General features: G+C 44.0%; 1 protein-coding gene across 4 annotated transcripts; it reads left to right on the forward strand.

Annotated features, from left to right (window-relative positions):
- Positions 1-3147: 3147 nt before the first annotated feature.
- Positions 3148-57944, forward strand: TP53INP2 (tumor protein p53 inducible nuclear protein 2). Of its 4 annotated transcripts, none has more exons than XM_053393970.1 (4): positions 3148-3219; positions 45084-45445; positions 55740-56085; positions 57436-57944. In XM_053393970.1, the coding sequence occupies exons 2-4, from the start codon at positions 45322-45324 to the stop codon at positions 57683-57685; spliced, it is 720 nt and encodes a 239-aa protein (XP_053249945.1). In that variant the 5' UTR covers positions 3148-3219; positions 45084-45321; the 3' UTR covers positions 57686-57944. The 4 variants fall into 4 exon arrangements, with proteins under 4 accessions (XP_053249945.1, XP_053249943.1, XP_053249944.1 ...); XM_053393968.1 differs by lacking the exon at positions 3148-3219 and adding an exon at positions 24224-24623; XM_053393969.1 differs by lacking the exon at positions 3148-3219 and adding an exon at positions 24845-24973.
- Positions 57945-71505: the final 13561 nt, after the last annotated feature.

The raw sequence follows: 71505 nt of genomic DNA on the forward strand, positions 1-71505 counted from the left end.
TCTGTAAAGTAGAATAAACATGTCATGTGAATGCTGTTTTGCATTATATTCTGGTATATTTCTGTAAATGGCTTTTACAGTTGCACTCTCAGTTTATTTCATTTTCTAGACATTTCCTTAACTGTTAATTTCTGCATTATATATTTGAACTTTCACATGACGGAAAAGCCAGTTCTGGAAATATAATGCAAATTTAGTGCTCATTTGCATGTTACTTGCTTCTGGGGTATGTGTGCGTGTGCAAATAGCATGGAAGTAAGAGCTAAACTTGTGTTATATTTTACTATATTTCTGCATGTAGCTTTTACGTTGTGTGGAATATAGTAGAATGTGGAATATATTGTGGAAAGTAACACCCAGGGGAATGTCAGGAAAATGCAATAAACTGACATGTGAATGCAACTCAAGTCAGCATCATATGTTCCCCTTAGAAGAAAGGCTGAGGAATGCTTGGTCAGTGCCCTCAGAGGCCAGCTTGACCCACAGCTTGCCCTAATTTAGTCAGCATTTCACTCCATGTTAACTGGTAAACTATTTATAGGCCACATTTTAGAAAACGTATCTGTGACCTTTGCAAGTACAGCCAGCTGGGATGAATAACCGCCTAGGGTGAGTGTTCAGACAGGTAGAAACAGAAATAGGCCTTTTATTGCAAAAGGCCAGATTATGAATTTTAAAGCACAGGCCTACATCAATGCACACACTTCCCACTGGAATCTATTCAGTGCGGGGAGAGGGTCCTTCAGATGGATGTTTGGACATGTGAAAGCTCTCCTTTGGAGTCTTCCAGCTCCCCTTCCCCTCTCTGAGATCTGAATTCCCACCATATCATCTTTTTGCCTTTCACTCTATAACTCCTCAAAGCATAGAGCAGTTCAAGACATTTTGCTGCCTGAGGCAAAGGGCAAGATGGCACCCTATCTCCAGGCAGGATAAGACTGCTGACTGAATCTATTATAGCACACTACAGAGGGGAGGACAGGCTGTGCAGTGTTCACAGCTCTTGTCTTTCATCAGAGGAAAATGGCCAGTGGACTTAGGAGAAACTTACAGAGGGCTGCTGCTGCCTGAGGGCAGTCACCTCAGTTTGCCTAATGATAGGACTGGCCCTGAAGCATTTTGTCACACTGAGAGCACCCGGACCCCTAAGAGGCAGACATGGGGTTTTTCTCCCACCTGAGGTTCCCGTTGTTTCTGTGGCAGGGCTCTTGTGCTTTTAACAACTGAACAACAAGCAGAAATTCAGTTGATGAAACTCTCTCCACTACAAAAGTGCTGATTCCTCATCCCTAGGTATCATTTTTGGTCAGATGTTATCAGACTGAAGATCACTGACCACAGGGAAAGAAGCAGGAGTCCAGCAGAACTGAGAAACAGCTGAAGAATAATACAGCTAGATGTTATCCTGGAATGCATACGTTGAATAATTTTTATAATTGCCATATGCATAATTGGCAGAGAATGGGAAGCCCTTCTTATTTCCTTATATTTCTTTTTTAATCTTACTTTTATATGAACTTTAACTGAGAGGGTTCACTCTTCTGTGTGTTGAAGTTATACAGTAATTGTAATAGAGGGCCTTGTATCCTCTTTCTCTTCTTTTCCCCGTTCCGTATCTTTCCCCCTTTCCTTTTAAAACTGATTACAGGTGTAACAAGAGTCCAGCTCACATCAGCTGCAGCCAGTGGTCAGGGATGATGAAAACTGTAAGCCAAAAACATCTAGAAGGCCACAGAGAAGAGAAAGAATATGATATCTACCTTTTAGGTTTGATAATTAGCAGGACAAAACTGAGGGTTTTGCTTTTAAATTATACAGGTTTTGGTATTTTTATGAGAGTCTGGGAATGTCTCTGGTATGACTGGTAACCCTCCCAAGCTCATTTTCATCAGATTGTGTTAATCATCGCTACCCCTTCCTGCCACAGACATATCAGTTCAAATGGAGGCAGCTTTTAGGCTGCAATCCTCTACCACCTTACCTTGAAGTAAGCCCCATTGCACTGTTAGTGCCTCCTGTTAGTGCCTGGTACCCTACGAAAATGCATGCACGTGAATCTTTGAAATTTGGTGGGTGCCGACATGCTCATGTGAATGCTGACAATCCCAGGTGCATTTTGTGACTATCCAAAGACAGAGATGTTGCCCCATTTGTCAGATGTACATGAGTGGATGCTGACAATCGTTTTTAGTAGATATTCACTGGTGTGTCAATGGAGTTTTTGAGACCTTCACAAAACTTACCTGGGATTCTCAACATTCCCATGTCAATGTTGATATTCTTCGTATTTCAGATATTCACAGATGGTATGTGTGAGACGCATAACACGCAAGGCAAGATCTACACCAAGGCTAGGAATCTTGGGGGATTAGGAGAGGACTTTAGTGTCCCCTAGCTCTCTTCAGCATACACACCAAGACATTTATAGCTATCCTGGTGTCCAATATTACGGCTGTGATTTACAGTCTCTCTCCTCCCTTCTCCCCCCACACCATAGGATTACACAAGCATGTGTGTCTAGCCAGCAGTTGACCCAAGGACATCAACAAACTAAAATAGATGACTCCTTCTTCCTGTTTGGTGCTGCTTGACAGCACCAAGAAAAGAGCTCCAAGTTGAGAATGGCTTTATATAAATTAAAGGACATGCCATTTAAAGTCAGAAGTTTCAGCAGCTACATTGGATCCACAAGATGACAGAGAGAAGAGGCGAGTGAGAAAACACCTTTTTATTTGAGCAACAAATGGCCAAAAAAAGATAAAAGCAAGTTGCAAAAGCAGTGTGACTGATCTTAAATGCAGTAAGTCCCACTGAAGTCAGTGCATGACTTTTTCCTAAATACTATATACACGTTTAACATCAGGTTACTGCTGGGGAATAGGTCAAACTAGAAGCTTGATGTTTGCCCAGCTAAGCTGAGGGTTTTGTGAAACAAAGAGTTGTGAGATTTTATTGTGAGATTTTATTGTAGCTGGTTTACAAAACAGTCTGGCATATGGGCAAAGGCAATTAAATTACACACAGTTCAAAGGCACGCAACGCAGCCAAATATTTCAGCTTGATACAGTGGAATTTTTTTCCAACTAGGAAAATTTCCAGCCAGGAAATATACAGAAGCTCAAATGATTCATTTTAGGGGATTGTGCCATGCCCGGTGCCCTGAGGCTTCTGAAGGTAGAGCGCAGATAATAGAGCAGCAGAAGATTAGAAGAATTGGAGGTAACTAAACAGATGTCAATTCAGGTCAAATTCAACGCTGGCACCTAGCGGCTAACAGATTCGGCAATGACCCAGCTGAGAACAAGCCCTAACAAATGATTAGATTTACAGTAAACACACTTGCATGTTTACATTGCTTTGACATTCTTTTGAATGTAAAGTGATTCAGACATTTTCTAAACAAATAGATAAATAAGTATTTGTGCCTTTTGAGGATGTATAAATGTATAATTTATCTCACGTATCGCAATAAATAAATCTGCCACTCAATACAATCTTTAGAAAGGTCATCTTTAATATTTTATTTTTCATTAATTTGGGAATATGAAACAGAGAATCTTTTCTATTACAGTAATGAGTAACAGATCATTCAGTGCCAACATGGCTTCCAAAACAAGTTCAATCTCCTCAGGTAGAGTTACCCATCATTAACTGAGTACTGCCAGCGTTAGTTTCCTGGGGCTCTTCCTACAGAAGGGTAGCAATAGTAGAAATGAAGAATATCTCTTAGCTATGGGTCAGCAAGAAGGAAATTCGACCTTTAAATTTTCCATTTCATCCAGCACAGGGAGGAAAGTGTGTGTCATACAGAAACATTGCTCCGATCTGTCTGGATGTAATAGCATACCTTCCAAGATGACCTGGCTCAAGTCTAGGACACCATCTTCCAAGTCCACATTCCCTTGTGAGTCACATGACCCATACAAGGTTGCAGCCCCCAAAACACTTTTTTGGGAGGGGGAACAGCACCCCAAAATGCACATTTTGGGGCACTGTGCAAGATCACAGTATGCATGCACATTCAACTGCCTAACGGCGTCCATGTCACCCAGGAGATCTCAGCTGCAGAGATAAGAAAAGAAGAGTCATTTCATTGTCTGAAGAGGTCACTTTCTGGCTCACATGGAGAAGCTGTTTTCACTGCAGCCCACTGACAGAAGTGCACAGCTGTATTGAGGCAGTACCGGGTGTTGAAATTTTGTGCCCCCTAACAATTTTGCACCCGGCTCAACCACCCCTGTGGGCTCTCCCCATGCCACTGATGTATGGTAATACCTGTTCCGACCTGAGACACCATCACATCAATCACACCCATCATCACATTCCCCTCCCTATTTAAAACCGGGGCACTTCATGCAAAACAAGATCCATTTGCTATACTGTTGAGGACCACCAAAGAATAGACAGCAAAAAACAAACAAACCCTTACTACAGCAGAAGGCTTTAAAATCGATTCATCTGACTGATGGACCGATTTATAGTTTGATTACAGATTAAAACTAAAGCTCTGATTAATCAGACTCAGCCATCTGGGCTCTTTTGAGTGTCACAACGAGGACACTACACAGATAACGAGGGAGAAAAGTCTATCCCACAAGCACGGGAAACAGACAGGAGATGCTTAACAAAAGTATCCCCTCCCATCTGTTTCCACAACCAGAACACCCTTGTATTCTGTCAGCTCCCTGCATCAAATTACATTCTTGTCCGCTCAAGTTCTCTGCGGAACTTTCTGCTCCATATTGTGGGGAACAGAGGAATGAGCCTGCTAGGGTTAGTGGCTATTGCAATTCCACATCTGCCAGTACTGAAAGGAAAGGAATACATTGAAATATTTATTAAAACATTTATCCATTGCATGTTTCTAAATTGACTCTAAGTAGATATAGGTAGCAAATCCAAAGCATTAATAGTTATGTATTTATTTCATTTATATCTTAACCTGCCTTCAAGATGTTCACAGAACCATACACGGTCCCTCTCCTGAACCACACCGCCACTTTAATCTCACTGCAAGCCCATTGAGGTATGTTAGGATGAACAAGAGTACCTGGTCAAAGGTCACCCAGTGAGCTTCATGGCTGCATTCAAACCCTGGTTTTCCCAGTCCTAGTCTAGTAGAACTAGTCTCTGAACATGCTGGTTGTCTCACAGATAATGTGGCACAAACGTCTCTTAATGGGCTAAAAGCCATCGATCATCTTCTACCAGCTTGGAGAAGGAGACTGTTTGTCTTCAAAGGCTGATCACACCCATCGGCTCCACCCCACCTTCTTAATGTCTTAATGGAGTATGTTACCTAACACTGAGACTGGGATTTGTTTTAATAAACAGTCAGATCACTAGTAGAGCAAAACATTCAAGGCAGTGTACTGATGCAACAAATTCCGCTCTGCAATTGCAAAATGGAAAGCCTTGGAGAGATAGTTGAAGAAGAGCTGGGGGAAATGCAAGACAGAGAGCAACCAGCAGTGGACAACATGATGGGGCTCTGGGGCTCACCTGACCTCAAATCAACTGAGTCACTGCAGCACACCTGGATAGAAAAGGTGAGGGTGCGGCAACAGCAGAGAGACTGGCACAGTGCAAATGCACCAGCAGGAATAATAGAATTGCACAATCCTCCATTGCAGGAATCTCAACTAAAGCAGCAATGACAGGTGTCCATCCAACCTCTGTTTAAAAACCTGCAAGGAAGGAAAGTCCACCACCTTCTGAGGGAGTCCATTCCACGTGCCCCTCCATCTCTCCAACCTGGTACGCTGCAATGGCACAGGCAGCAGTGCAGCCCCACCACGCTGTCTGCTGCTGGGAGCAAGGCACTGAGTATATGCACAGCCGTGTCAAATGTCTCCTCACTTCTATTTTGTACTCCAGCATTGTGACCACAGGATATGACCCAAACACATTGTACTAAGCTCACAGTCCAAATAGACTAGGGAAGGATGACCAAGTAAGTACAGGATGCCAAGTGTGCTGTGCAGATGCTGTAGCAGCAGCGATGGCCATGCTTTGCAGTGGTCCTTCGTGGAGGGGGCCTCCCCATTTAGTTTGATTATACACCAAGTATCCAATGCATTCTGACTGGAGGTGAAACATGATTATGAGAAGAAGAAGTTTAATTAAAGATGAAGTACATATCTTCAGAATGGATATACATTACAGATGCATCTTTATTTGTGGTATTAACTGACATGACAAAGTTTTATTAGAATAATTTATTATTATTATTAAAGATAAATAACTTCAAACCTTCTCTAACAAAATTCACAGCTTTTCAGATTGAGTGTCCTTGTACCTTCCTCCTTCCCTTTGAGATGAGCAAAGTCATCAATGATTCTTGGAATACCCACCGGATGGTCTTGTTTATCAAAAGAACAGATAGTCCTCAAAGTCTGTCTTGAATTTTAGTATTCCTAAGTAGGAGATTAGAAGGACCTTTGCATGACCACTCTGCTCTTGAAGATAAACAACTATGGGAGTCAGAAAGAGAGCAGAATAAACAGTCAGCAGAACAGGAAAACCTCCTACTCTGGGCTTCCTTGATAGTGGCAGACTTGGGACATTTTTGTGAGAGAGACTTTTAAAACAAAGCTAAAATGGCTGTACGTTGTAATTTAATAAGATTTCTGGGCCGGTGGTTCCCCTACAACCTGTGAGTCTTCATTTACCACACATCTTACATGGCCATCACTGTGCAGCCACCATTAGAAGCAATATGAAAAGGGGAAACCCTTGTAGACAACTACAGTGCTTGGAGACAGTCAGGTTGTGTATTGATGGCAGTGACCAGAGGAGGAATGACCGCTGGGAGGAGTGCAGAGAGAAGAAATGCCATGGTGCAAGTGCTGCAGCACAACCAGGTGCCTTCACCTGCCCCAACTGCAACAAAACATGTCTTTCCTGCATTGATCTCTACAGCCACAGCAGGCGCTGTAACCTTTGAGCAGTTTGACTTCACCCCTAAAGGCACACTCCTCCATGGTCTCCCAAGACAGATGGATGCCAGGCAACTTGTTCAGAACCTTGAGGACTGGGGTCTTATTTTATATGTAACAAGTGAAACATAGCTTAGCATTAGAGCACATGCTTTGCATGCAGAATGTCCCTGGTTCAGTCCTGGCTTCTTCTGGCAGGGCTGGGAAAGACGTCTGCTTGAAACCCTGAAGAGCAGCTGCCAATCAGTGTACGCTAGGGCTGCCAAATGTCTGGGTTTTCCCAGAGATATCTGGGATTCGGCCATTGAAAATGGCATCCGGGGGGAATTTTCACAAATTGGCAAAATGTCTAGGAAAACCAGGACGCATGGCAACCCATTTTGGAATTGAAGTTCAAATGCAACTTTTTGAAGCTCAACAGCTTTTGTGTCCAGATTTTCAGTTTTTGAAATATGACAACCCTAGACAGTACAAAGCTAGATGGGCCAATGTTCTCCCTTGGAATGAGTCAGTTTCTTAATGAGAAACTCTTCCCTTTGCTGTTTTTTTAAAAAATTCTTAACGATCACAAATTCCACATTCATCAACATGAATGACCCCAAAGTTGCTATCTCCCATTTTTGTCATCGCTCTCTTCTCCGGAAGGTAATTAGGTAAGTCACTAACATGGTACTAGGGCACTGAAAGTCATTTTATCCTAGCCAGCCCTCTCATTCACTGTAACCCAGACAGGACTCTCCCCCACACCCAGAAAATAGTTCTGCATGTCAGCATTTGCTGTTTTTGCAAATATGCTATTAATAGAGTGGTCCGGTCTCTTGCTATGGATGAGAACAAAATGATTGACAGGTACCTCATACCATCACAGGCTGTGACCCAAAGCCCTTTAGATGCATAGCGATCGCTGTTGCTTACTATGGCAGATGAAAGTCCATGCATATGGAATTTGTTGCTTATAGCCTGTTTGTGTGCATAGGGCTGCATTTATAATTTGTTGGAAGCCGCCCAGAGTGGCTGGAGCAACCCAGTCAGATGGGCGGGGTATAAATAATAACTTATTATTAATTATTGTTGTTATTGCTGTTGGGCTGCACTCTTCTGCTCCACCCATAATAGGCAAAAGGAGTCAGGCAAAAGCACCATTAGAATGCGGGGCAATATGTGCAATTGTGAGTGGTGAGGGACAACAGGCTATACATTGACGTCAAAATGAACACACAGGTCTCAGATGCAAAAATGCTTCTGAATACTAGTTGGTGGAAACCACAGAAGGGTGGTTTTTGCTCAGGTTCTGCATGTTTCCCACAGGCATCTGGGATGCCACTGGACTGGATTAGATGGGCCATGGACCTGATCCTGCAAGCGCTTCTTGTGCTCTTATGTCTCTGCTTAAAAGATGAATTCTGAACAAATCCACCAGTGTATACTCTTAAGAGAGAAAGTTAGCAACACGCCACTGTCCTAGCTGTTCCAGTCAGCAGAGCCGGCTTACCCATGGGATTTGTACTAGATGCAAATAAAAGAGTCCCAAGTCCCCAGTGCTCGGATGTGACAACATTAGCAACAAGCATAATCTTTGTGCCGGGTTTGGTTTTCAAGAGCAGCAGCAGCAGGACCCAGGGTGATTAGCAGCAGTGCAGAGACTAATAATAATAGTGAGCTTATGTGTCTTTTGGAATGTTCAAAGCATTTATTTAAGTGGAACACTCAAGGATTGAGCTCTGTTCCAACCGGGTCTCATATGGCCCCATCATGAAGGACACTTCCAGACTGTCACTATTTTTGTGTGGGATTCAATCACATACCAGCAAATCCAGGCCTTGCCATTATTGTGGATTGGGAGGTCTTGCACAACAAACCCGCTTCCCCAAAAGATCAGACCTTTTTTGAGAAAAGGAATGTAATAAGAAATTGCATTGGAGAATGTCAGATAAGACTTGCTGTGATGAAACTGCACCTAACCTCTTAAGCAAATCAATCAATCAATGCTTTTATTTGTATGCTACCTTTACAAAGTTAAAACCATGCTGAAGGAGGCTTAAAGGTAAAGGGACACCTGACCATTAGGTCCAGTCGTAGACGACTCTGGGGTTGCAGCACTCATCTCGCTTTACTGGCCGAGGGAGCTGGCGTACAGCTTCCGGGTCATGTGGCCACCATGACTAAGCCACTTTCTGGCGAACCACAGCAGCGCACGGAAACGCTGTTTACCTTCCCGCCGGTGCGGTACCTATTTATCTACTTGCACTGCATGCTTTCGAACTGCTAGGTTGTAAGGAGGCTTACAACATATTTTAAAAACTGCACAATTCCAAGCATAGCAGAAGGAGTCATGAACAATAAAGAAAACATCAAAAAGTACACAACCAAACCAAACAATTTCCACCTAAAACGTAAGATCCAAAATAAAAATAGAAAAAATTAACATCTACAACAGCAACAACCCCTTTCCCCTAAACAATACCCCAGCCCAAGATTCTGCTCAGCGGCATCAGCATTTGTATCTGGAGTCAGTCACGTCTGCAGCCTCCCAGGCCAGTTGGAAAAGGCTTGCAAGGCAGGGAGCAAGTCTTTCAGGACTCACAGCCAATATGGTAAAGTTGAATGCTTAAGAAACAGGTGGTCTGGAAGGTATTCAAATAGACATTAAACACCTACTTGTTCTTCCAAAGCACTTTTTCTTGAAAGTATATGATCCTGTTGCTCCTTGATCTGCTTGTTGCTGTTGTTGTTTTACTGCTATTTTATTGTGGCTTATCCCTACAGCTGCCTCCTTTTGGCCAAAGGGCCACATTCATCTTGGACTGACTCTTTGGGGTGGTGCACGTGCCCCCCCAACACTCTTGCATATACAGAGCCCACATCCCTCCTCAGTTGCTCCATGCAAATCAGCTGAGCATGGCAGCTATCATTCCCTCTCTGCTCATCAAATGTTCACTCTGATGACCTGGGAGGGGGCAATCCACCCCCTCCTCAGAGTTGCAGGACTCTGCCCTCCTCCCCTCTTCCCCAGCCAGTGTTGTATCTACTGCAAAAGTGAGTTCCGGGGCAGTGGGAGGAGGGGAGAGGTGGTAGAAAAAATTGCCAGCAACGTTACTGAGATTGCAGCATGACTCTACAAAGCAGTTCATGTAAATAGGCAAAGCAAGTCATTTTAATGTTCCTCTTAGGATCTGTGGTGGTAGAGGAAATGAGAGCATGCAGCTTAGAGGGAGGGGGAAATATTCCCTTTCATTTAATGAACCCACAACTCTGGGCCAAACAGGTGGATAAATTTAGGCATGCTAGGGCATGCATGTTATTTCTCTTAAGCCTTCTTAGATAATGATAGTAACAGATGTTTATCACAAAGTCACAGTGAGGCAAATATAGCTGCATCTTTTCTACATACAGACACATAAAACTTATTACAGCAATGTGGATCAGGTGCCAGTACACAAAGTTGAAAATCAGAGAGCTGCATTTTTGCACCACCCTTGACTAATCCATCAATATCATTTCTCTCTGGCTATCTATTTCCTCCAGTCTACAATAATAGAATCATAGAACTGTAGAGTTAGAAGGGCTGTCTAGTTCAATGTCCAGCAATGCAGGAATCTCGACTAAAGCATCCATGACAGAAAGGCCATCCACCCTCTGCTTAAAAACCTCCAATGAAGGAGTGTGATTATTTCACTACCTGAAGTCCAAATTACCTTTGAGACCTGCCTTTCATAATCTTATATTGAAATCCTGCAGGGAGATGCTGTCAGACTGAAATCACTGGATTAATACATTCTGCAATATATTTATCCATGACGGTGTTCCTCTGGGACTTCTTCCTGCCTTCGAAGTAAATGTACTAAACTAGTAATTATATGCTGTATAAACAAAGAGATGGGGAAGAAGGGAGGGTTGTGAAATCAGTGGTCTACTCAGTATCATTTACCAGCTGTGCTGTTTACAAGTTCTGCTCAGATGTTCGGCTGAACATGTGAGGGCTCAAACTCTGTAGGGGCCATGAGGTCATGTTCACCATTCATCTCCCATGACTCCATTCACACTGGCCATGGCCAGTGGATCATTGCAGAATGGAAAGATGCAAAAGAAATGTTTTAAATCTTTGTTTTGCTTCATTTAAAACACTTGCATACTGCTTTATATTAAAACATATAAATAGTATTAACATATTTATAAATATGTTTATTTATAAACATTTTTATTTATTAACATGTTTATTTATAAATATATTTACATTTATATTTAACATATATTTATAAATGCATTCACCTGTTTTAAAATTTGGTAAGCCCAGTCCTCTTGTGTAGGGGGTCACTCCTGCTTATTCCGCTGAGTGAGGGCCCTGAAGTCTTGTTTTGACAGCAGCACTGAGATCATGCCCCTTCTATTACTTATCTATTATTTTATATTTCTATACCACCCTTCATCTGTGGATGCCAGGGCAGATTACAATAAATTTCATTCTTGGCACATTAGTCCAAATTCCCTTGCCTGAACAAGCCTGCAAAGATGCAATAAGTAAAACATTCCAAATTAAACCACCCGGATTTCAAAAACTACCTATTCAAATCAGTTGCTGTCTTTCCAAAGGAGCCTAGCTAGTCACTATTTCAAGTCTCCCTGTATTCTTCTTCCACAGTGTTAGCTGCCAGTGTTAGTCTGCTGCAGATAAATCAATGTAGAGTCTTGTGGTACCCTAAAGACTTCCAGCTGACCTGCTAACTGAACATTCATCCTTATTTGTTTGCAGACATTTTGTGGTGAGGTTAAGTGACAGCAGTTGTTTATTGAACATTCAGGTTTCTTTGCAGGGAGTTTAGTATTACGTTGGGTCAAACAACTGTTATTCCACACTTTCCAATGCATTTTCCTGTTACTTTCCTTATTATGTAAAGGTGGATGTGGAAAGCATATTCCCTGCACAAGAGTGCCAAATCCACTTCAACTACACAACCTGAATTTTCTGGTATGCAGCTGAATCTCACCACAAAATAGTGACAGTCTGGAAGTCCCCAAATTTTCTAGGACATAGGCTTTGCTGTTCTCTAGCATCCTTTCCCCTCTTCAGATAAAATACAAAATAATAGAAATAAGACACCCCCATGATGGAGAGACTAGTAAAGGTAAAGGTACCCCTGCCCGTACGGGCCAGTCTTGACAGACTCTGGGGTTGTGCGCCCATCTCACTCAAGAGGCCGGGGGCCAGCGCTGTCCGCAGACACTTCCGGGTCACGTGGCCAGCGTGACAAGCTGCATCTGGCGAGCCAGCGCAGCACACGGAACGCCGTTTACCTTCCCGCTGGTAAGCGGTCCCTATTTATCTACTTGCACCCGGGGGTGCTTTCGAACTGCTAGGTTGGCAGGCGCTGGGACCGAGCAGCGGGAGCGCACCCCGCCGCGGGGATTCGAACCGCCGACCTTTCGATCGGCAAGCCCTAGGCGCTGAGGCTTTTACCCACAGCGCCACCCGCGTCCCTCTATGGAGAGACTAGACCTATCTAAATGGCCACTCGTCTCAGGAAAGATAAACAAAACACTTCACAGGAGCCCATGACATGAATTTTAAACAACAGGAAGGGAAAAAGACAGACGATGGGAATGATTTATAATGAAGGGAACTCCTAGAGAATGTTGGACTAATTGCAATAATAGAAATGTCTTTTCCAGTCGGGTCAAGCCTGTTAAAAGACAAACCACAGAGAAAAATGGTGTGTTTAGAAAGCTTTGCAATCCATCAGACAAAGGTGATGGGATCTCCTGCCTCTCATTCCTGGAGATACAGTTATTATGGGAGTTGAAATAGTTTGTGTGTGTTTGTATATGTATATATGCAAGCACACACATTTCCAGCCACAGATCATTATGTAATAGTTTTTTCCATCTTTGCGTTGTGCTGACAAGAGATCCAAGAACAAAATACTCTGAGAATGTATCACACTAACATCAATCTAGGGTTTTTCCAGAATGTTCTAGGATGACTGAAACAAAGGATTAAGTTCCAAAGGATGTTAGAGTCAGCATAGGTAGCATAGTATAGGAGAAGGGGTCCATGGCAATGATTAGAAATACTATGTAGGATGCAACAGCTTCAGAGCCTGGGCCAAAGGTTGCTTACTCCAATACAGGGCCGGCCCAAGACATTTTGTTACCTGATGCAAATGCCAAAATGATCCCCCCCCCTTCCCTGCCAGGGAAGAAGGGATGGGTGAAGATCTATATCAGAAACAAGGAGGGAATAAAGCTTGACATCAAGAACTACAGCCCCTGTGGATCCTGCCACCTGAGGTGGTTGCCTCACCTTTCCTCATGAGTGGGCTGGCCCTGCCCCAATAATCTCTCATTTATGAATCTGTTAATTTCTGGTTCTGTTAATCTACTACATACATGTATTTAGACTTTTATCGTAAGTCATAACATCGTAACAAATTTCTCAGGATTTGGACAAAGCTAAAAGATCACACTCTAGAACAACTCTACCCAGTGTTGTTCAAGGAAGATGTGAATCGTCAGTCACAAAGCTCACTGTGTGATCTTGGGCCAGTCACTATCTCTTTGTCTGGTTTATTTCCCAGGTTTGTTGTGAGGATAAAATGGGGATTCCCCATGTATTCACCTTGTGCAGCTTGGAGGAAGAGTGCAATGTTTGATTCGATTTATTGTATTTCTAGGCTGCTTTTCATCATGTTATTGCTATAGCATTCCCAGATTTCCTGATATGGCTCTGTTTCCATAACAAATGGGTTTCCTCATGTTTGTGACCTGATGATCTCCCCCTTCAGCTGAAAGTGAGGCGAGACACTGTGTTTTAGGTTGTCCATAAAACTGGTGTTCACATTGTATGCAGAAAAGTTAGACTAACACTACAATCCTATGCGTGTTAACTAGGAGTTCCCATTGGCAAGCCCCACTAACCTCAGTAGGAATTTCTTCCAAGTAAACATGCACAGGATTGGGCCATAAGGTCCTTGACTCCTGTTGAAAAAAGACTAAGAGAAAGTTCACAGTCAAGTTCAGTGAAGTGGCAGTTCAAAGATCTATGGCCCACCTGTTGTTTAGTGTTCTCTTTTGGATAGAAGATGTTTGTGATCATTACACAGAAGCTGCAATATTTATATAGAATGAATGAATGAACACACCCGAGAATGCCAAAGGTAAGAGGAGCAGGCACATCTCTATGTCTTTGTTCTTCCTTGTTGTTTGTGACCCAAGAAGCAACACGGGCAAAATAAAGTTGTTTGTCAAGCTCCTCTAAGTAACTGCCCACTGAGTCAGAAGATTCTTGAAAGGTTCTACCAAACATCTTTATGAACTGTACAGCATTCATGGTATGAATTTACCTACAGCAACGTGGCAGATCAGATTGCACTCCAACATTTTTTGTTATTTTTTTCACAAGACATTCTAGATTTCAGCCCACAGGCAACTTTTTTCTTGCTTAGATTGATAAATTCATTCTCAAATTTTACTTAAAAGCGGCCATTATACCATCATGGAGTATGACAAGAAGCTTTGTATTGTGGAGAAGTACCCAACCAACAAAGGTCTGTATAGTTAAAGCTATGGCTTTCCCAGTAGTGATGTATGGAAGTGAGAGCTAGACCATAAAGAAGGCTGATTGCCGAAGAATTGATGCTTTTGAATTATGGTGCTGGAGGAGACTCTTGAGAGTCCCGTGGACTGCAAGAAGATCAAACCTATCCATTCTGAAGGAAATCAGCCCTGAGTGCTCACTGGAAGGACAGATCCTGAAGCTGAGGCTCCAATACTTTGGCCACCACATGAGAAGAGAAGACTCCCTGGAAAAGACCCTGATGTTGGGAAAGATGGAGGGCACAAGGAGAAGGGGACGACAGAGGACGAGATGGTTGGACAGTGTTCTTGAAGCTACCAGCATGAGTTTGACCAAACTGCAGGAGGCAGTGGAAGACAGGAGTGCCTGGCGTGCTCTGGTCCATGGGGTCACGAAGAGTCGGACACGACTAAACAACAACAACCACCCAACCATCATGTTTTAACTTCTATTTGATAGATCTTGAAGCATGGTTCTACAGATGCCCAACTGGATTGCGACTTTAAGCAGCAAAAGGAACAGGAAGTTTCAAAAGATGAGGCAAAGTGTCAGATGTCTTCAGCTGCAAAGTAGCCAATGTGCACACAAGAGGCAGGAACTACTTCCAGCGAGACTCTTTAACTTGACCCTGCAAGCATTATTCAGCTAATTACAAGCATAGCATTGGGCAGAGTAAAGGTTCCTGTTCAGCTGAGCACAATTATCTCTGCTAAAATACACTGAAGGTATCAACTCTTTTACAGGCATCTGAGAAGGTGTGGCTATGGAAACTCCAGATAAGGGACAGGCAGATGAAACCAACCTTGTCATGTTCACAGAACCTCAAGACGTATCAATTCCAGGCTACACCTAACAAAGTCTAACAAGAAGCTTCCGAACCCTCTCAGCTTTAATGCAATGAGGTGGCTATGGAGATGGAAGTTGTGGAGGCATATGTGAGGAGAACCTCAAAGTCAATAGCAGCAATGGAGGACATGGAAGAGGAGGAATTTACCACCATGTCTAAAGACATTTGTCAGGCTGTAAGAAGATTGGAGAATATACAACAGGGTTCTTGGATTCCTTGAAGACACTTAAGGTACTTTAATTACTTCAGTATCAATATTTTCATGAGCATATATGTAACACCCACCCACGTACACACACATGCACACACATATCTAGTACTAGCCACAATGGCCATTCTCTACCTCCACTGCCAGACACAGTGTGCCCATGAGTTCTAGTTGCTAGGAATCACAGGTGGACAGGGAGCTTGCAGGCTTCCCATGGGCATCAGACGGGCCACTGTGCAAACAGGATACTGGGCTAGATGGACCATTGGCCCAATCCAATAGGCTTTTCTTCTTTTCTTATCTGTATTGCAGTGAAACAAAGACCATTATTTGACTAGGTGAGGGCTCTGTCTTACTAAAAGTTATTATCCCTACCATTAACTAACATACAAAAATCTAAGACCAATAAATAAATAAATATTGACATTTTTGGGGTTGAAAAAAATCAAATAAAACTTAAGTGAGATAGGCTCAAAGACTATCATGTCATGGTTGAGATGAGGGCCCCTTATTGATTAACTTTCAATAAGATAAATTTTAATAACCTTAAAAGAACAACCCTCCCTGTCAACTATTGTGCTACAAATGAACAAGATCAGGGTCTAATCTCCTAAATTAAATTCTTTATTAGAGCAATTCCTGCAACTTCACAATCCTGCTTCTAGGATCCCCAGGCAGCAAAATGGTAACAGCAAACGCAACAACACATGAGTAAACTGGAAGTCTCCTTAAACTGACCTTCCTGGATAGTGACAAATTTGAACAGAGGGTGGAGCCCCTGGAGGAAACTAAATGTAATAAAGCTAACATCTTAACACTCATTTGGAGTTTGCTTTTACGGTGACAAAGTCACCACACCCAGGCTGCCTGGAGGCTCACCATCAAGTGATTCAAGAGCCCACTGTATGCAAGGAGGAAGGCTATTTTAAAGGGCAAAATCATTGACTCACGACATGATGCAACCTTTGAGCAACAAGAAGAGTGTTGTCCAGTTTATGATCATTTTCACCTGATGTTTTGTGCAATTTTAAAAGTATGTGTGCACATGAATGTACACACACATTTGGTTCAACGAATATTAAAGTGTCTCTTCAATGCAATAACATCTCAAACTATCTGAATGGGGCCTGGTCTGTACTTTAAAACAAAACAAAGCATCTGTCTGGCTCAAACCACAATTCATATCATCTTTTTAAAAAACAAAAACAAAATATAGCATTAGCCTCTTATGAGCTACTACCTCCCTTATCTACTCTTAACAACATGTGGACCATGGAATACCTTAACTGTGAGCTTTTATTTAGAAAGCAAAGTTCTTGAGGCACCTTGCCATAAACTCAAAAAACAAACTTAGGCAAACAGTTGCTAGGGAGCAGGGGCGACTTGTCCCATTTCATCACCTTAGGCGACATGGGAATTGCTGCCTCCTTCAACTGCCCACCCTGCAACTTCTGCTGATGGAATGCCCTGGCTCTCACCAAACTTGGCAAGAGCAACGTGTACCGCAAAGCACTGCCATTTGGCTTCTCTGCCCAGGGGGGTGGGGAAACCGAGCACCAACATGGTGCCCAGGAACACCCTGGCTCTTGCAGAACTTGGCAGGAACTAGGGCTTTTTGCAAAGCTTTTTGTTATTTGGCTTCTCCGCACACCAGAATGCCTCCCTCGTACCATTGGTGGGGCAGGCAGAGTGTTGCCTCATGTGCTTCTGCCGCCTGAGGCACTCACTTTACCCTGCCTCATGGGCAAACCAGTTTTAATAGGGAGTAGCAAGGGTGTATGCGAGCTTTCTCACAGATGTCCCAGCTGCTACTCTTGCTTCTGAATCTCTGGACAATGGTGGAGTTTAGAAGAACTAACCTGGACCCAGAAATGGCTTCCAAAGCAGACAGATCTTAGCTGCTCCTGGAGTGGGGCTTCCCCACCTGGGCTCCATTTTTATAACTTGATTACAACATCGTCATCATAATAGCTCTTGGGAACAAACGGTGCACAGTGCATATGTATTTGCTGAAATTTCCATGCTGCTGAGCAAACAGAGCCATGCCAAAGTACACACAGCCAAAGATAGTGTGAGACATTTACTGATAGGCCAGCACTCTTCACCTGTCAGGTTCTACAGACATTAGAATTTCTGTCCCTTCAGGGTGCTTTGTAATGTGAAATATTTGTGCATTCCTGAAATGGCCACTTGCTACTGGGCATTTTTGCCAATTCGAAGGTCCCTGCATTAAAATACAGTGGTACCTTGGGTTAAGTACTTAATTTGTTCCGGAAGTCCGTTCTTAACCTGAAACTGTTCTTAACCTGAAGCACCACTTTAGCTAATGGGGCCTCCTGCTGCTGCCACGCTGCCGGAGCACAATTTCTGTTCTCATCATGAAGCAAAGTTCTTAACCCGAGGTACTATTTCTGGGTTAGCGGAGTGTGTAACCTGAAGAGTATGTGTAATGGGAATTGGGGGTTGCTCGTGCGTAAGTTGCCGCCACTCTCGGTGAGGTTGCCTGGATAAACCTTCCCCTGGCTGGACAGCCCTGATTCCGCGTCTGTCTCAGTCACTGGCAGAATCCGTCAGTGGGCGTTTCCTGAACTTCTTCCAACATAAAAGTTCCTTGACGGATAGTCTCCGCCTAGCCTCCCTGCGCGGAAGTCTTCTGCGCAGGGTGGGTGTGGGCAGTGGAGGACCCGTACTCTCCTCGCTAGTCTCTGGTGAAGAGTCCTGGAGCCAACTCTCCGAAGCCTGCCTCTGCCCGCCTTTCTCCCTGGTGTAACGCTGATTTCCTTCCCCGGTAGCTGAGTCCCCTCCTTTCCTGCTGGGACCTCCTCCGGCATCGCTTGGGAGCCCTTCCTCCACTCCTGGCTGCGATGGCAGTTCCCTGACAGTATGTAACCTGAGATACCACTGTACAAGATGTTACAATATTACGGATACTGAACCAAGACTAAGTTAGTTACGATTCATTGAAATGGAAGGGTTTTTTGCTGATTTCATTGGGAATTGAGAACTAACTTCCTCCGGATTCAACTTATTTTGTAAAATGGTATATCAGGGTGTGCATACAAGGCTTCAGAGGACCTAGTTTCAAACTGAATGTGTGTGTTCAGTACATATCAGTATATACTCACTGATGAACTGATGGACCTTACTGCAATCATAACCCTACTTATCCGGTAGTAAGCCCCACTGAATTTGAAAGGGATTGCTTATAAGCAGACATGCTTAGGGTTGTGCTACTATTTCTGAAGATCGAGCATTAATAGATTTAGCATAAGGTACTTTCTCACAACAAGCATTGCAAAGTATAAAAGGATGCGAAGAAACCCAAAGCATGCACCACACAGAAAGTGTGAAGTGTACCTAACTGGCACAATGTAATAGTAACATTTTGCTGGTCCTACCTATATAGAGTACCACCTGATAGATCTGGCTCAATGTAGAACAAAAGAGATCCCTATTAATTAGATGTTTGCTGTTTTGGGGTGTTTGTATGTGTGGTGGAAAGGAGTTGGCTGATGGTGAAACTTTGGAGCCTACATCTGCTCATAGTTTCAAGCTGGGAGGAGGAAGCAGACATTCAAATGAGACTCTGTCCGGTGCTGTGCATGTTTCATGTTGCAGTAAAGGCTGTTGCGAAGAACAAACATACAGGTGTGTGTGTTTTTTAATATCCCTCGTGAACCATCTCATCCTTGCTTTGCAGAATTTTATGCCCCTGGAATCCTGGTGAGGCAAGACTTGCAGTTACATTGTGTGGTGCCTGAAAAATAATAATCAAGGAACATTTTGACTTCAGCATCTTCTCTGCTATTAAAAGTGGAGGACAACGAATGCCCTTGCACATCTAGAGGGCGTTGTAATAAGCAATGCTTAATTTGTTCTTGACCCATGATTCTACAATTACAATGTGTTGTGCCAGACAAAGTAGAGTTATTTAATGTAAGGCAACCACATAAATGAAGGCAAGTTAATTCAGTTTGTCCACATGATGTCCGGGAACTCACAGGATTCTAATGACGGAGCACAGGGAACTGCCAAATTAGCTCTATTTACAAACTGGTTAAGTCATTCTTTAAATGAGTCTGCTAATACACATGTTTATGCAGATAAACCACCTCTCTCTGATGTATGTTCTGTCTTAATGTAAGAGGGAGGACATGCTCAGCTTCAACCACTGGCAACATGTGCACCAAGTAGGAGCTGGAGCTGGAGCAGTAGTGGAGAACTCTGGCTCATAGCCTTATTAGGCCCGTGAGGCTGTTTTGGTCCAGCACACGCCCCTCCCACCCCATGGACCCATGCACCTGTCAATCACCCAACACTGCAATGACATCTATTGACCCGTTTTCACCCAGCTGATCATTGATGCTTGCAGAGAGCCCTGTGTGGTGCTTTGAAGCCACAACAACCAGCTAACTTCTGGTGCTTCAAAGCACTGTGCATGGCTTAATTTCAAACCACATGGGCAAAAATAGTTAACCTGATGTCATTGATATCCTGTGACTGACAGGGGGGGGGGTCCTGCCTTCCTGCCTCATGGGGGAAGATAAAGTTCCAGCATACCAGCCAGATCCAATCCCCTATCCTGATGTAGAGTTGTCTACTGTTCTCAAGTCAACTGCTAAAGTTGGCTTGAAATTCCTAGCTCACAAAGGATGTGCCAAAGTTATAGATGCCAGAGTATTCACTGACTGTTGTTTATATGGGCCACTGAGCTCACATCAATAACACAGGAAGGAACGCAGGAAAACCAAGAGGTGGATGACCTGCCCTCAGCCCCACAGCTAACGTGGAGAGCTCCAAGATGCAGCCTCCTCCCCCCCCCCCCGTCTTGTTTTTCTGGTAAGGCAGATACTGTTTCTTTCATTGCCTTTTTAACCAGGCAAGTGGGGGTTCGTTTTATCATTTCCACCACTTCCTGGCTCTTCAGCTGTTTTTAGCTGAAACTACAGTATCTTTGCTGCTACAATGATAGTCACTTCCCTTAGAGAGGAGAACAACACCCAGCATTTGGATAATAATGTGCAAAGGGGTAGGCAGACTAGTCTCTTACTTACAGCATCACTATATCAAATTCTTGCAGCAGCTTAAAGCTGCAAAAGATGTATTGTGTCATAAACTTTTGCGGATTAGGGGCCGCTTTATCAATTTAGGGTGGCATTCAACTAAGTTTTATTCAGACTAGACCAACTGAAATTAATGGACCTAACTTAGTAGTGTCCATTAATTGCAACATGTCTCCTCCGAGTACAGGGACGCGGGTGGCGCTGTGGGTTAAACCACAGAGCCTAGGACTTGCCAATTGGAAGGTCAGCGGTTCGAATCCCCGCGACGGGGTGAGCTCCTGTTGCTCAGTCCCAGCTCCTGCCAACCTAGCAGTTCCAAAGCACGTCCAAGTGCAAGTAGATAAATAGGTACTGCTCCAGCGGGAAGGTAAACGGCATTTCCGTGCGCTGCTCTGGTTCGCCAGAAGCGGTTTAGTCATGCTGGCCACATGACCCAGAAACTGTACGCCGGCTCCCTCGGCCAGTAAAGTGAGATGAGCACAGCAACCCCAGAGTTGGCCACGACTGCACCTAATGGTCAGGGGTCCCTTTACCTTTACCTTTACTCCGAGTACAACTTAATTGAATACCACTCTTTTGCTGCAATAAGGGCCCATCCAGGCTATATATTTAAAGCACTACGAGACCACTGCAAACCATCATGGCGTCCCCCAAAGGATAATTCTGAGTGAGAGTTGTTAGGAGACCCCTATTCCCCTTAATGTGCTACAATTCCCAGAATTCCATGTGAAGAGGGATTGACTGTTAAATGTCTCTGTGAGAACAGAGGTCTCCTATCAACTCTCAGCACCCATAACAAATCACAACGCCCAGAATTCTTTTTTTGGGGGGGGGGTCATGGCTGTTTAAAATAGTATCATAGTGCTTTGAATGTATCCTAAATCTATCTTATCTTATGTTGTTTTAATTTTTGGATAACGTGCACACAATGAAACAGTGGATTCAGATCAGTTAAGGGTCCAATACAGGATTTCTCCTAAATTTCTATTGATATGGAAACTTGTTAGTGCTATTTTTTTTGGTGTGTGGTGTCATTTCAGTGAGTGGCTTCTGACACTATACCATACTTCCATTTGCTCCTCACCTGGGCACAACCTAGCCATTTTGTTTCCAGCAGCCCAGTCAATGTGCCAATTGCTACATTCTGAAGGCACACAGGAATCTCAACAACCCAGTTGGGAGCAGCTGTTGTCTCAAGATCTCAACCTTGCAGACTGTAATTGTAGTACGTACACCCTGACTTTTTAAAAAGTATTTTTTTTAATACAGAGGCCTTGCGCAAGATCTCTTGCATTATTATTATTATTAAAGTCAAGTGGAAATGGATGCTTGCAAACACGCCCCTAAAGAAATAAATAAAGCACAACACTCCACTCTGTTCATTGTGAAACAACATTAATAAGGGCTGGCATTGTTTGCTCTTGCTGTCTTGCACACTTGAAAACAAATTAAAGATACACACTCACAGAGGCAGAAATACCTGTGTGCATGCCGAGTAATATGTTGTGGGGAGAGGGAGCGAGGTAATTGAGGGGAGGAGCCAGAACACACAAAGCTGAAATATTCAATCAACTCCCCACTTATGTGGACAGGAAATAGCAGTATAACTGTGGGAAGCATAAGACAAACCATGCATGCACAGATACAATCAGAATTAAACATCTCATTTGTGAAATATCGCCTCTGCCTGGAAGCATCTAAAGTTAACCTAACAAATTCAGCAAGAATTCCCTCTAATACCATCTTAATATTGAAATAATGTATTAACAGTATGCTTTCACTCAGAAACACATCTTTGACTCTTCCAGGGGTTTTCTCCCATTGCATGAATATGCAGGCAGATGGTGAGCTGTGCTATCTCAAAATCTTGCATATTGCATTGTGCACATGGGCTAGTCCTACTAAAAGTTTTATTTTTGTGACCTTGTGCATCTGGACTTGGCCCTCATTTGAATCACTAGCACTTTGACCAATGAAGAGTCTAGTGTCACCTTTGAAACTACAGGTGAAACTCGGAAAATTAGAATATTGTGGAAAAGTTCATTTATTTCAGTAAAAAAAGGTGAAACTAATATATGAGATAGACTCATGACATGCAAAGCGAGATATGTCAAGCCTTTATTTGTTATAATTGTGATGATCATGGCGTACAGCTGATGAAAACCCCAAATTAATAATCTCAGAATATTGGAATATTAAATGAAATCAGCAAAACAAGGACTGCAAATAGAGCAATATTGGACCTCTGAGAAGTAGAAGCATGCATATGTACTCAGTACTTGGTTTGGGCCCCTTTTGCATCAATTACTGCCTCAATGTGGTGTGGCATGGAAGCTATCAGCCTGTGGCACTGCTGAGGTGTTAGGGAAGACCAGGAAGCTTCAAGAGCAGCCTTCAGCTCTTCTGCATGGCTCGGTCTCATGTCTCTCATCTTTCTCTTGGCAATGCCCCATAGATTCTCTATGGGGTTCAGGTCAGGTGAGTTTGCTGGCCAATCAAGCACAGTAATCCCATGGGCACTGAACCAGGTTTTGGTACTTTTGGCAGTGTGGGCAGGTGCCAAGGGCCTGCTGGAAAATGAAGTTAGCATCCCCATAAAGCTCGTCTGTGGAAGAAAGCATGAAGTGCTCCAAAATCTCCTGGTAGACAGCTGTGTTGACCCTGGACTTAATGAAGCACAGTGGACCAACACCAGCTGATGACATGGCTCCCCAAATCTCTTTTCTGATGAGAGCAGCTTTTGCATCTCATTTGGAAACCAAGGACCCACAGTCTGGAAGAAGAATGGGGAGGCACACAATGCCAGATGATTTAAGTCCAGTGTGAGGTTTCCACAGCCTGTGTTGCTTTGGCCTTCCAGCCTCAAAATCCTGGAATACACGAGAGTCCACCATCTTCTGAGGCAGTGTACGTCCCACTGTCAGTCAGGTGGCACAAATCTCCCCTGTTGACCAGGGCTGAGGAACCTCCATATTACCCTCCAGAAACTGCTTGAACTCCCACCAGCCCCCACCAACATGGCCAATGGTCAGGAATGATCGGAAGTCAGTGGACTCCAACTCCTGAGGGCCGCATCCCTACAGTCTAATCTTCTATCACATACATACAAGCCACACCTAACAGATGACTATTTCTTAACTTCAATAAGAGCGACAGTCCCGCAGTTCAACCGTGACAGTCCTGTAGAAAAACTTTTTTTTTATTTCGATGGGGAAACTTTAGCGCAGAGGGAGATCTTGGAATGGTCCCGATCCCCAACCGCTCGAGTTACAAGTTTCCAGGGAGCAGCCGGACACACTTTCTTCAGTCTACCCCAAGTCTTTTCGGGAGGGATGCATCCTCTTTTTTTCGGCTCCCTGCCCTCCCCCGGCAAATCCCGGGCCCCGCTGACCACACGATACCCGGCAGTGCACAGGATCCTACCTCTGCCACAGCCTCCCCGCGAGCCCTCCCCGCTTCCCCTCCACGGGTCCCAGCGCTCACGTGGAGCGCTAAGAGCTCCCCCCACCGCTGCGCCAAAGCCCCGCCTTCCAGCCGTTGTCCGCCTCCCATTGGCTGCAGAGAGAGGCTGCCGCTCCGGCGGCGGGCGGGCCCCTTTGTGACGCCACGATCAGCTGTTTGAACGTTCTAATTTCTGAGCCGAGATCAACCGGGGATTCAGCAATAACAGGGGAAAAAAATAATACCAAGACTACAGCCAGGGGAGGGAGGGCGTCCGGACGCGAGGGCAGCTGCTTGCAGTTTGCAAATGGTGCATATCTTCTGAGAAGACCTGAGACACCATTCACATCACCACCACCTCCTGCTCTTCCTCCTCCTGCATCCTTTTTGGGGGGAGGGTCTTTTTTTTTAATCGTTTCTATTATTGATTTCAATTAAAACTACCTCACAGACTCTGCCTAAAGCTGGTGCTTAATAATAATAATAATAATCTTGTGGGTTTTCTTTTTGTGTGTGTGGTGTTGTTTACAAAACATTTGATGACATTAAAGGCAAGGTAAGTGCTGTTCTACTCCCCCCCCGCTCCCCCAATTCCCTTTGCCCAGGGCGGATGGTTTATTTCCAAACTTGTATTTTTGTGGCGAAAGGGAGCGTGCGAGTTATTTTTGTTTTGCTGCTGTCGACGTTTTTAGAGTCCATCCCTTTGCATGTAGTGTGTGTATGAGAGAGAGGGACGTTCATCTCTGATATCGATTTCCCTTCTGGTGTGCCAATTGAATTCCCTTTTGTATTTGACAGTCCCTATGCGGCCGGGTGCTTCGCTTTATGTTTCTCAATATGTTGTTATGGACGCGTTGCGATTTCATCCTCTGGTTGGCAGGGAACTCACGAATACATTATATTGAGGTAGGAGACCATCTAAACCTCAGGAGGGACAGATCTTTGTGTTGAGTTTAGAAGCAGGCTATCTTGACCTCTAGAGCCACCAGGGAGAGAGACGGGGGGTCTGGAGGGGGGCGGGCGGCGACGAAGAAAGGCTCCTGTTTACTTCGTCCTTTGCTTTGGCTTGCGAATGAAAAATTGACATATGTGGTGCGTGTATCTATATATCTGTGTATTCTCATCGTAGATTTTTGAGAGTAAAATATCACACTTTAAAACCGGATCCCCGAATGTAAGTAATTGCAGAATCATTAATAATCATGGTTGCTCTCTTATGATTTTGAAGAGCCTTCGGTAATAAACAAAAGGCTGCGCAAGAGACAGCCAGGAATAATAGGCTGGGGTTCGGGATCTGACTGGTTTGTAACTGACTCTCTTTCTTAGCTTCAAAATGCAGAAAGAGCCTTTTGTCTTGACTGCCTTCGACTATTAACAACAACCAAATGTTGCAGATATTAATAATACACTGGGAAGGTGACGCGGGTGGGGAGGGAGAGGCGAAGGAGCGGAAAGAAGGCAAAACATCCCCTTGTTTGTGTGGAGCTTGTCTCATTGAGGTCATAACAGGCGAATGGAAAATGTTCATCATAATCAACTGCAGATCAGTGGGGTGGGTTGGCTGCCTGCTTTTTCGCTCAGCTGTTTCCTTGAGAGCAAGCTCTTGTTACCCACTGCAATCCTGCCAGCTACCGCTGCATATGGGCTCCTAATGCAAAATGCGGACTTGATTTGTTGTCTTTGGCGTCACTCCCGCCGGGTGTTTGTTCAAAAATAAAAACGGGAAGAGTTCTCACTTGTGTGTAACTCTTTGCAAGCGAACTACGAACGTGCCTTATTGGATCGCCTCTTGGTTTATAGTTTATAAACCGAGCATGCACTTGTGGATCGGGGTGCGGTGGAGGGCAGGGAAGGCGAGAACCCGCAGCGTCCGGCCTTCTATGGAAATGTATCTCCACGCCAAGCGCAAAGGGCGAACAGATGCGCTGTTGTGGCGTAACAACAACGAGCTTTCGTGACCTATGCGAGTCCCCCCACTTCGTCAGGCTTGCAGGAGGCAGGATCGGGGCCCAGGTCTCTCCTGTTGACGTAGGTAAAAGGGAACAAAAGGCAGAGCTGTTGAAACGACAAACAAGGCGTCGCGTTTCCTCGACCTGGAGGACCAGCCGCCGCTCTGCGCTCCGTCAGTTTCACGGCCCTGCTTGATTCTTAACATTCCCTTGTCTTTGCCTCTTTTGTTACTTGTTTCTCCACCAGCGGATTAAGATTAAAGGTTGATCTCAGCCCCCGCCCCCATTGGTTGCCTGGGATTGGAAGCCTGGGGTGACGTCGCCATCATTTGCATATGACATTGAGACGTCACCAAGGCCGGCCCTTTCTAATCCTTCCCTCCCGCTCCCCACCCGCGCGTATTGAAGTTGTCCTCTTTTGACCTGCTGTGTGGAAGGCTGCCATATACTGGAGAGCGCTGAAGATCGGTGCATTGCATTTCTTTGATAATTCGGTGGGCAGAGGACTGCATGGAGCAATGTCATGTTATTTTGTATTTGCACTGCCGAGCAAGAAGCTCGTAGGGTCGGTGTCACAGCAAATATTTTTTTTTTTTTATAAAATTTTTATTAGTTTTTCCACATATGATATAAAACAATACAAAAGACAAACACAAACAAACAAACATATAAACATGTATAATTTCATAGATTTTTTCATGTACCCAATTTCAGCGACTTCCCCATGCCCCCCTTTTCTGCATCTCTGTTTTAAACTTTTTTTCCAGCAACCCCTGATCCAAATTATTATTAATTCCTTTCTTTAACCTCTTTCTTTCCTCTTATCCAATCATTTATCGCTGCAAATCTGTTATGCTTTACCCATGGCATTTTAACACTCAGTAATTTTGCAAATATTTTTAAGATAAAGTTTAAATTTCTTCCAATCTTCTTCCGCCGTCTCTTTCCCTTGGTCACGGATTCTGCTCGTCATCTCTGCTAGTCCCATGTAGTCGATCACCTTCGTCTGCCACTCTTCCAGTGTGGGTAGTTCTTGTGTCTTCCAATACTTTGCTAGTAAAACTCTCGCTGCTGTTGTAGCATACATAAAAAACATCCTATCTTTCTTTGACACCAATTGGCCTACCATGCCCAGGAGAAAAGCCTCTGGTTTTTTGTGAAAGGTACACTTAAGCACCTTCTTAATTTCATTATAGATCATTTCCCAGAAGGCCTTAATCCTTGGGCACGTCCACCAAAGGTGATAGAAAGTACCTTCAGTTTCATTACATTTCCAACATTTATTATTGGGCAAATGATAAATTTTTGCAAGCTTGACTGGGGTCATGTACCACCTATAAATCATTTTCATAATATTCTCTCTTAAGGCATTACATGCCGTAAATTTTATACCGGTGGTCCATAACTGTTCCCAGTCAGCAAACATAATGTCATGACCCATGTCCTGTGCCCATTTAATCATAGCTGATTTAACCATCTCATCCTGTGTATTCCATTTCAGCAGTAAGTTGTACATTCTAGACAAATTCTTCGTATTGGGTTCTAACAATTCTGTTTCTAGCTTTGACTTCTCCACCTGGAAGCCTATTTTCCTGTCCTGTTTGAAAACTTCATTTATCTGGTAATAATGTAGCCAATCTCTTACTTTAAACTTCAGTTTCTCATAACTCTGTAATTTCACATTTCCACCTTCATGTTCTACAATTTCCCAATATTTTGGCCATTTAGATTCCATATTAAGTTTTTTAATTTCCTTAGCCTCCATTGGTGACAGCCACCTAGGGGTTTTATTTTCCAACAGATCTTTATAACGAATCCAAACATTATATAATGCTTTCCTAACAATATGATTTTTGAAGCTTTTGTGGATTTTTACCTTGTCATACCAGATATATCCATGCCAACCAAATCTATTATTATACCCTTCTAAGTCCAAAATGTCTGTATTCTCAAGAAGTAGCCAATCTTTCAACCAGCAAAAAGCTGCTGCTTCATAGTAAAGTTTTAAGTCCGGCAGGGCAAACCCCCCTCTTTCTTTTGCATCAGTTAATATCTTAAATTTAATTCTGGGCTTTTTGCCCTGCCAGACAAATTTCGATATATCTTTCTGCCACTTCTTGAAACAATCCATTCTGTCCACAATCTGCAATGTTTGAAACAAAAACAGCATTCTTGGCAAAACATTCATCTTAATAACAGCAATTCGGCCTAACAAGGAAAGTCTCAAATTTGACCATATTTCCAAATCTTTCTTAATTTCTGTCCAACATTTCTCATAATTGTCTTTAAATAAATTCACATTCTTAGTTGTTAAATTAACCCCTAGATATTTCACCTTATTTGCTACCATTAATCCAGTTTCACTCTGAAACTTCTCTCTTTCCTCCACTGTTAGATTCTTTCCCAATACCTTTGTTTTTTGTTTATTTAACTTAAAACCTGCCACTCGACCAAAGGCTTGTATTGTCTCCAAAACTTTTTTTGTACTAGTGTCTGGCTCTTGCAAAGTTAAGACTAGATCATCTGCGAACGCTTTCAACTTGTATTGTTTAGCTCCGACCTGAATCCCTTTAACCAGCTGGTCACCTCTGATCATATTTAGTAAAACCTCCAGAACAGTTATAAAAAGTAGTGGGGAAATTGGGCACCCCTGTCGTGTCCCTTTTTCACGGTGTCACAGCAAATAAAGCACCTAAGGGAAGGATGACTAGGGCTCGGTGTGCCTCTCCTTTGGTCCACTTTACTCATCATCTTTTTTTATAGCTTTGAGTGGTAGTTTGGATTTTGGGCTCATTCAGCATGTTATATTTTAACACACATAATTTAATTGTGGGCGTAGCTGAGAAGAGGAGGGGCAGTAGCTCAGTGGTGGAACATTGGCCTGGCTTGCAGAAGGGCTGTGGCTAAATCCTCAGCCTCTGAAAGAGATCCCTTGCCTGAAACCCTGGAGAGCTGCTGCCAGTCCGTGTAGACAATGCTGAACTAGGTGGACTAGTTGTCTGACTTAATATAAGGCAGCTTCCTGTGTCCATATCTTCCCAGAAAAGCAAAATTCTTTACGCACTATTAAAGCAGAATAGCCAAATGTGCAAAAGAATGATGGGCTGCTTGTGGAGAATTCAGGGTGTGAGTCCAACAGAAAATGTGTTGATGTATTTATTATTACATTTATGTCCCACCTTTCCTCCACAGAGCTCAAGGTGTTTTTTCACATCTCCACTTTATCCTCGCGGCAACCATGTGAGGTAGGGTTAAGCTGAGAGACAGTGACTGGCCCATGGCCATCAAGTGAGCTTCATGGCTAAATCAGGATTTGAACCCTGGTTTTCTAGGTCCTAGTTCAATGCTCTAATCACCACACCACCTAGCCAGCATTTGAAACCATTGTTCATTCCTCCATATTAGTACATGAAAGGCCTTGCTTTGCTATGGAGATTTTTTAAACAGTTAGAGCCCCCTCCAGTGTAATTAATGCAGCACACATGCAGTCATGCCCAATAATTTGGTTAGCTTGCTGCTTTTAACATCTGTTCTTTTGGGGGCCTTATACTAGTCCAGCTTTGGATAACTTGCAAGAGGAGCGATGCTGACACTGACAGTATATATGGTAAGGAAGTTTATCACATTCCCTTTTGATGTTCAGCTGGTCTGGTGTCTATTTTTCACAAGTGATAATTAAACCTGATTTGTGGGTGACAAAAAGGCCAGAGGCACCAGTGTTGGAGCTGAAGTGCCTGGTCCTTTATTGATTTGTGTGTTAAAGTTGATGGCTGTTGCAATGAAACTGTAGTGTAGTCACTGCTCCGAGTTTTACCCCCTGTAGTTCCACGGCTCTAGGGAAAAGATTTAGATGTTCATTTGTATCCATAGGACTACAAGTGACAGACTCCTGCATATCAGCTACACTGCAGATTAAATGCATAAGCAAACTGCAAAATTGCAGACACCATATTCATCTATGACCATTCATTTTACAGCTGTGTGAAAGGAAGCTATGATGCAGCTGTGTACACACTCCCATTTACTCTGCATCCAGTGTGCTGCTGCTGCAGGTTTGGGAAATGGTATACAGTTAGGGTTAGCTGTATCTGTCCTGTCATTTCTTATTAAACCTGGTTTGTGGGTCCTCAATACCAGGAAAGGGCTATGAGCACTTAGAAAAGGATGCTGTGATTACTAAGACCCAGCATGGGTTCCTCAAAAACAAGTCATACCAGACAAATCTCATTGTTTTCTTTGTTTTTTGATAGAGTTACAGACTTGATGGATTAGGGGAATGCTGTGGACGTAGTGTATCTTGATTTCAGTAAGGCTTTTGACAAAGTCCCTCATGATACTCTTCTGGAGAAGCTGGTAAAATGTAGACTGGATGAGGTGACTGTCAGGTGGATTTGTAGCTGGTTGGCTGACTAAACCCACAGAGTACTCACTAACGGTTCCTTGTCATCCTGGAGAAAAGTGGGGTGCAGCATACTGCTGCAGAGTTCTGTCCTGGGTCCAGGGTTGTTAAACATTGTTATTGATGACGTGGATGAAAGTACTGAGGGGATGCTAATCAAATTTGCAGGTGACATGAAACTGGGAGGTGTACCCATGCCACTGAAGACAGAATTGGGATTCAATATGACCTTAACGTACTGGAGAACTGGCTATAAACCAGCAAAATGAATTTCAATAGGGGCAAATGTAAGGTCCTGCACTTAGGCATGAAGAACCAGCTGTATAAATATAAGATGGGGAACATCCGGATTGCCAGTTGTACGTGTGAAAAGGATCTGGAGGTCTTATAGACTATAAGCTTAACATAAGTCAACAGTGTGGCATTAACAGAAGCCTTGTACCCTGGTGCCCTGGACCATAGAGTCACAAAGAGTCGGACATGACTAAACGACTAAACAACAACAAGTGCCCCAATCAAGGGAAGTAATAGTTCTGCTCTAGTTCTGTCTTGGTCAGAGCACACCTGGAGTACTGTGTCCACTTCTGTGCACTACAATTTAAGAAGGATATTGACAATATGGAAGGTGTGAAGAGGAGGGCAAACAAGATGATCAAGGATCTGGAAACCCATCCTTATGAGCAATGGTTGAGGGAGCTGGGTATGTTTAGCCTGGAAAAGAGGAGACTGAGAGGAGATATGATAGCCATCTTCAGATATCTAAAGGGCTGTCACATGGAGAATGGAGCTAGCTTATTTTCTCCTGCTCTGGAGGGTAGGACCTGAATCAATGATTCAAGTTACAAGAAAGGAGATTCCAAATAAACAGTAAGAACTTTCTGGCAGTAGGTGCTATTTGACAGAGACTTTCATGAGAGGTGGTGGACTCTCCTTCCTTGAAGGTTTTTATGCAGGGGTTAGATAGCCATCTCTCATGTATGACCCAGTTGAGATTCCTGCATTGTGGTCCCTTCCAACTCTACAGTTTTATGAGTCTATAATTCTATGAAACATTGAGGTTTGGTGAATTTCCCTCTAATCCAGCTTCCATCTGTATGAGTACACAGCCACTGTCCTTGAAGGTTATGGGGTAAGCCCACTGCATTAAGAAATGGGAGTTTTTGTGCCTTTATGCATTCTGAAGTTTGGGGTGAAGATTGTGCAATCTAATACTAAACTGTGACACATTAAATCTGCAGTATAAACACCAGTGTGACAGATGAAGCTTCCACCCTCCCAACCACCATTGCCATCCCCTCTTGAGTAGGAGGTGATGAAGATAGCAATTCTCAAGCATCATAAGCACATATTGCCATTCTACAGTGTCGTGGTGACAGTGGAGGCATTCTTAGATCTATTTTGGAATGTTTTCCTTGGCGAGTCTTGGCATTTGGCTCCAAAGAATTTGGAAAGGGTTTATTTTGGGGGAGCAACGTCTTGATTCTAAATAGGTATTTGCAAAGCTCGTAACAGTTCTGGAAGTCCTGTCCCTGTTAATTACAAAAACAAGAGCAACCCACTCCTTCCTGCCTATTTTGTAATGTTCTTGTGCTTCATTGGTCTTGGTTTCAATTGTGCTTTCTCTCTCCCTCCCTCCTGGTCTTACCTAACAGGGTTATTATGGAGAGCCAGTGATTCACAAAAGAAGGATAACAATATATGCCAGGTTGAGAGGAAGGAGAATAGCTCATTTTCTTTCTGGTTTTAGTTTCCTTTTGCCAAACAAAAACCTCTCCGGAGTTCACTTGGATTTATCAAAATAATGTGCAGCCACCTGACATCATGAAAGCAGTCTCACTATATGCAGAAGATAACTGAAAAAAATATCCAGTTTCCAGGAAGGACAAATACATAAGAAGCTAAGAAGAGCTTGCTGGATCAGGCCAGTGGCCCATCTAGTCCAGCATCCTGTTCCCACAGTGGCCACACGGATATCTGTGGGATCCCTGCTGCCACATCCACTACCTCCTCACCAAACCCCCAGAAATTTTTTAATAGACTGGTGCCATATTTTAATCCTGGCCCTGGAGGATCAAAATCACACTTGAGTGTGATCTGCTCTCCTTTGGGACTAAACCAATATCTCATAAAGCTTAACATTTGACTTTCAAATTTAACATTTGACTTTCAAACATAATGGTCAAAGCACTGATATTCATTTGGGCATGCAGTTTCATCCTATTTTTGCAGTTATGCTACACACACACACACACACACACACACACACACACACACATATGTGTGTGTATATATGTGTACACACACACACACACACTATAAATATGGCAAATGGATAAACCATAAGTCAATGCCACAACCTTCCAAGAGACAGAGGAGGCCTTGAAGAGCATCCCATTGGCACTGACAGCAAGTAATTACCGTATTTTTCGCACGATAGGACGCACCGGTCCATAGGACGCACCTAGATTGGGGGGGGGGGAAATAAAGGGGGAAAATTTATTCCCCCCCCCGCCAGGCGCGGGGCTGGGGCGGGGGAAGCCCGAGCTTCCCCCTCCCCCAGAACGGGACCCAGAGCCATGCCGAAGCTGCGCGCAGCTTTGGCATCGCTCTGGGAGCTTGCGGGGCTCCGCCAGCCTCCAAACCATGTCGGGAGACAGCGGGATGGCGCGCTGCGCCTCTCCCGCTGTCCCCCGAGTTTGCGGGGCTGGCGACGGGGAGGAGCAGGCTTCTCCCCGTCGCCAGCCTTCTAGCCAAGTCGGGGGACAGCAGGAAGGGCGCGCTGCGCCTCTCCCGCTATCTCCCGAGTTTGCGGGGCTGGCGCCGGGGAGGAGCAGGCTTCTCCCCCCCCCCCGCCAGCCTTCTAGCCAAGTCGGGAGACAGCGGGAAGGGCGCGCTGCGCCTCTCCCGCTGTCCCCCGAGTTTGCGGGGCTGGCGACGGGGAGGAGCCGGCTTCTTCCCCCCCCCGCCAGCCTTCTAGCCAAGTCGGGGGACAGCGGGATGGCGGCGTTCCGCCTCCCCGCTGTCCCCCGAGCTTGTGGGGCTGGCGGTGGGGCTCTCCTGAAGCCTGGAGAGCTAGAGGGGTCGGTGCGCACCGACCCCTCTCGCTCTCCAGGCTTCAGCGAAAGCATGCATTCGCACCATAGGACGCACACACATTTCCCCTTCATTTTTGGAGGGGGAAAAGTGCGTCCTATAGTGCGAAAAATATGGTACGTTGCAACTCCATTGGGGTAGAGAAGGAAAAAGCACACAGTACCCGACTGGACTCAGAATTCAAATACCTTGTCCTGTCAACACAAGGATTTTGGCTTGTACTCCCCACCCAGTTTGTGTGCACCCATTTCCCCCTCCCCAAATCTGCTCCAGATGGTTAGGGAAACTCCCAGAACACATTTAGGGAGCACTGAAAGGCAGGAGATGGGGAGAGCATTATGTTGTGCAAACAAAAATCCTTGCCTTAGCACTATGCTGGATTCAGGATCCAGAGAATCTCAGATTTTTTGTTTTGGTTTTCATCTTCTTCACCTTCTTCAAGTTCCTAGCCCTCATGGCTGTGAATGTATGTTTGAACATATGTAGGAGGTGTTTATTGACAGTCAGGAGTTTTGCTGAACAAGATTTCCAAAGGATGGAGGCCAGGCTTTCTGTTCAGCATAGCTCTTCACCCATTTCCTAAATTATGCAATATAGCAAAATTTGAAAATAAAACTTATTTTGGCAAGAATTACACAAATTACCTTGCTTTGTATCATTTACCTAGTATACATCTTTATGTTGCATATTATATTATATACAGTATAATAATTTCATACATTATAATAATTGCTATATTATATATAGTATATTAATGATTCATTATTTATGTGTTTGTTTTTCTTTGTGAACAGGATGAACAATTAACATTATCCTCTTTTCTTCTCAGTCACAGGGCAGTGTGTACTTCGTCATAACTTTTTTTTGAAACTTTATCTGCTCAGGCAACCTAAACCTGTACACACATAGAAATTCTGAAATGTATAATTTTTATGCAGTTCAGCCTTTCGGGGTGCAGAATTTAGGTTCCTTAGGCAGTTCCCTCCTCCCCAAAAGTGCTGTATTATTGTAAAGTACACACAGTCTTGGTAACAAGAAGAAAGATGATGTTAATGGTGTGTGTTTATTTTCCCTTTGCAAAAACATGAACAGTTACCATCCAGGGCAAAGGATGTGCAAAAATGCAATCCCTGTGCATTGTAAGACAGAGTAAGGAAATTATTGTTAACTAGGGCTAAGCTAGATTCCATCTATGCCAATAGCATCTCAAGCTTCCTTCCCAGTACATTTCTGAGCAAAATTCAAAGTGTTGGTGCTGACCTTTAAAGCCCTAAACAGCCTCGGCCCAGTATACCTGAAGAGCGTCTCCACCTCCATCGTTCAGCCTGGACACTGAAGTCCAGCTCCCAGGGCCTTCTGGCAGTTCTCTCAGTGCGAGAAGCGAGGTTACAGGGAACCAGGCAGAGGGCCTTCTCGGTAGTGGTGCCCACCCTGTGGATTGCCCTCCCATCAGATATCAAAGAAATAAACAACTAGCTGACGTTTAGAAGACATCTGAAGGCAGCCCTGTTTAGGGAAGTTTTTAATGTTTGACATTTTATTGTGCTTTTAATATTCTGTTGAGAGCAGCCCATAGTGGCTGAGGAAACCCAGCCAGATGGGTGGGGTATTATTATTAATAATAATAATAATAATTTTTTTCTAGGAAACACCAGCTGATATTGCATTCTCACTGCCCTTTGCATATTGCAGCATTTCCCAAATTACTGTAACCAGTAACTGGAGACACACTTCTGTTTTGGATCTAAAAAGGTTTGCTTTTAGAATACATAAGAATAAAAATTACCCACCCTTTAGGGATGAGGGAGTTTTGGGCCTCCAGGTGTTCTAGGTTCCCATCATCCTTGGCTATTGACCCATGACGACTAACTCTGAATAACCCAATCACACTTATTGCAAGAGATGTCCCTGAATGTTCTTCCCCCAGCAGAGGCTGTGTGGAAATCTTCCAGTTAAACACTGGGATAAAAAGCCCCCTGATAGCTGTTCAACAGAAGAACAGAGTACCTCACTGTGCGTTAGCAGTTTCTCCCATGCATTGTTTGGGAATGACCACCCTGTGGCAAGAAGCTGAGATTACCAGGAGTCTTTGTCGGTGAATGGGGAGGGGCAGTTGCACACAGAAGGTTGATTCCCCCAGCAGAGCTTGGTGGCACCAGCCATCTCTTCCTTTGTGCTGGAGGAGGGGGTTGGAAAGGCCTTTGTCGCCTGAAAGTGTAATCCCCTCTCACTGTGAGCAGATGGCCCCTGCTAGGCTTACTGGCATACAGTCTGAGCTGCATCATGTCACTTTCTTATTTATACGAAGGGTGGGAGGAGAAGCGGGGGCAGGGAGGTCATTCAGTTAACCCCTATTTCCCACATTATGCTGGCCCAAACTGCTGCAGAACTGGGTCACATAAAGACACACAGGATACAGCATCCCAGCATGCTTGCTTTACTCAGTAGTGAGTACCTCCTCAAGTCCCACTGCAATTTTTTTCTCCCCCGTTCACATTTCCTACTTTTCTGTCAGTTCCCAAAGCAAGTAAGGCTTGCCAACTCCCACTGTTTAAAGGGTATTACTGAGATATTCAAGGGAGATCTGGCATAATGCAATGGTTATAGCAGCAATTCTGTGCACACTTAATTATTTTCAAGTGAGATCTGCAAGAATATGTTGTAGTGTGAGGAGCTTCTGTTCCGTGTTCAAGCCAGTCAGTGATGTCTGCCTCTCCTCATCCCTTGCCCCACTGGGATATTCTGTTGTGGATCGAGGGCCCGACCCCCGCTATGTGAAATAAACACACAAGGACTCGTGATATAAGGTTAATGGGCAAGAAAAGGCCACAACTTTATTGATTACAGCAGTGAAAAGGTATTGGCTTAGGCATTGGATGACTATAGGAGGTGGGTTTATTCAACAGTAGGTGGAGCCTGTTGATGCTAATCCAACTATAGGCTCACCCCTGATGTCACCGAGGGTCGTGCCATGGCCTCCCGCCAAGCAGGCATCGGACGGAATACACGACCGCCAGATTCCTTTAACGGAATAACCCACCACGGTAGATAGCATAGGCGATGGCCACACCTAGCCCTTGACACACATGAATCCAATGCCTAACCTACCCACCAATACCACAAAAGTTGTGACGATTGCTACGAGGTAGGCGAAAAAACCAAAAAGCCTAATGCCAAATGGAAACATTCCTACCAGGCCCCCCAGACAACCGGGGCGACCAACCTAAGGTCCATAGCAAGGCCAAAAAACCTAGACCCTGAGCTAAATGGGAGTGGAGGGTGGGTGACTCGCTGCGGGACGACGACGACTGAGGAGGAGGCGGAGCTGGAGCCGCAGCATTAAGCTGCTAAACACGCCCCCGGAGACACCTGGTTGGCTGCCTCCGGTGGGCGTGGGCGCCAGCCAGGTGAGGAGGGGCAGGGGCTAAGACCCCCGGCCAGGGGCGGAGCTCGGGCTCCCGCCCACAACCAGGGAGGAGAGTCTTTCCATTCCAGTCTCCCTCTCCAACCCCAATGCTTACAAGATAGGACAGGGTGCCACCACTGAGAAGACCCTTGCTCCACTGACCACCCACCTTTCTGGAGGTAGCAAGGGCACTCAAAGGAAAGCCTTACTTGGTGGTTTCAATACATGGGGAGGTTATTATACATTAGGGAGCAGGGCTGCTCTAAAGATGGCTAGGAGGGATAAGTCACTTAGAAACAGTGCCTATAAATGCCAAACAGTACTCTTGCCTCAAAAGCTTTGGTTAATAAAATCAATAGAACTACTAGCCTTCTTTGTGTTTATAGAAGGGCTTTAAAGATGGGTCAGAGTGGTGCAGATTCTGTTCACAGTTCAGTCATTTAGGAGGATGTTGTGAAAAAAGAGCTGGTGAAATTTCAGGGCTATGTTGCTGGACATTTCATGATGTAATCCTGTGAACTTCTGCTATAGGATCTGCCATCATATTTACTACGCTGAAAGTCAGCTTGGATTATTGATGGCTTTTAGTGCCTTTTCTGCGAAGGGAATTAGCCACAAAGGGAAGAAACAGGAAAATAATTTATTAGTAGTGCACCTTTCATGGACTTACACCAAACATTGGGCACACGTCTTTAGCAGGGATAGCTCATTAGGTAGAGTGTGAAACTATTAAACTCAGGGTTTATGGGTTTGAGCCCCACATTGGGCAAAAAATTCCTAATGAATAAATATAGATGCAAATTTAGAAATAATGTCTATAATTTAAATAGAAATTCAGTGCATCTTCCCATAGTTGGGGATGGGGGAGAAATTTGATTCAGTTCACATTTAAAGCCAAATTTATCAAATTGAATTTTTGATTCAGTTTTGATGGTCTGAGAACTGAAACATAGCCATCCTTTAAAAATTGCATTTATCTGAATTTTGTGATACAGTTCTCTACGTGACCAGTGTTTACAAAAAAATGCCTATATTAGGTAAAAGTGTGCATAAAAATGAATATATATGTGTGAACATAACAATGCATTTTGTTAGGAGAAATTGCTTGCAAAAAAATGTATACATTAGTCAAAACGGTATACAAAAATGTTTTCATCTAGAGAAATTTGCACTAAAATAACTAAGAATTTTCACGAGGATTTTTAAGAAAACATATAAAAATTTCAAATTGCTGCAGAAACATGGAGAACCAAGTTTAAGATTGGAACCCTGAGGAACTGAGAGGATGGCAATGGTCAGATTCTTCCACCCTTAACCATAATGGAGAAGGCTTTGTGAACAGGTGATCTTTGTACCAGGAGCTCAAGAGCTGTTGATGGGCAGCTTCAGGGCCCCTACTCTCCCTCTTTACAGTTCTGTTTCTTTAAACCACACTTGGACTAAACTTGGAGGGCACCTTCAAATAGAGGACTCCCCTCTGTAAGGCAGGACATGCGGGCTCTCTCTCTCGCTCTCTCTGAATCATGCCCACAGCATGTGGCTATTCTGGTGGTTCTGAGTCAGTGAAATCTGGGCCTCTGTATTCTGTTTATCGAGCAGTTCAACGAAGCTAATTGTTTCTTACTTCATTACACCCCCTGCCAGGTGCCTAGTTCTATAACTGAAGTTACCCCTCCGGTGTTATGCCTTGCAGGGTTGGTGTCTCCCCCACTGTATAAATGAGTTAATCGGATAACTAGATCAAATAACATACATCCAAACTAATTTGATCTCACCCATGAAATTCAAGAGGTCCTGCAGTTTTACACTCTGGTATAAAACAAAGCAATGGCCTGCGTGGTCAGAAACACAGAGAGATTTTGTTCATTTCGTTATCTGCCAAGAACGGCAGACCATATTTTTTTAGCTCAATAGTAGGAATTGATTTATATAAACTCTTTGATAATTCAAATATTGTGGTTGTGTAAAAATGTATATAATGAAAGGTTGCCAAACACAGATAGTATGGTCAGATGCACACTGTATATTTAAATCAAACGTAAAGCAAATTTATGGCACTTGGGTTTCTCCCACACTAACTTTGAACAGATAGAGGATAAGGCAGTGTGGGCCACACAACTTGATTTTCCACTAGGAAGACTGCATGATGTAGAGATGTGTTTGGTCCATACTGTAGCCTTTCTGAATTGTGGATTGCACTGTGGGAGGTGAAGAAAGAGCTGAAAGATGATGCTGAGATTCGTGATGAGTTAGGAGGAGAGATGACTGTGGCCTCTCCAGTTTCAACCGATGCAACTCTTTTTGCCCCCTGAGAAGCTCTTGAAAAAGTATTTGAATAAGTAGATGCTAGGTTCTTTGGTTTCAACAAAGGAAGTGTCAGAATATTCCAACAGAGGATTATTCAGGGATGGAATCTTGTTTACCCATTTTACCCAGAGCGCACAATGGACAGGCAACACATCCATTGCAAAAGGCATGGGGGCATGTCTTGATTTCGATGGTCTTTTCTTTTTCCAAACCTGATTAGGGAGGTTTGTGATACCATGCAAAATCATTTTGTGCACACAGTGCATTATTTGATAATTAAGACTACGACAGGCCAATCCAGGGATGAGGAAAAGTTGAGGTGTGCAACAAACAATGCATAGGCAGGAAAAAGAATACGTACTGAGCATCAGGATCTTTGCAAGTGAGTGAAATATTCGCCCCCCCAAAAAAGTTAGGATATAACCCATATAATTTGTAAAACTGGAATCCTATATATCAAAGGTAGAGAACCTTAGGCCACATGCACACCAAACTGGATGGATCAGTTTTGATCCAGCAACATCTCTGATAGCTAGTGGCTTCATGATATAAAGCAAACCTCCACCAATTTGGCATCCTTCCTCTGGAAGCTTTGGATTACACCCCCCCCCATCAGTCCCAGGAAGCATGGCCAATGGTCTGGCATGATGGTGTTGTGGTCCAAAAGTTATTGGAGGGAAAGCCAATTCTTCCATCTCTCATAATCAGGCAGCCTCTCATTACTTTGCAGAGATTACATTTCCCCCAGATGAACATCCCGCCCCCCTTAAAGATCCTTTCCCTTCTTGCTTCTGTGATACAGGGAATGGCAAGATACAGGCAATGTCTTATCGTGGGCAGACCTGCCAGCCGGAAGCCCCTCAAATATTCCCTGTGCTCTCTGGATGAACTGCTGTCTCCCCGACCCCCACCTCCTATGTATTTTCCATCTGCATTGCTCACATTTCCTGTTCTCAGCTGTCTCGGTTCTTTGCAACATGAACATACACTCCCTCCCACTCCCTCCCCCGGCCCCACACAATCCTCTTTTCAATGTCACTAATGTGACTGAATTTCAGGATGGATTTGCTGATTGGTTGAAAGGCAGAAAATCCATCATTGTCCCCCCTAAGAGCACAGCTGAGCTTGTTTGTGAAGGACTCTGCTCAAGGCTGGAGCCGAGTGGGCTTTGAAAGGAGCCCAGAGCATTGCAGGGCTCACATTAGATCCCAGCATTTGTGCTAACAGCAACTTGCCAGCACCACCATTTAATTTTTTTTTTAAGTCCCCTTGCTGGTTTTCACATAGTTCTGTCAGTAATTCTGTTGCAAGGTGGAATACAGACAGAAAACGTGGTACTACAATGAGAATTATAAAAAGATCAGATTCATTCATTCATTCATTGCATTTATATCCTATCTTTTTCTCCAAGGAGCTCAAGGTGCCATACATGCCTCTGCCCCTCCTAATTTAATTCTTACAACAATCCTGTGAGGTGGGTTAGGCGGAGAGGCAGTGACTAGCTCAAGGTCACCCAGTGAGCTTCATGGCTGAGTGGGGATCTTAACTCTGGTTTCCCCAAGCCTAATCCAGCACTCTAACCACTGGACCACACTGGCTCTTATATCAGTAAGAACCAGTTGGCAAAGACTCTCAGGTGTGATATCTACTTTATTAAATGTTGTTGATGGAACGTTCTGGTGGACTCAAAAGCTTGCTTGTCATTTTGCAGCGTTTTGGTTGGGCATAATAAAGTGGCTTCAAAAATTTTAAACACCACAATTTAATCCTTAGCCATTTGTGCAAATGTAACCTATCCCTTCCTCTGCTTGGTTTATTTGGTGGGTTCTGTTGGGGGGGGGGGAGATCTTATTTATTTGGCATGCAAGAGACTGGCAGATATTAACAGCAGCAGCCCTGCTGTGAAATAAGTGGTGTGCTTCATCCTGCCTGTCCCTGCTCCACCTCACCAGGGCTGCTATCTTAGCTTAGTGACAGATAAGACACTGTTGCTTACCAGAAGGAAAAGGGAGAGAGAACGAGGTGGTGAGGATGTCAGCATGGTGCAAACACACCAGCAGTGCCACTAGATTGGCTCCGCCAGTGCATTTACACTGTGCTGACCTCCTCACTGCCTTCCCCTCCTCATCCTGAAAGATGAAGTGACCCACCTGCTGGGAAGCTGGAGCAGCAGCTCTGCTCTACCCCATGAGCCACTTCCAGTGGGATCTACTTTGTTTCTAATTAGACCCCCAAGATTCACTGAGCAGAGCCTGGTGCAAAAGACATATATTTAGAATTAAATAATTCTGAGTCCAGGACTTTGTTTTGAGTACTGGAACCGAACAGAGCTCACAGTCCTTCCACCCAAACACCCATTCCAGTTTACCCCCAATCTTTCTTCATTTCAAGTAGTATAATTTCAGGTGGAGAGGGATGATTCTGTTGCTGTTGTTGTCAAACAATTCATAACCACAATTCCTTGCCCATCTAGTGCAAATGATTAGCGATTGACCAGCAGGTCCCAATGTAACAGAAGCTCACCACTGCAAAAGGCAATGAGCTCAAGCAAATTCCATTGAAATAAGTCAGACACGTTTCTAAGGAAACAAATACGGCCCCAGCTATATGCTGTGTATGAATGCCAACTTACTTGTCTCACAGACCTCTGAGATAAACTACCCTACCAGGCTTCTCCTGTGCTGCCTGCCATGCCTACAGGATCCATCCATTGGTGCCAAGTTGTATATGTGTTTGCTGCCATCATAATGGCTTCCACTGCAGCTCCCTGCCTAGGTAATTGCAGCAAGCCATCACTGTCATGTGTAGGCCCCAAAAGGCATTGAACTAAAGGCTCTGGATAGGAAAGGGGTCATTATGAAGGAGGAAGGAGCAACCATCTGCCTTTGAGCCAAATCATAGTCCTTTGCAAATCCAATTGGACAGAATCAGTGGGATGTTGCGAGAGAAGAACTTCTATAGTTAGGCAGAGGGGATGGAGGAAAAGCAGGAGAAAAAGGCATCAATTCAATAAGATGTGGGGCAAGTATTAACCTATTTGGAAAGCTGTCAGGATGTATTGACACTTCTGGCCGGGAAATCACATTCCACCAGCTATGTTTTCCCTGGATTGACGTTTGCTCTGATTTAGCACTAAAGAGTGGGGTTTTTTTCCTGGGAAAAGAGTGGGGTAAGGGCAAGGGTAAAACTAGTGCCCCTGAACTTCATTTGCTGGGGAACATGAGTGTGGACAGTGCTGATGTGTTCAGGTGCTGTTTGTGGGCTTCCAATATGTATCTGGTTGGCTGCTGTGAGAACAGGACACTGAGCTAGATGGGTCTTTGGCCTGATCCAACAAAGCATTTGTGTTCTTTGATATGCAGGGAAAGGAACCGTATAGCATAATGGAGTAAGTAGGTTCATCCCTGAAGTCCCTAATTGAAAGCTTTCCTGGGCACATAAGGCCTTAAGGCTAGCCTCCATGGGCAACAGAGTTGGGGAAAGATAATGTAATATAGTAGAGTTCTGAATTCAAATCACTGCTTGGCTACTCGCTCTCTTCTAGTCTAACCTACGTCACAGGATTGTTGTGGCAACAACACAGGAACACTTTGTTCTTCCATGAAAGTGCTATTTTCTATGGTCTTGAGACTTCCAGCAGATCCCTCATGGGGTGGTTACATGTCAGATTGATTTGCTATAGCGCTGCCCACGGGTCTGACCAGACAGCGCTTTGTAATAAGTGGGTGCAGTTATTAGTGATGCATTGTGCTGATTAAATAGGCTGCGCTGATTAATGGAAGCCCTTTGCTGTAGGAACAGATGGAAGCTGAGCAGATAAAGGCAAAGTGATAGGAAGGAATTTCTCTGACAAACAAATCCAAATGTTCCCTCTTCTAAAGGATTATTGGAGATCCGATCCATCACAGTCTAAGATCCCAAAAGAAAAACTGGATCTTGATGTCTCTCCTCTGGTTCTGGATGAACGTGCTGCCAGTTTTCAAATACTTAAAAAGACAAAAGGGTGGAATCTACACACATATAAAAAACGCTGTGAAAATGCTTTTTTAAAAAAAAAAGTTTCAAAAAATACATTGAATTTGGCAACGCTCACTGTTGCCATCTAGTGTCACATTTGTATGTTGCGCTTTACAGCACATTTAAAACGTTTTATTTGCAGCTGTATAGCTGAGTCCAAGAAAGCAAGCTATTTACCTCATTCACTGAGTTTTGACAAGTTCAGAGCCAGCATAGCACAGGGTTTAAGAATATTGGAGAGTATTCCGCAACATGTGCTTGACACAATAATAGCGTACTGGGCGGTGAATTTATTCTGCTTTATTAACAGTCCTTCTGATTCTCCTTAATGCTACCAGTTATGCTGTCCAGATGGACTATACTGCAGCAAAAGCAAGCCATGAAAACCAGAGCATTTGTTCTTGGGGTGGGGTACGGGTTGTCCTGCTTTAGTTGTCCTATAGCCCCTATAGCAATAATGTGGTGGATTTGAAGACGCATCACAGAACAAACCAAAGCTAGGCTGAGGGGAGCTGACTGGCCCAAAGCCACCCACTGAGCTTCATGGCTGAGTGGGGATCTGAACCATAGTCTCCCAGGGCCTAATTCGGCACTCTTAATGGCTATACCACACTGGCTCTCCTATAGCTCGTATGGCTCTCGTACAGCTACTCCCATGGCATCAAGAGCACAAATCTTCATGACTGTGTTACAAGCTGAATTACAGTGGAGCAAGGGAATGGCAGTATTGTGCCAAATGCTTTAGAGGAATGGTGGGCTTTGGGGAAGGATTTAAAGAAAGGGAAAGAGCATCACAGAGGTGTTCAGGGATGCTATGTCATGGGGGCAGCAAGGGAGAAAGTGCAAAGTCTTTGGAGGGAGCAAGAAACCTCCTAAGATGGTGAGGGATGGAAGAGCTGGAGGAACAAAGATCTCAGGCAGGGATATATCTGAATATAAATGAACCATGCCACCTATCTCCCACTGCTGTGGTCAGGGAGGATATGGAAAGGGGCAGTTGTCTGAGCTGTGACAGGCACACACAGAAACTCACACAATGATGATCTACTTTTGCTTACACTATTCCTGACTGGTGCTTAGCACAAGGCTTAGGGCAGGGGTCAGCAAAGTTTTTGTGGCTTGGGCTGGTTCACGGTCCTACAAACGCCATGGTGGGCCGGAGTACGCGCACATGCATGCGCAAACGCCATTTCCGGCGCTCCTTCCAGCGCGAAGGGGTCGTGCAGAGCTTCCTGCAGCCAATGGGAAGCTGGCCAGTGTTGCGGAAGACAGTCCCCACTCTGCTCTGCGCTGGTTTAGCGCAGCGCACAGGAGCCGACAGCGGGTGGTGGGGGTCCCCGAGCGGGTGGCGGGGGTCCATGGGCTGGTTAAATTTTCCCCATGGGCCACTTCCCCTGGCTTAGGGCCTCCTTCGCCCACCTGGTGTCCCCCCAGCTAGCTCGGGCTGATGGGACGACATCCAAAACATCTGCAGGGCACCAGATTGGCATAAGAGAAGCCACGCTTGTTTTCTTTGCCCGCATGTGAGGGGAAGTAGGTTAACCGTAATAAAAGAGAACAGGCTACTCCTTGCCTGGGGCACCCCGTAGGGTGAGAGAACTCAACTCAGCTGTCTTGCGAGGTGTTTATTTCTATAGTAAAAGTGAGGAAGGCGCATCAGGCAGCCCGGTGGGAATGCAGTTGAGAAGGCACTATGTGTAGGAGGCAGAATAAAGGGAAATGGCCGTGATGAATTGGGATGACGGTTCATGCAAGGGTTCCCTTCTCACCCTTCCTCCAGGCCATCTGAGTTCCTCGTGATTCCATCAGTGTTTGGCCTGAATGAATTTTCCCTTTCTTTGGCAGGCCTTTGCACTGAAGCCAAGTGAAGAACCTTATGATTGCACTATCTACGTAACTCAACTCAGATAAGACTCCGCTTAGGAAAACAAGCAGCTCCCGCCCTTGGCAAGGAATCCGTCCACCCAACACTCCCCAACTCGTGCTCCTGCCTCCACATCAGCTTCCACACACTCAAGCCAGCGCCTACAAACTCATCCCCGCCTTTCGTTCCCAAGTCCACCTCCGAAATAATTCTCCAGCCATGTTCCAGCGCCTCACCAGCCTCTTCTTCAGTGACAGCAGCGCACCTGAGGACCTTGAGGAACCTAAGCCGTTTGTCTCTAAAGAAGAAGAAGAAGATGGGTGGCTCATTATTGATCTTCCAGGTGAGAAATATGAGAGGGAATGATCAGGGTCAAGCTAGAATGGGTGCTGGGGTGGGGCACCTCTGGCCCTCCAGATGTTGCTGAACTTCAACTACCGTCATCCCTGGCCATTGACCATGCTTGCTGGGGCTGATGAGAGTTAGAGTTCAGCAACATCTAGAGCAGGGTTTCCCCAACCTTGGGTCTCCAGCTGTTTTGGGACTACAATTCCCATCATCCCTGCCACTTTGTCCTGCTAGCTAGGGAAGATGGGAATTGTAGTCCAAAAACAACTGGAGACCCTGATCTAGAGGGCCAATGGTTCCCTATCCCTGACTTAAGAGCCATAACTCTCAAACTGGAGAATTGAGGAGTTGTGGTTTGTTGCTACTAGATAATAGAGCTCCTTCCTGAGGGCTAGCAGCTCAGCTTTCTTCAACGATAAGCAGTTGTTTCTGTGGGAGGAGTAGTGTCAGTGTGTGGAGGATCTGAAGCTCAGTCTGGACAAGATTTGCCTGTGGGGCAGCACTGGCCAGGAAGGGGTAGAAAGAGGTCACCAGTCCTGAGCAGGAGGTGTGGGGAGCCTCCAGACCCGTATTGGCAGGCGCCATGAGGGAGCCATGGAAAGAGGTTGTGGCTGGGGTCAGTACCATTTAGGTGTGTGGTTGCTTAGTGGCTAGAGTCCTCTCCAAACAAGTTTTAAAGTCTGTCTCAGCCTCCCTCTTTGCAGCTTACCATTTGTGTTTGCATTTTTCCAATCCTCTCCCACGAAATAATACTGGGTGGTATTCAACTATGTTTTACTCAGAGTAGACACACTGAAATTAATGGGCCAAGTTTAGTCATGTTCATTACTTTAAATGGGTCTACTCTGAGTAAAGCTTAGCTGACTGCCACCCCTAACTCGTACTCTGCCTTCTTCCTTCCCCTGTTTCTTTATTGTCTCACACCCACATAGTCTCTGCTTCTTCAAACCTTCAACGCTGAGCACTAAAACTAGAACTCAGCTGCAAGCTGAGCTACCCTTGGCCTTGGTAGTGTTTCCCAAAATTCCGATCAGTTTAAGAGGTTGCAAAAGGCAGTTTAAGAGGTTCCACAAAAGGCAGAACTTTCTAAGTAGTTTTGGTCCTTTAGGTTTTGGAATGAAAGGTGTTACTGTGCCCTCCATGGATCAGGGGATAGCTGAAAAATTTCTAAACACACACACACAAGATGAGAAGGTCATGGGGCTAACTCCAGCTGGAGACCGAATTCTGGACTGCATGGACCTTTGCTATGGCCTAGCAAGATGAATGTATGCTCATTTTGGCTACACTACCTAGGGTGGAAGATGCTTCTGTTCTGCCTCGAAGTCACAGCTACCTGCAGATGCCTCACAAACCTGGTTCTGAATAAGGCACTCAGGTGTATAGTGCCACTTTTCAACCAAGCTAGAACTCTTGTAGCTCTATGAGTCAGTTAACTTGCCAGTTGCCTGTCTTTCCCTGCTCTGGTGATGCAGCAGCCCAGCTGCCTGTCCTTCTTCTCCAACTATCCTGGCCTTATTGGTTGCATGATACAGCAGCAAACAAGGGAAGGAAAGCAGGCATCTGGGCAGTTGCTTTTCCCTTGGGCTCATCTTATGCAACAAACACAAAACTCCCTAGCTGGCTATTCCTGACTTATCCTGTTCCCAACTTAGCATGTATTTCTCTCTCAGTGCTGAGCCCGTTCTATATGCCTAAAATGGAAGCAGAGAGAAAGAATGAGTTAAGGGTTGGCAGCCAAGTGCAGCCAGCAGATTAGCTCTGCCTTTTGCAGGCAGATCCAGGCTCCAGGGTGGATCTCAGCTGGCGAGTGAGCTACCTCCTTGCTCATCACAGAACAATTGTGATAGAGGCTATCCTTGCCATTAGGGAGCCTTGGCTTTAGGCTGGCTATAATTTTGCTCTGATCTTGTGTTCAGGATTCGGTTGTGCCATTGTTCCTAATCCATACTCTAATTCCCAGTACTGGCAATAGCAGCACTTGCAAGAGTTTCATACATCAAATGCCCTGTCCTTCCAGTGAATGGGCTGGCACCAATGAATGAATGCACCAGGCTGATTTCATAAAATCTGAAAGCATCACGTCGTCTTTCTTGAAGTCAAACTGCAGTCAGCATTTTTATTTTTGAGCATCCGCTTTACGCTAAAAAAGCCACAAGTACTTGTTATTTGGTGATGGAATAGCTGGAGACATTTGTTTCCTAGCGGCTGAAAGTATTTCTCTTTCTCCGTCCTTCCTTGTTTTTGAGTGATGAGGTCTATTTATAAGCATCATCTACCTTGATGGAATGCAGCCTGGCTGTAGTTCTTTATTGATTCCTTAATACAGTGGAACTCTGGTTAGCTACTGTCCTCCTTACGAACGCTTCAGGTAATGAGCTCTGCTAACCTGGAAGTAGATGCTTCTGGTTGCAAACTTTGCGAGCGGAAGTCGCGTGCCGGCGGCACGGCAGCAGCGGGAGGCCCCATTAGCGAAAGCGCGCCTTGTGTTAAGAACGGTTTTGGGTTAAGAACGGACCTCTGGAATGAGTTAAGTTCGTAACCGGAGGTACCACTGTATATAAACAAAATACACAGAAGTGTCAAACATCCAGACATGAAACCTGATTCCACATCTACAGCATACTAAGTGAAAGTTGATCCATTTGGGCAAATGAAGCACTGCCCCACCAACCCAGAGGCGGAGGAACCCTCTCTGGCACCCAGGGCGGGGCAGCCCGTACAGAGTGCGCATGTGCGGCATTCCATGCATGCACAGTCCGTACAGAATGCTGCACATGCGCACTCCGTATGGGCTGCCGCTTGCATGGTATCCATATGGGCTGCTGCACATGTGCGGCATCCCATACGGACACCACACGAGCGGCACCAATACGGATTGGGCACACCCTCAGCTGCTCTACAGCTGGGGGGAGACAGGGGCCATCTTGTCACCCCCCCGAGTGGAACACGGGGCGGCCCGCCCCCTCCGCCCCCCTTCCTCCGCCCCTGCACCAACCTCAGTCTGCCCTCAGACAGCCCCACCTGCGTAACTTCTTGCTTACAACCAGTCCAAGGGATAGCACTGCCTGTATCTCCTTCTCCTTAGTCTCAAGTGTTGCCCTTGTAGAATTCAGCAGGAATGAGGATAGGGGGGAAAGTAGAATTATTTGGCGGTGCCTGTTATTGGCTCTGGCTCTCCCTAGTATTTCTCTCCCTGCTTTCTGCCCTATTAGCCTTCTTCATGGGCTCCAGCTTTGTGTTACCAGTTTTTGAATCCACCTCTGTGGCTGTTCCTTTAAAACTGGATTGATCTGGAGCAGCTAGCAGGTGATCATGTTTAGCTTTAGCTGCTGGTTTTTGCATAGAAAACAGCTTTTTCTGAAAGCAATTGTTTCCAGTACTTCTCTAGGAGAACTTTGTGATTTCTTTTATTTTAAAAAAGATTGGCTTGATATTGTTGATAACTCACATGACATACCACTTTTAAAGAATCAGTGCTAATTCAAGGTCTCCTTTACCAAATCCAAAGAAGTTTATTCAAAACCTACTCCCAAGTAAGTGTGCTTAAGGCTGCATCCTTCGCTTTGAAGGTCTTCATGGCTGCCTAGCTGCTAGTTTCTCAGGCAAGTGAAAGCTCCTCCATCTTAGTCACTGATTTTTGCCTTTGCCATTTTGCTGAGCGGAAGTCAGATGACTCAACATCCAGTGGCAACCAATCTATGACCCTTTTTCTTGCAAATTTAGCAGAGAGAACCCAAGTAAACAATGCTCTGCATCGTTGCACAGATCCACCCTTTTCTGTTCCTGCTGACAATCCATTGCCATGTGGGGGGAAAAACATCCACCAGGCTCATGCTTGTGTTACAGATATTTTTAGATAGCCTAAGAGGGAGCTAAGAATAAAGCTATCTATCAGTTGGAAAGCAAGCCCTGTTTGTTATGTCCTCAAAATGCTTTTTGCCTGGCGTTCGGAGATTGCCTGAGGGTCCCTGCAGACTGAGGTGTTTTGTTTTGTTTTACAGGTGTACTTTTAACATGTCATTGACACAATAATAGTGCATTAGTGGTGGATTGACTTGACTATCCGCACATTGCTTTGATTTACCAGTTGTTCTGTGATGTTTTCCCCAGTGTTGCTGCATTACAGCCAAATGAAAGGGCACTCTTGTGTAACAAAAGTGAGACAAAAAATCCCAGTCATTAAATCTGGCAGGTGCTCTCCCACTGAGCTATGGTCATCCCCCAATGTGTGAATGTTGAGTTAAGGGGCAGGAAGAGCATTTCTTTTCTCCTAGTTCACTGCACAGCAATAATGAACATGTGGGCATAAATCTGACTGTATTCAGTTAGGATTACTCTCTGAGTGGATTTAACATTCTATCCTTGATAATCTGAAAAGGCCTCGCTCCTTTCTCAAAGCTTTACGGTGATCAGAAACTCAGCTTCTGTTTTTGCTCATCCCACTCCCTCTCTCAGCTTCCACAGCCCAGACTAATAACAAAACAAGGCTGTCCCAAGACATTTGCTCCACACCAAGAAAAACACAATTACCTTGGAAAACCACATCTAGCAATACTGCCGGGCAACAGATGCCGCAACACTGATTTCAGCTTCCCTTCCTGTCCTCACCTTTACTGTATGCAGTGCAACTTGTTGCACACAGAGAGGGAACAAAAGAGGCTGGCCATATTTGAGTGAGAAATACAACTGGTGTATTCATTAGCTGCATGCTTTGAAATACAAAAGTGCCTAGTACAGGGAAGGAAGCCCTGGCTAGGAAACGTGGCACACAGGAGAAGGTGGAGAAACAGAGAAAGCTAGCCATGATGGCTGAGGTTGATGGGAGTTGGAGTCCCAGCTACATTTGAAGTACCTTAGGTTTCCTTTATCTGATCTAGAGCCATAGCAGCCAACTCCTAGGCAGGCCCCCACAGCCAACTCCTAGGCAGGCCCCCACAAAGTAGATGGGCATTCACATTCAAACGGGGTGTGTGCACTGCATCATGTGATTGATTATGTCAGACGGGGCTTACCTGGGCCCCCCACAATATTTTATTCAAGTTGATACCCCTGTCTAAAGCACAGCTTAATTTGAACCAGGGTTTGGCCAAGGACTTATTTCTAAAACCTGGCCTGTGGGAGGAGAAGCAACATGTTGTCATTGCCTTATAACACAAGTTAATGACAGTCAGCCTGTGCACATCAGGGATTAGGAGAGAGAGAGAAAAAATTTCTGAGGTAGAGGATGTAGCTTCTAGCCTTGACTGATATTCCGCACTTCTATAAAATAGAAGAAAGGAATTGGGCCGGGCCTGCCATTAGGCATAGCGAAGGGGACACCTCAGGCAGTAGATGCTGGGGTGGTGGGCAGTGGTGGGTAGGGGTTAGAGGGCAGAGCTTTGTGTGCCACCCCATGCAGCCTGCCCCTAACTAGTCTGTTGCTCTCAGGTACGGTGAGGGATGCTGTCCCATTGCCAGAGTCTTGATGCCAAAATCAGAGCCTTAATTCAAGATCTCTGTGAGCACTTAACCATGGGTGCCATTTTCTCCAACTTCTTAACTGCTATGCTGTACAGTGGTACCTTGGGTTACAGATGCTTCAGGTTACAGATGCTTCAGGTTACAGACTCTGCTAACCCAGAAATAGTACCTCGGGTTAAGAACTTTGCTTCAGGATGAGAACAGAAATTGCGCTGCCGCGGCACGGCAGCAGCAGGAGGCCCCATTAGCTAAAGTGGTACCTCAGAATAACAACAGTTTCAGGTTAAGAACAAACCTCCAGAATGAATTAAGTTCTTAACCCGAGGTACCACTGTATTATTCCAATTAGCCCATGTTGTTGACAATGATGTTGTTAGCAAAAGATGGCATGATGAGCAGGATTAGTGAGACTGATGGGCACATCAGGAAAATGCTTGAAGGAAAACAGTTTCCTTAATTTATCTAGGTTAGAGGCACATTTTGAAACTTTTAACACAACAACCCCACTCTTTTCTTTTTCCCTTTGTTTCGAAAATCTAAAAATACTTCAGTTCAAGGGGTGGGGGACCTGTTGTTAGGCTCCAGCTCCTGTCAGTCCCAAGCAGTGCAGTAAATGGTTAGGGATAATGGGAGTTGTAGTCCAGCAACATCTAAAAGGCTGCAGATTCTCCACTCCTGTTTTAATAACACTTAGCATGCTTGTTGGTATTTTGATCTGTGTGTTCATTCAGCTACACACCCTGCCAAGAAGCGATGCTGTTTACATTTTCTTTTCTTTTTTAAGATCCTGCATTCCTCCTGTCAGTCAGGGCAAATTATTGCCACCTTCTTCCTGGTACTGGAATTGCACAAGCCCTAACCAAGGCCCCAGTGAACCTTTCACTGAATTATATCTTTGGTGATGAGCTAATACTGTCTAGATTGAGTAACATCCTATGAGACACAGGGCCAGTTAGCTGGACCAATGAGATGCAGCCGTGTTGCCAAATGTTCGAGAATTCTTGCACATATGCATGAATAAGGGGCATCCATAAGAGGAATGAGACACTTTGCATTCTTGTACTGAAATATACAAGATTTTCTCACAACAAGCTACCCCCAGCTTGGCAACACTGCAAAACTGTGTGTATGTGCGCGCGCATGCGCGTGCGCCAGGGTTTTAAAAACTATTAAAACTATTTTTTCCCATGGTCAGTCCTCAATTAACCTTCAACAATGGATCTCCCAAGTAACCTTTAACTTTAAAGTAGCTGCGTGGGAGCTCTGATTTTGATCAGAGGATTTGCTCTGTTAATTGACCTCTCTAGAGGGCCAAATAGAAGCTGGATAGAGGGACATTGTGTTTTTCTCCTAGCAGAGCTAATAGCAGCTCTGCTATTGGGGGCAATTTAGAACAGGGAAACTGCACATGGAAAAGGGTTAAACACATGTTCCTCCAGTGCAACTGCTAATCTAAACTGGATGGACCTACAACATCGTTCAAGTAGCACCCCCACCCCCCCAAAAAAAGTTTGGACATCCACTCACAGATCCGCCATATGATGTCATTTTGGCCCTCTAACCCATTTTGCAGCCCTCAGGCAGTGTGGTGTAGTGGTTAAGAGAGCCAGTGTGGTGTAGTGGTTAAGAGCGGTAGTCTCGTAATCTGGGGAACCGGGTTCGCGTCTCCGCTCCTCCACGTGCAGCTGCTGGGTGACCTTGGGCCAGTCACACTTCTCTGAAGTCTCTCAGCCTCACTCACCTCACAGAGTGTTTGTTGTGGTGGAAGAAGGGAAAGGAGAATGTTAGCCGCTTTGAGACTCCTTAAAGGGAGTGAAAGGCGGGATATCAAATCCAAACTCTTCTTCTTCTTTTACCTCCCCACATATCTAATAATAGTGCCAGATCCAGTGTCAGAGGGCATGATACCCAGTGTGGGGAGGCTAACTCAGGTCTGTCCCAAACACTTTGCAGGCATGCCTTTTGACATTTTGGTCATATTTTGTGAGATGACCTAGGATAGCCAGAGTAACGCACACTGGGAAAGAAAGAAAGAAAGAAAGAAAGAAAGAAAGAAAGAAAGGAAGGAAGGAAGGAAGGAAGGAAGGAAGGAAGGAAGGAAGGAAGGTCACAGTGCACCAGGAGGTTGTATACGGAAGTCACATCTACCAATACATTCAAAAGACTTTAACAGTCATGGCTCCCACCCCCCAAATAATAATAATTCATGGGAGTCTTAGTTTGTTAAAGGTATCAAGAATTATTAGGAGACAACTCAAGGAGCTACAATTCCCAGCACCCTTAACAAACTGGAGCTCCCAGGATTCTTTAAGAGGAAGCCATGCCTGTTAAACTGACATAAGAGTGCTTTAAATGTATGGTATGGTTGTGACCTAAGGCCCACTAAAATGAATGTTATTTGCCTATTTTGCCATATTTTGAAGAGCAAAAAAGAGGACACATTTGCCGACTTCTACTTTTAACTATGGATCGCCGTGACTCTCATTTTACATACCCACGAAAAAGAGGACGTGTCCTGGAAAAAGAGAACATATGGCAACCTTAATTTGCACAGGAGCACACATTAATCTTTGTATGTGATACACATTATCATCAGTGTAAACTTTGATGGATAATGTATGTTAAAACATGGGTCCCTGCTTGGTTTATGTTTCAAGCAGAGGAGGCAATAGAGAAAGGAAGAGGCAAGGGTAACAGGAGATGAGTATGTGCAAATACAGTGGTACCTCAGGTTAAGTACTTACGGTAATTCGTTCCGGAGGTCCGTACTTAACCTGAAACTGTTCTTAACCTGAAGCACCACTTTAGCTAATGGGGCCTCCTGCTGCTGCCATGCCACCGGAGCCCAATTTCTGTTCTTATCCTGAAGCAAAGTTCTTAACCTGAAGCACTATTTCTGGGTTAGTGGAGTGTGTAACCTGAAGCGTATGTAACCTGAAGCGTATGTAACCCGAGGTACCACTGTATGTTTCTGTGTGCTGATACAGGTTGCATGAATGCAGCGCTTGTGCGAAGGAAATGCCCCACCTTTCCCCCCTGCATGCCCTGCGAAGCATCTCCTAAGGATCAGGGTACCACCCCCCCTCGGGAAGGCCTGGGATGTGGAGTAGGGGATTACAGGCTGCATGGGAGAATTGGATGCTGGTAGCTTGTGCTTACTGCTCTCCCAACTTGAGGGACCTTCATGGTATTCTATTGCTCATCACTGGTCTATGAGCTTCTGCGTGGCTATTTTTTAAAGCCGGTTTCTCGTAAGCTAGTGGGAAGTTGCAGAACATGTTCTCCACACTCTCTGAAGGTTGTGCATTTGCAGAACAGGTTACAACAGTGTCCGGGTTACAACATCCAGAGTGTGACACTGCTGCTGTCTTCTTGACTAGGCTGCTGCTTCATATTACAGCCCCTAGTGGTTAGCTAGTTGCCAAGTTTTCCGAGTATGCCAATGTCCCCTTAATTATGACAGCAGGAAGCAATGATTTGTTGTGCACCTCGTGAACTAGTGAGTTCTCTCCATAGTGACTGGCAGTTGCTCTGCATTCCAACTCTACCGATTTTGGCATTTGCTTTTCCTCCTTTACCTGGAGGTTAGAGATAAGTTTTTCTCGCTTTCCCATAATCTTCCAAAGTTGGAAGATTTAGGATAGACAAAAGGAAGTCCTGGTGGATAATTGTGCTCACCCAAGTGGGTAATATTGGTGTTAAAATTGTGTGTGTGTGTCTGTCTATATATGTGTATGTCAGTGGGACTTGGTGGCACATCACTGTGTGTAGGGTTGTTGTCTTAATGTCAAATGGAGCATTTCTGTTTTTCCTCTGCCCAGTCACTGTGTCTGGATTTGGATCTGTTGGGATAGATTGGAAAGGGAGATGAACTGGTGAGGTCTCTTTCTTCTATCCTTCTCCACTAGGGATGCCATCTGTACCAGCCTGCCTGTTTCTTGTACCTTATTTATTGTTTTGCCATCCATTTCATTCTTCTATTACTTCTTTTCTTTCTTCTTTTGAACCAGTAATTCCTTTTAAATATGCATACATTTAAATATATTAGCACATGTGGGTATGATATGTCTGGTTTCCACCATCTTGGGAGAGCTAGGCTACTCTTACTATTTGGCAACGCTCTTTGTAGCTCCACGTTCCTCTGGCGCTTTGATAACCCACCATGGAAGGACTTCCTTGCTTTGCTTGTGGGTCGTCACTCTTGTTGATTCCCCCTCCTTCAACCAGCATGGTGGCTCACACTTTTGCAAGGCTGGACTGTGTGTACAAGCAATCCAAGGCGTCCCTTGGGGGGGGTGCCATGTTTTTAGGGGCATTGACGGGGCAACAGACACTCTGAGAGGAGCACCTCCAGGTTCCCTGCCGTTGTTGCAAAGGATGCTGGGAAACTAATCTCAGATGGGGTGCAGCTGCAGTTGCAAGTGCTGCTGGGGCTCACTGCTTGGGTGGCAAGGCGCAGCTACCTGGGGTGGCAAAACATCTTGAGCCAGCCCTGACTCCTCAGGGAAGGTTTTGGGATGAATTACAAAAATGCCTTTGGGGTGTCATTTGTACTAATAATGCCCCCTTTCTCTTCTCCCTCCCTCACCCCTTCCTTCCCATCCATTGTATATTGAATGTGTGTGCCACCTCTCCCCTCTTAATCCTCTCCCCACCCCTGCACTGCCTTGCACAACCCTTGCATGGCTTTGAACAACGGTAACTACCTTTTTTTTTTTTGCTTTGGTTTTGAATTTTTTTTTTATTATTATTTTTGCTGTCGTTGCTCTTGTTCTGGCTGTCCTCCCGTTTTTGTGTGGGTGGTGACTCTTGTTGTCTCTCATTAGATAGTTACGCTTCAGCCTCCAGTAAGGAGCGGCGGGTAGGTGAGAAGGATTCTGTTTGTGCTTCTCGTTGCCGCCGTGGGTCCCCTCCACCTACCACGTCTTCGCCCCACTCCCTCAGTGACTGTGTCAGCAGGTCCATGCCCTCTCAGCCTGACCCCTGCTTGATGGACGAGAGTTGGTTTGTTACCCCTCCCCCCTGTTTTACTGCAGAAGGTCCTGACCCCGTCAGCATGGAGAGCAACCCCATGGAGGACCTTTTGATTGAACATCCCAGTATGTCCGTCTATGTCACCAGCAGCAGCATCATTGTGGAAAGGGAGAGTCCTGAGGAGCACATCCCTGAAGGGTAAGCTCAGATCTTTCAGGGAAATGAGCCAAGACATTGGCTACTAAGAACAACCTCACCCACTATCAGATTTCATTACCATAATAATAATAAAATTAATTTAGGCAAATGAGTCTTGACTAACGACCTGGGACCATTTTAAAATTAATTCATTAACTGATGAAGAGCATATGCAAATAGTGTCCAAAGTGACAATTGCCACAATCTTTAGAAATATAGATGTCTATGAAATTAAGTATTGTGAGGGTGTTCTTAACCACTGAGCCTAAGAGGGCTTGCTGATCAGAAGGTTGGTGGTTCAAATCTGCCAAATGGGGTGAGCTCCTGTTGCGCTGTCGGAGCTTCTGCCAACCTAGCAGTTCAAAAGCATACCAGTGCAAGTAGATAAATAGGTACTGCTGCGGCGGGAAGGTAAATGGCGTTTCTGTGCGCTCTGGCTTCTGTCACAGTGTCCCGTTGTGCCAGAAGCAGTTTAGTCATGCTGGCCACATGACCCGGAAAGCTGTCTGTGGACAAACACCGGCTCCCTCGGCCTGAAAGCAAGATGAGTGCCACACCCCATAGTCACCTTTGACTGGACTTAACCATCCAGGGGTCCTTTACCTTTTTCTACCTGTGTGGAAAAAATTAGCGTCCCCCCTGCTCATAATACTATGTGAGAGAGGGGGTTATTGTTTTTTTTGTTTTATTATGTATTTTGTGTTCTTATTCTGCATTTTTCTACTGTAAACTGCCCTGGTATGAAGGGTGGTATACAAATTTAATAAATAAGAATAACTCAGGGACATCCACTGAAGCAGAATGTTGATCAGTTCTGTACTTGTGCCTTTTCTACTTCCTCCATCACTGAACGTGATAACTCCATTTTAAAAGAACTGGGTGTGTTATTGTTGCATCTGACTGTTTTGATGTAAATGCAAATGCATTCAAATATTGCTGATTTCCTACACACACTTTTTTATTATTATTTAAGCAACTAAGGTGTAGAAATAGTCCTGAGACCTGGAGGATGGCACTGAAGCTCATATGTTCCCACCATGTATACAGTGTAATGTGTAACATGTTCAAATGCACAGACAGTTCATTCCATCCCTATCCCTGCAGAGAGGGGGGAGATCGCATGAGTTGTCTCTGCATACAAATGGTCCCATGTTTTGTGGCAGGCGCATTGGGAGGGCAAAACTATTTCTGCTTCCCCGCTACACTTATGAGTGGACTGCTTTCGGTAGCTTTGATGAAGAAGGCCTTTTGCAACTTTAGGGGAAGTCTCTTTTATGTCCTCTCAAGTAGGCCTAATCCTGTCAAGAGCCTTGAACCACCCCTGAGTCTTGTGTACCTTTGTTTCTGCAGTGAGGTACCTGAACGCCGTTTGCAGCGTCATGCCCCTCACCACTCCACCTCTCTTGCCACCAAGGCCGCCATCTTGGAGAAGGTCAACCAAGTGCGTCGGATTCAGAGGGCAAAGCAGCTGTCGGAGAAGCACAAGTTTAGTCAGAAAGTCATGCAGCGGCAGAACCGCACCAGAGAGTGCCGCCCGCGACGGGCCAAACACCAAGGCAGCTTTGTCTACCAGCCATGCCAGCGCCAATACAACTACTAAGCTACTTCAGGAAGTCTACACTGTGGGGCATTATCCTTTTAACTTTCAGCTTCACCAGTTCCTCACAATGCTTTCTTCAGCCAAGAGGGTCATCTTCGTTCATTTTCTGAAATAAACCCACTTCCCTCACCCTTTGAGAAAACCTACGTTCTCCTGAACTGGCAACGTTCAATAGTTGTTCTTTTGTGGGCTTTTCATGGGCTTTATATCTCCACCCCCACACCCCTTTTCCAGAAAGAAATACATTTTCTGATCTACAGCTTCCTTTTCTTTTTGGGTTTAATCTTCCCCATTCCCATCCCTCCATCCACGAGCGTGGATTTTGATTTAGATCTGAAGGTGAGAGAAACCCAACATGACCCAGTAAAATGTCCCAGTAATAAGGCTGCAGGTCTGTTTTGAAACTCCAATGTGGGTTGTTGTCGTTTTTAAAGAAGTGTTGGAGAAATAGGCATGCCTCTTAGTTACCTAGAAAGGCCATTTATCTCTGATTATATTCTTGGTCACCAAGCGGCATGAAATCACACACTGGTTATTGTAGAAATTACCAGTGTTACACTAATTGGTGCTTCCAGTGAATATATCACATTTCAATTTGTTTCCAGTGAGTTACGTACATATAGTAGGGCCAAATGGCCTTGTAATTTCCTTTGGTCCCTTGTTGTTGCACTAGGGAGCCTATGACATCAGTGCCTTTCTTTATGACATCACACTCTCTACAGTGTGGTGTCACAAATTGAGATACCAGGTTCATGTGCAAACTGGAACACAAAAATAACAAATAAACCAAACAAGTCCCAATGGAACTACTTAAAACTATATCTTATGACACATGTCTTTCCTTTAAAAATACACGAATTGCATATTTGTTCCTTTCACTGGGCTGATGTGGTGGCTAGTCATGAGGCATTCTGGCATATCCTTAATTTTACTGGGGCTGTAAGACCCATGAAAATCTATGGGAGTTTTGCCATTGACTTCAAATAGAAGATGGATGTCTGAATCTTCAGTTCAGTAGTGTCATGTGATGTGAAATGGACCCTTTGAAAGTTCATTTTGAGCAGCTGTAACTGCCAGCAGTGGTTGATGGGTGCTGCAGAGGTTCACAGTTATTGAAAGGTCAAGCTTGTATTAACGTTGTTCTTAATCACACATGGCCTTTTTGAAATGCAGTGGGCTCTTCCTCCCTCTGATTACTTGCATAAAAGCTAGCCTTGTTTTTCTTGCAATATCATTCATGGCTCCATAACTTCATGAGCAAGTGTTTAAACCCATGTATACAGAGCACAGTTGGATGTGGGAATTTTTTGAAGGACATCAGTGTGTGTGTAAGTGTAAAATAAAATAACTTCTAAAAAGGAAAAAAACCAACAAATTTTAAAATCCTAAATTTGCATCTTTACCCCATGCATTTTATCCTGAGGCTGATCATGGCAAACTTCCTCTAATGAAAATATTTCCTTGTCCTAAGGAAGGAAATTATTAAAAGTAATCTGAATAAAATAAAAACAGGCGTTTGGCAGAGACTCTTGTTCTGAGGACTTTTATCGGGTTGAGTGCTAAGGGCACCAACCAGATAAGTTTGTGACAATTGCTTTCAATGGGAAACAGATATGTAAATAGTCACATTTCTTCCATTGATTTCAGTGGGATGGCAGGATCATGCCTTAATATTATGTTTAGTGGGAAAACATCATTTTTCGATCCTTGCCAACAGCAGAGCACTTCATATTCATTCATGTTATCTTATTCTGGTGTTGATGCTAATGCCAAGGACTTCAGCAAAGAAAGGGGCTTACACATAATTTTAGAGGTAATAAAGTATGTTGGAGGAAGTAATGAAGGATGTGAGATAAGAGGTTGAATGAGGCTGGAGGGATGAAGTAAGTGGGTCAAAGACGGAAGGTAAAATAAAGTGTCCTATGCACACTTTATCGAGAGTAAGCACCACTGAATTTAGTGGATACATAGGTTCAGGCTGCGTGTCAGTGAAGGTGTAAGCCAAAGACATGGAGGTCTGGACCCTGGAGAGTAGAATGAATACCCTCTAGAGAACAGCATGAGTACCCACACTTTGAAGCAAGTCTTACAATCTAGAGCACCCAATACACATAGATTATGAGAACAAATAGCTTTGATTCTGTAGCCAGATGCATGGAGGAGGTCTCCTCTGATCAAGACCATTTCAAGAATAACTGGGTTTCACTCTAATTATTTTAGACAAGCATTGTCCTGTTAAAAACAATCCCATATGAAATGCCTGCAACAAAACTGTAATTTTTTAAACATTTATACTGTATTCTTATTCATTTCCCCACCCACCCCTTCTATCAAGTTAATCACAGTGTTCACATCCTGATTATGGTCACAATGACCATTGATTCTTAAACACTTGCTCAGTCTGGTTGAGATCTGCAATTTTCTGTCATATTTAATCTGTACTGAGCTTAGGAATTTCCTATATAAAACCTCATAATGATCATTTGGTACTGTCTATATATACAGTTTAAAAAATAAGCTTGATACATGTTTAGAATAAGAAAGTAAATTATGTACTGAAACTCAGCTGAAAGGAAAAAAAAGGTAGCATTTCAGTGCTGTGGTTTTATAGGGTTGCCATATTTCAAAAAGTGAGAAGTTGTTGAGCAACCCTAGGTTTTAGAACCACCCACCCCTTATACTGTATAATATCACATTCTGCATGTGTTTCAAAAGTGGTTTACCATGTGAAATTTGGAGAAGGGGGCTGCTATTGAAGAAATATAAGCCTAAAGCCTCTTGGCTAAGGGAATTAGCTGTGTGGTCCTGGGGGTCCTGGGCTGTGTTTCTAAAGTCAATAGCTTTATATTCACATGACACAACTGAACGGAAGATTTCCATCTGAGCTCAAATCAGACTAAAATTGTCTTCCACCTACCCAATACTGGCACTATACCTTGGCAGAACAGCATAGTAGAAATTCAGCTTTGTCAGTCATGTCAATGTTGGGAAAATTGCCCCTATTGAATGTCCGCCTGTTCCACTGCTGTCAGATGAGCAAAAAAAAAGGCACCCTAAATGTTTCTCCAAAATTAAAACTACTCATCCAAACAGATGTTGGAAACTTACATTAACTATACATTTGACCTGCTGGCGAAGAAGGTAAATAAAGACCAGACCTCACCCTAAAATGTTGACTTCTTCCTGTTCTTCTGCCATTCCCACCTGCATTTGCCGATTTGCTGTCTTCATGACTCTTGAATAGCTGGTGTTCATCATCTTGTCCTTATGAAATTGATGGCAAAACCCCCATATAGGATCAGCCTTTGTGCCTTTTAACTGCTGCTGAAGAGGCATCAGTTTCAGCCAGTTATTGGTACAGAGGACTTGGCAAGCACCTTAACAAGGGCAGAACCTCAAAACTTGGTTGCTGGCATCCCTTGTCACCAGCGGCATGTTACCTCCAGGAGTAGCAGTTGAGAAAGACATGCCAAAATCCTGGTTCTTCATTTCTGAAGATAACACTAGACAGTTGCCCAAATTTCGTTTTATGTGTGAGTGCTAACACTTCCGCAGAAAGCCATGGGGCCGACCTATCAGAGAATGTCAAAGCTAATTGATTTAATTTTAGTTCTGGGGCAAATGCACTTGACCTGGAATGGAAAGCAGAGCAATTCAATTTATGACTGATTCTTCCACTTCTCCTTTAACTTACCAGGAAGGCGACAGAGCTGGCAGGCCTGAGCGTGAGTCCTATGTACCTGTATGGTGGTGGCCACAGATTATGTTGGTTTCATTTGTGTCTGATTAAAATAGGGAGATTAACACTTTCTCTAATCTTGTGAAGTGTTTACATCTTTTTGCCTCTGTCATGTCACATTAAATGCCTTTTACCACTATAGCAGCTCTTGAACAAATCAAGGTGGTTTATTTGAAGAGCTGAAACACATTGGGGAGGTGGGGGCAGGGAGTGCAAATTCAATGAGTTTTGCATGTGGGAATTATCACACAAATGCCCAGAGCCGCTTTGAATCTGACAATTCAAAGATATTGAAAGCTGCATCTTGAATGTGATAATTTAATCTGGAACATTAGGAGTTAATTTTGGGGTGGATTTCATTATGTTGATGAGTCTATATAGCTTAATATTCAAATTTTGGAAATAAGACTTTTGACATCCCCCTCCCCACCCTAAAAAAATCACAAATATTGAATACCTCTGCTTTTTAAATGTCATTTATGAGAAAGAGAGTGATGTTAGCAATTTCTGTTTTGATTCACTGGGTACTCTTTATTTTCATTGTTGCAGAAATCAATTTTGGGAGGGGGCATCTCACCAGAATAGGGCCTCTGTCCCTTTAAGTCTGCAGCTCTACAGGCCTGTGACACACCATGATGTCTGGTTTTGATGGGAAAACTACACCTCAAAGCTGAGAAAGGGCTGGAAGGCCCGGTCTGTTTAAAATGTGGATATCACCTCTTACTACCACTTAGTCTTACAAGCTGTAGGTGAAATTTATTCCCACCATCTATGCTTCATTGTCAGTGAATCATGATTTACATGGTAATTGAGCTTTTTGCAAAGAAAGAGAGACTTCTGAAAACACCTGTATTCCAAACAGCGGCTTCAAAGAGTAGATGAGTTTGGAGCCTCTCCTTCCTTCTTTCCCCATGTCCTTAAGAATTCAAACTGTTTCATGTCTCCAAAGGAACGTTAGAAAGTCCATTTTTCTAAGTAAAAACTGGATGAGGTCACTTACTTACCTTTTCCTCCAATGCCGCTTTCTGTCCCCACCTCTGCAACATGTCCAAGAGGTTCTGACACCTTAACACAGAGATGGGGAACCAGTGTTGTTGGACTGCAGCTCTCATAATCCCTGAACACTGGCTATGTTGGCTAGAGTTGATGGAAGTTTGAGTCTTACAACATCTGGAGGGCCACTGTTTCCCCATCCCTGCCTAAAACCAACACACTTAGAAAAAATTATATTGACTTCAATGGGATATTCTTGCAGGTGTTCTCGGGGAAGGGGGGCAGTCCCAGTGTTAGATTCCTTCTAGAGATGTTGCCCTCCTATGGGGGTCAAAAATTATGGCAGTGTTTCACTCTGAGCAAAGGGGCCTGGCTTCTTACTTCGCGCCCCATTAAAATTAGCATCGTATCTTTGACTACAACCTTAAACGTGCTACAGTAAGTTGCGTGATACCCTCCTCTAGTGATACCGTATAACTGGGTGACTTTATTATGTGAGCACTTGCACCTTTCGATTGTTTCTGCTGGTTTGGTGCCTTAGCAGTGCACACAAAGAAATGCAGACAGCGGTTAACAGGAAAAAGAAGTATTGTATTGGCACAATTTTGCAGGTCTTCCCACCATTTTTCAATTATACTTGAGCACTTGGCCTTCGAAAAGGCTCCCAGGGTAGTGGCATTCCTTTCACAATGAGTGTAACATGATAATGATGATGATGATGATGATAAATACTTTAACAGCTCAGAAGTTGTTGCCCTTTAATGATACTCCAAATCAGCTGCTTGAAGCAGCCGCCTCACTCTGCCTAATGGCAGTGTCAGCCCTAACAACAAGTCCTTATCCCATAATATTATTGCTTCCACTCTGAAGACTATTGCGAGCTCAGCCTGAGCTCAAAATATGCCCTGTGTAGTTTATGTTGACCAGATTCGTGACACCATCCATGCCCCAGGCTTAGTTTTTAAAAATGCTGGAACAGGTTTTTAATGTTTTTAATATGCTGACAAGTGGAGCACTAGAGTTTCATCATGCTAAAGGCAAATGGGGCTATTGCATCATGTCCTGCCAGTGAGCTTCCCTGAGGGATTTTCCTGGCTAACATCAGAGACAGATCGGTGGGTTAGAAGGACTCTTGGTTTGATCCAGCAAGACAGTTCTTACAATGCAGGAGAAGCAAAAAAAAAAAAAAGGCATTATGAGGCAACAATGCTACCTAGAAAAATAAATAGCTTTGCTGAAGGGTGAATAAAGAGCTGGATGACATCACCTGTCACCCTTTCAAAACTTGATCAGTTTCATAACAAAAACCATTCAACCATGTTTTCTCCTTCGCATGCTGGCCATGATCCAACATCACTTCAAAGCTAAGGGGGTAATCTCTCAAAGGTGCAGAAATGTAACTAATTTCTTAAGCTCGTAGAACAGTACAAATTTTGGGAAGGAAAAAAGGTGCAATGGTTGAGTGTGCGATAGCTGAAAACAGAAATTCAAGCTATTTTCTCTCTCTCAGATCACCTGGATCTAGTTCCCATCTATGAAATGGGAGCCTCATAGCCATGTTCTGAGAATAAAACAGGATCTAGAGTTCTTATGGTAAACACAAAAACCTCCTTACTGCAGAGCGAATTCCAAAGTCTAATGATAAAATGTTAACCTGCTCTTTGTCTACATCCTATAAACACTGTAATTTAAAACACCTGTATAATGTCTGCATTGTTTTTGCTGTCACTAGCAGTTCAGGAAAGCCATCTTAACATTCTCATCCTGGCAAGTCAGTGACCAGTCCTGAGAACGGTGTTCAAAAATACCAACTACATAGTGCTCTCCTGTGTTAAGCCGAAGGAAAGGTGCTTAAAATAGTAACTTCTGTGTGTGTTTGTGTATGTGGGTGTGCATTCACATTTGTAAATATGTTACAACAATGAGAGGATGCAAGCATTTTTTTAAAACTTCAACCATTTAAAAGTTGTGACTAGCTGTAATGCTCCTGAATGAATGGCTGGGAGAGTGTTGCAATGGCATTGTTTATGGGATAGGCCAGGGGCAGCCAATGTAGTGCTCTCCAGATGTTGCAGGATTGCAACTCCCATGATTCCTGTCCATTGGCCATACTGACTCCAGTTCATGGGAGTTGTGGGCCAAAACATCTGGAAAGCACTGTGTTGGCTTGGCTACCCCCCTGGGATCAGTTGAGTTCTAACTTCTTTTTTATTTGTATAAGGAAAATTTACAGCATGGACTCAGGGACAAAACAAACAATGTTGTTACCTTAAAAACACATGTTTTAGAGCTGTTTGATTTGGATGGGTATTTTGTCGTTGTATGTATGAGTCTGTTGATACAAATTTGCATGTCCTAAAGAAATTTACGAACTTGATAGAACTGCTGTTTTGTTTTTCTTAAAAAAGAAAGAAAGATATACCTTAGCATAATTTGTGAATCATACTCTGCAACTAGCTGCTGCCTTTTGGTCAAGGAAAAAGGACTCGGTTGCCACTGACTTGGCTGTATAACAGAATTAAAGCCAGTCTTTGGGATGTGACCGTTTTTAACAATGGCACAGCCGTATTGCGGTACTCCTGCACTGCACGGTGTGGATGACAAGTTGGAAAAGTGAGAGTGGCCATTTGTAACTCACTTCCTCTTTTAGACCTGTTCTCTTGTAAATACTGTTACATACGTACAATTATATAATATAAATATATTTAAGCAATATTTTTTGTCAAAGTCCCCAAGTGTTTTGAGGGGCACCGAGGAGGCAAAGTGAGCCAAGGCCTGTGCTCTGGAGAAAACCATAGCCAAGCCTATCACTGAGCTACAAACCATGGGGGAGCTCTTGCCCACCACTGGAAGTCAATGGGAATGAGGTAGAATTTCACTGGCAGAGAATACTCTGGGATATTTGCAATAAATGGCATAGGGAAGGGACACCTCCACATTCATTTGATTTGTTTAGTAATGTAATTAGTCAGTTGCACTTAAAAGCAAAAAGAAAAGCAAGGAAGGCTAAAGTGCTCGATGGCAATCATACATCATGACAGAGATTTATTTTCCCAGTCACATTTAAATGAGTTTTGTTTTTGTGTACTGCTAGCAGCTGTAGACCCTTCCTGACTAGGCAGTAAAGAAGAAACTGAAGTCAGATGCCTAAACACACTAACTAGAAAATGCCTCATTTAACTGAGAGAAATTTGTTTCTGTTTGGAATGGATGGTCAAGGCCATCTCAAACATTAAAGGGGAAAAAATAGGTCTCCACAGTGTTTCATTGATGTCTTTGCTGTACGATTTCAGAGACATGAGTAAGCCCCAATTTAAATAATAGGAAGAAAAGTTTAGTTTGATAGGCCAAACTACATATAATGGAAACCTCAGTTCTATTGATGTTCTACATATAATGTAAACATCAGTTCTATTGACACAGTAAGCGGCCATCTTTACTGTGAGGATACACAGTAGGATAACTAAATTTAAATATGTGGTTTTGTTATATCCATACATCTTTATTTCAAAATATACAATTGGTGATGCCTTTTAATAATCCAACGGAGTTCAAAGTTCCTACCTCAGAAAACCTTTTCTGTATTGATTTGTTTGATGCAGAACATGTGAGTGTTGCAGAAGATTCTGGAACACATTCTAGGGCCCACAATGGATGCCAGAGAAGCCTGTTGGGCCAGTCAACCTATGCAAACTAAGAGTAAATTCTAGACTATATCCAGTAATCCCCACCTGTAGTTAAACATTGCAGAGAAAGTTTGGTAACCTTGTCACAGAGCTCATAAGAAGCCTTCTGAAAAGAACAATCTTTATTTGACCATAATGTCACATAAACCATGACAACTGCTCTGTATGGTCATTTGTTTCGTGCCCCCCCCCCTTTAGAAACAAAATCATGTTAATTTGCAGCCAGATGCACTACATGGAAAAATGTAATGTCCCCTTTCACTCTTATTTTCTGGCAGTTCCTAAATTCTTACAGAAGGGTGAATCTTATGTACTGTGGACAACCAGCCAATATCCAATTGCTGATTTCAGCACTGATTTGTAGGACACAAAAAAGCTAGAACAGGTGGCTAGGGATACCATTCTTTTGATTACTTAAATCGTAATACCCATTCATTCCAGGACAGATCCAAGAGAAGTGGATTGTGCTCATTTCAGCTCATGCATAGCTCAAGAGCAAATTGATAGAATACAAAGTAAAGCCACAGCAATAAAACACACACACACAGCCCTTTCCCATTTGCTGGAATAATTGGCTGGTTTTTGCTAGTGACATGATGCATGCTTCCATCTTGTTTTTCAGTCCTCTTCTTTCCTTTGTTTTTAAGAGAAGGTGATTTATTTTATTTTATTTTAGTTCTCACTTTACATTATCCAGGCCTCCATTTTGAACTGAAGTTATCCTCAAAATTGGTCATGGTCATGATATATATATATATAATCCACATAATTTTCCATATCACCCCTTTTACTATTTAATGTGACATCTCACTGAAACTAAGAAATGAATCTTAATGTAAATAAGAGATGGGAAACCTGGCGCATTGGACATTGTTGGACAACAACACCCATCATCCCTAATCACTGGCCATGCTGATTGCAGGATGATGGGAATTAAAGTTCAAAAATATCTGGTTCCTTATCCATGTAACAGTCTAAGGTGGATTGCACGTGGCAAATCTCCAGCTACTAATTTTGCAGGGAAATCTGATTGAAACGGTTATGCTAGAGGAATGTGCCCAGAGTGTCCATAGTGTTGACATTACAGCACCTTTTGTGATATGCGATTATCATCACAATTGCTGTACCATGTGCAAACATGTAGTTGCATGTAACATGCTTTTGGATAAAGCATTCAGAGATTCGGAACCACCATTGCCATTAAAAACAACAGCCCTAACCCAGCTCCCTCGTTAGCTTTGTGTCCTGTATGGTGAGGACAGGACACCTATGGCCTCCGAGATGCTGTTAGACTCCAACTCTCATTATATCTATTCAATGGCCATGTTCTCTGAGGCTGGTGGGAGTTGGGAACCCAACAGTTGCAGAGCCACAAGTTTCCTATCCTTGCTGTATGGACATCCACATCAAAACACATTTTCATACTTCATCTCTGATCTGGAACTAACAGTACGCACTTCTGACACTGCATATGTCTTTGACAGTGTTGGGGATGCACACTTCCATCTTGAAGTGCAAGGAAACAAACTTCCTTAGCAATATACTGCATTTCGGATGCCAGTTGGAATGGATGTTTCAGATTCATTAATGTTAACGGGGGTAGGGTGGATGCCTAACCTGGAGGCAAGGCCAAAGAAAGGTGGAGAAGGTACCCAGAGGACTCAAAAGGGTATTCTAGTCTAGGCCCTTTTCCTGAATTTACTAGGGAAACGGCACTACTTTCCACATTTGGATTGTGGCTCCAGGTCTTCCAACTGCATTTTAACTCCTTCCTCGGTTGTTCTTCCTTATGATGAAAATATAGTTTATTCTCCTAACAACCACATTCCTAGTCTTTTCCTATTATAGCCTAATTTGACCTGTCAAGTAGCATTTGAGTGGTACAATATTTCCTTATAATCAGCCCTGCTTTCTACTCATATTGCTTCACTTCTGCATCATACATCTTCACACTGTATTTATTATAGATTTGTGCTTCTGTCTTTCATATGCCCCTCACCCACTTTCACATGATTTGGCTTCACTATTCTCTAAGGAACATATACATCAAAGAAATGACACAAATTTATTCAGGCCACCATAGTTAATGTCCTACTACACAAAGATGGCTGCAGATTAAATGCTACAAATATATGTATGGTGGTTTTAAAATTGCAGGCTTTTTTTAAAGCATACTAAGGGCTTGATTTGATAAATATTGTATTTTACCAAGCTAAGGGCCTTTGAAAAGGGACGCGGGTGGCGAAAAGGGATGCGGGTGGCGAAAAGGGACGCGGGTGGCGCTGTGGGTAAAACCTCAGCGCCTAGGACTTGCCAATCGCATGGTCGGCAGTTCGAATCCCCGCGGCGGGGTGCGCTCCCGTCGTGCGGTCCCAGCGCCTGCCAACCTAGCAGTTCGAAAGCACCCCCAGGTACAAGTAGATAAATAGGGACCGCTTACCAGTGGGAAGGTAAACGGCGTTTCCGTGTGCTGCGCTGGCTCGCCAGATGCAGCTTGTCACGCTGGCCACGTGACCCGGAAGTGTCTGCGGACAGCACTGGCTCCCGGCCTTTAGAGTGAGATGAGCGCACAACCCTAGAGTCTGTCAAGACTGGCCCGTACGGGCAGGGGTACCTTTACCTTTACCTTTAAGGGCCTTTGGGCAAGTTGCAGTTTTGTTCCTTTGTTCTCAACATAAGTAATTTTCAGGATGAGAGTCACAAACATGAAATACAACACAACACAACAATACAATACAATACAATACATGGCCAACCTTTCAACATGAGGTCATCTATACCTTTAGCAAGTACATAGATGGGGATTTCAACAAGCGCAGGTTTTTAGACCCCTTCAGCACTGTGACATGACAATAAACTATACCTGCTGGAATTCCACTTCTACACGACCATGGAACATACATAAACCCAGATGCTGAAAGGTTAGGCCTCCTCCATTTGTACCCATGTTTTAATCATGCTTCCAGACAAAAGCACACTGTGAAACCAGGAATCTCCTGCATAAGTCACAGAAGAACATTGTGATTTTGGTTACAAAAATGAGTCATTTGACTGCTTTAAAAAAAAAAGAAAATGTAGAAAGCAGCCACCACTGATTTCCGCAACCTGTCAATGGAGCTGGGGACATTTCTGCAGCATAGAACCATAAAGAATATGGATCCAGCCACCTTTCCCATGGAAAAGCTTTGCTACATTCTCAAATTCTCACATTCTTACACCAAGCCAGGCCATTGGGTCCACCTTGCTCACTATAGTTTATACTTGTGACTCTCCGGGATTTCAGGTGGGGGTCTCTCCCATCCCTACCTGGAGCTGCTGGGGAGTAACAGAGGGTCTTCTGTGTGCAAAGCAGAGGCTGTACAACTAAGCTACAGCCCTTTCCCTACCACCAGCATTTTGTCAAAACCATATTAGGGTAGCTACCTTTTGTTTCTTTTCCGAAGGCTTTTCGAACCAAAAAGTGCTGTTTTGGTTTAAGTCTTAAAAACCCATTAAAAATGTATTAAAATGTATTAGAGCATTTATTTTAGACACACAAACACACTTACCCCCTTCTCTGCTGTTATAATGCCACTTCCGAAGGTGGGAGGGGGAACCTTTGCATTTCGAATGCACATGCTAGAGAGGCAAATTCATTTCTGGTCATTCTCTCTGTTCTGTTCTGCTGACGGGGAAGCGGGGGCATGGTTTTTAAGCAAGGATCCTTATTGTATGCCTTACAATAGAGGGTTTGACTAGATGGAAGTCTGTCCACCAACCTTTTCCGCATCACTTATACCCTAGAACAAATACCTTGTTTAAACAAAATGTGTCCTTATGTGTTTGTTACCTGCTGAAGAAGTATATGGAAGGAGGAAGCCCATTGCTTGTAGGGTACTGTTTAGGCATTTGCAAGGAGTTGACAGAGCAAAGGACACAACTGCCTCAAAGTGTTCTGTGGTGTGCCTGTGTGTATGTAATATGGTTTTGATTGTTAGACTGTAATGGTGTCCTCTTTTGGGGGGGTAGGGGTGGGACAAGAAATAAAAAATATATTTAAACCATAACCGATGTGTTTACTGGATTTCTTAAAATACATGAGACAGTGATATAAGGCTTCTAGTCAAATGCCCCACTTAAGAAAATTTGTTTAATAAAGCCTCCATTCTATCAGTGCTTATAGCAAACTCTCAAGATATCTGATACCCTGCATGAATGAGACATTATGTGGTTTTATAAATGGGATACACTTGAGGAAACACTTTGATACAAGCCAATTTAGTCCTAGTGGCTACAGCTGGAATAAACCAGCTGACATTTCTCTTGTTTGTTTGGCAATTGGGCCATTTGGCAATTGAGACCCAGGAAGAGAAAGCAGATACATACTGGTTAATTTGCGCAGAATTTCACATGCCAACCAAATAAGAGATCAAAATGAAACGAACATTTCTGAATGGGTGGGCTACGGATCTAAAAATAATGGAACCTGAGCTAAAGCTTTGTCTGCACATTTACATGGCCACGTCCTTGCACACCATTCTACTTCCACATTGCCTCCATGCCCCTTCCATTTGCATATGGGCCTCTGTTGCTTTGCTATCTTTTCCCATATGTTGTGAGCTGCCTTGCCACGGAACAAAGAGTACTTTACCATGTGCCAAGCATGAAAATATTCATGAACGTTCCTTGATAGTAGCAGATATATGCTAAGATTTCACTTTTTCCTTTTTAAAGACACTTCTATTCACAGTTTTAAGAATGCTTTGGGTGGGGAAGAGAGACTTTTTAACTAGCAATGATCACTGCTCAGCAGATGCTCACAACAACCACACACCTGAGTAGTACACATATACATTTCAAAAATGCTAGTTCTACTTCAGGGAATTTATTTCAGTTACCCCTAGGAATTGCTTGAAGCACTACAAAATCCAGCAAAATGGGGTTTGACCCAACTGGGACAAGAGACAAGCAAAATTAATGTGAGCGTGATAATCTACAATTCTGTTTCCAACTCTTGCAGAAGATATTATTTGTATAGAGTAAAGGAGTAAAGCATAACACGTCTACTGTAAGAGTTTAATTTTGTTACATGCATGAGGACAGGAAGATCAGTGAGATGAGCAGAGGCACATAGTCCTAAAGTGTACTTTTAAGGCATGGTGAGCTAATGTGATGCCCTCTAGACTTTGTTGCACTATTTCTGACTACTGGCAATGCTGGCTGAGAATGATGGGTGTTATAGTCCAACAACATGTGGAGAGTTCCACATTGGTTACCACTGCTTTAAATGTTCCCAGAAAGAAAGGATTCCTGAGAAACAGCCTCCACTCCCAAAACACAGGATATAGCTCAGCTAGTGTTCCAACATTCAACAACCAACAGAAAACGGTCACATATACAGTATTACTCCGAAGACCACTGGT

Source organism: Podarcis raffonei, chromosome 6, assembly GCF_027172205.1.
Source record: "Podarcis raffonei isolate rPodRaf1 chromosome 6, rPodRaf1.pri, whole genome shotgun sequence".
Taxonomy (NCBI): Eukaryota; Metazoa; Chordata; class Lepidosauria; order Squamata; family Lacertidae; genus Podarcis; species Podarcis raffonei.

Bases quoted from the DNA above. Each gene is read 5' to 3' on its own strand.
- TP53INP2 (XM_053393970.1), top strand. From the start codon at position 45,322: ATGTTCCAGCGCCTCACCAGCCTCTTCTTCAGTGACAGCAGCGCACCT. The intron at 45,446-55,739 runs GTGAGAAATATG...GTCTCTCATTAG, and splicing joins GCTCATTATTGATCTTCCAG to ATAGTTACGCTTCAGCCTCC. The intron at 56,086-57,435 runs GTAAGCTCAGAT...TTGTTTCTGCAG, and splicing joins GAGGAGCACATCCCTGAAGG to TGAGGTACCTGAACGCCGTT.